At 38.7% G+C, this 72,089-nt stretch overlaps 1 protein-coding gene across 1 annotated transcript; it reads left to right on the top strand.

Annotated features, from left to right (window-relative positions):
- Positions 1 to 52,509: 52,509 nt before the first annotated feature.
- LOC127957660 (uncharacterized) lies at positions 52,510 to 59,466 on the top strand. The gene has a single exon (XM_052556282.1). It carries the CDS (start codon positions 52,510 to 52,512, stop codon positions 55,984 to 55,986), a length of 3,477 nt encoding a protein of 1,158 aa, XP_052412242.1. The 3' UTR covers positions 55,987 to 59,466.
- Positions 59,467 to 72,089: the final 12,623 nt, after the last annotated feature.

Raw genomic sequence — 72,089 nt, 5'->3', positions numbered from 1 at the left:
TGCTTATATACATATCTGGTGAGTGCTAGAGTAACATATGTTGTTATCAGTACAAGTTAAGTTCCCGTTTGAAACAGGGTTCGCTGCATTTCTTTATATCTAACGAGTATACTGTTAAAATATAACTTTCTAAGCGCATGCGCTCTCGTAGCTCAGACTGAGTGGCGCTTCATAAGCGTCCCGGCTCTAATAGAGTGTCAAGTTACAAATGTGTGCTTCTTTTTGCAAATAATGTTCATATTGATGTTTAATTATCAAGTTAAATTTACTGTGCTGTGTTATTGCCAGTTTGTTATAATTTATTTTTACTATTATCATGTATATTATGTTTATTTATGTTTATGTCTTTGGTTTATATTTTTGTAGAAAAACCACAACCACGACCAAACCATCTGTTGAGTGGTGACAATAAATGGGTTATTCCCAGAAAAGTGCATCTTCATTTCGTCTCTAATCGGACAGTCTTTGGTGGGTCAGCACCCTGATCTGGCAACTTGTGTCTTATAACACTACCAAGCAAACAAACTAATTTACATGGTCCTTCGAGCCGGAACCTGGACTTGCCAAAGAGATAGAAGATGTCACAACATGAAGAGGATGAGCCAACTGTGCGAGTCAGGAGGAAAACTGTCCTTCCCGCACGTTATGATGAGTATGATCTCACTGGATTCACCCTCCCTAAGCATGATACACAACCCACGTCACCACTCGTACATTCAAGCAGACTGGCTGAAGGCGACGAAGCAGAAGAAGGCGCAAGTGGCTTTACTCCATTGTTACCAGGTTATGAAGTAGACAGTCCGCTACAGTGGTCTGGTGACGAGTATGATTCTGCATCAGAGATCATAAGGAGAGAGAATAAGGATCTCCGCATAGCCCTGCAAATGATACAGCAGGAAAGAAACACATTCCAGAACGCAAATGACCAATACATAAAGGAGCTTTCTCAGCTCAAGCAACAGATGAAGCAGCTACAAATTCAGATGGATCAACAACGTCCAGGAAATCAGCCACCTTCACCTGTTGCCCTTCCAAGGAAGCATAGCTCCAGTCGTCCTATACCTGCACCACGTGTCCAGCCACAGGCACATTCTGTGGAAATGGGAAGCAAACCTGTACCAGCTCAACGCATTAGGCTACAAATGGAGCATTAGACTCAAAACAAGTTTCAAAGCTCAACTCCAGTATCCGCCCCCCTTACAAAACAGAGCGCCTCCTACCATTATATGCCACAAACGGGTCAGAGATCCGACGTTGCAATATTCCCATGGAGAGGACCCATCTAATTCTCCATATAGGGACTCTCAAGACACTGCCAGGCATTCACAAATACAATGCCGCTCACTTACTCCATCACCTCCACCTGAGCCAGAACTGATGTATCGAGGTCCAACTCCTACGATCCCTGACTTCATACATCCCAACCCAAGAGAGTTCTCGCGGCTGAAAATTGCTCTGGAGAATGTCCTCCCAGCTAATACAACAGAAAGATTCAAATTTCAGATACTGATGGACCATCTGAAGTTGGAGGAGGCTTTACTAATTGCTGACTCATACTGTCATTCTCAACATCCTTACACAAGAACAATGGCCGCCTTAGACCAACAGCATGGCCAGCAACATCAACTGGCTCTCCAGCGCATTGCCGAGTTAATGGATGGCCCAAGCATAGCTAGTGGAGATCAGAAGGCATTTCGTCTTTTCGCTCTTAAAGTCCGTTCACTAGTTGGCATGCTGGAGCAGTTAGGCAGGAATGGCGCTCACGAGTTACAATGTGGTTCTCATGTGTCTCAGCTGCTTGGAAAGCTTCCCCACGACCTGAGATCAGGGTTTCGGAGGTTTGCACATCCACATCGTGTACCCATCCCTACTCTTCTGGATCTTGCAGAATGGCTGGAGTTCGAAATTGAAGTTCAAGAGGACACAAGGTTCGTAAGCAATCAACGCAAAGGACCCTCAACACGAACACGAGAGACTTTCAGAGACTCTAAGCCAGCCACTAAAAGCACCACAATTTTTCTGGGTACTGAGAAGGTGAATCCTGAGTCTGCACTATCTACTCCACCATCTACCAGTTCTCTGAGGCCCTACTGCCCCTACTGTGACAACAGTAAGCACTCCCTTAACAACTGAAGCAACTTCAAACGGCTTACTAAGGAGCAAAAACAAAGCTGGGTCAAAGACAATAATAGATGCTGGCGTTGTGGCAGAACTCACAAGTCTGCAGAATGTAACCTGAAGATGCGCTGCAGACAGTGCAGCAGTCTACACCTTATGGTTCTGCATGACATCAGTGTTGGTAAGCCAGAGAATCCAAAGTTTGTTAAAGATGAAACTGCTGATACCAACAGCTGTCTATTCAATAACATGAATGAGATTCTCCTGATTCATAAACCGCCTACCAGCAGGAAGGTTCTACTTAAAATCAGCAAAGTGATTCTCAGAAATGGCAAGAAAAGGTTGAACGCATACGCAATCCAGGATGATGGATTGGAAAGAACTATCCTCCTTCACAGTGCAGCACAGCAGTTAGGCCTCAAAGGTCACCCTGAAGATCTCCCACTCAGAACAATCAGGCAGGAGCTACAAGTGCTCAGAGGAGCAGCAGTCTCATTTGTGATCTCACCAATTGCTCAGCCGACTAAAAGGTATTACATCAAAGGTGCTTTCACTGCTCAACAGTTAAGCTTAGCAGAACATCCACACCCAGTGAAGACTCTGAGGGAGAGATATCAGCACCTTAAAGGACTTCCACTGCATGACTTTGAAGCGGTCTGTCCTGTGTTGCTCATTGGTTCAGATTATCTCCATCTAATCACTCCTGTGGAACCAGTTAGGCTAGGACCACCAGGGGGACCAGCTGCCATAAAGACACGACTTGGCTGGACATTACAGGGTCCGATCCAACACTTACGGAAGGACATGACTGAACAACACTGTCTCTTTACTGCAGTCTCATTCCCGGAAGCTGATCTCTACAGGCAAGTAGAGAAATTATGGCAGATGGACTTACTACCCTGGCGTAACGAAAAGATGTGTCTCAGATCCAAACAGGACCAAGAGGCAGTGGAGCTTCTTGAAAGGAAGACAGCAAGGGTTGAAGTGGAGGGCGTCAAACGATATGCAACCCCTCTCCTGCGTGTCAAGAACATGCCTGAACGTAAAGCACCAAAAGAAGCTGTCTTGTCGCAGCTGAGGGCCACTGAAAGGAGACTAGCCAAAAATCCCCAGCAAGCAGCCGCTTATACCAAAGAGATTGCAAAACTGGTACAAGCAGGATATGTTAACAATTTACCTCAAGATGCTGTAACAGACACATTTGGCTCCTGGTACATCCCACACCACATGGTGCAGCACAATGGGAAAAACAGGATAGTTTTCAACTGCTCGTTTCAATATCATGGACAAAACCTCAATGAGCTTCTGCTCCCAGGACCAGTGTTGGGGCCATCTCTACTTGCGGTGCTACTCAGATTCAGGGAACATTCCGTGGCAGTCAGCAGTGACATCAAGGGGATGTTCCACCAAGTTAGGCTGCTCCCAGAAGACAAACCACTATTGCGCTTCCTCTGGAGAGACCTAAATGCACAAGAAATACCCAGTGTGTACGAATGGCAAGTCCTTCCTTTCGGCACCACTTGCAGCCCCTGCTGCGCCGTCTTTGCACTCCAGAAACATGCCATTGATCATAGCCAGCCAGGAGATGATGTCCGTAATTCTGTGCTGAAATCCTTTTAAGTAGATAACTGCTTACAAAGCTTCACTTCAGCAGAAGAGGCAAAATGCTTTGTTGACAGAATCAGGACCCTGCTGGCAGATGGAGGCTTTGAGTTGAGGCAGTGGTCCAGCAATGCCCCTTCAACGATAAGTCACCTGCCCCACGACACTATATCAAACAGTGCAGAACTCTGGATTTCGCAAGGCCGTACGGACATCCATGAATCAACATTGGGGCTCCTCTGGAACCATCAGTCTGATACACTCTCCTACAAATACCGTGCTAAGGACAGTTGTGAGACCACCATGCGCAACATATATAAAGTGCTGGCCAGCCAGTACGACCCGTTAGGTTACCTCATCCCGTATACCACTCGCGCCAAGATCATTGTACAACATCTGTGGGATAAAAAACGGGATTGGGATGATCCACACTTGCCTGTAGATCTGTTACAAACCTGGACTAAGTGGGAGGAGGAGCTACCAGCCCTACAAAATATTGTTCTTCCTCGGTGTTACTGTAGCCCCATCAAAGACACAGCAACGAGCCTAAGAGACATTCATGTTTTCTGTGATGCCTCCGAACGTGCATATGGCTCCGTGGCATATCTTCGAACAGAGGACCAACATGGGCAAACAGAGGTGGCTTTCCTAACAGCCAGATCCCATGTAGCACCAAAAAAACAACAGTCTGTTCCACGACTGGAATTATGCGCTGCACTGACTGGAGCTCAACTTGCCAAAGTACTCCAAACCGAGTTGAACCTACCCATACGCCAAACGATCTTGTGGACTGACTCTACCACCGTCCTCACATGGTTACAATCCGATTCATGCCGGTTCAAAGTATTTGTGGGGACTCGGGTTGCAGAGATCCAGGATCTCACAGAGAAACACAGCTGGAGATATGTACCCTCCGCAAGCAATCCAGCTGATGACATCACTCGGGGAAGGAGTCTTTGTGAGCTTGGCCCAGAAAGTCACTGGTACCAAGGACCACTCTTCCTGAAAAATCCACCTAATCTGTGGCCTGAATGCCCCACTTGAAAGGAGCTAGACAATAATGAGCTTCGTAAGGTTGGTACCTGCACTCTAGTATGTTTCACATATTCTGATTTCAGTCAGTTTAAGACTCTCGAGGAGCTAATCGAGTCCATAGCTCTTCAAGGGTCTACTGATAGTAATCCCACAGCTAGTGACTACAGAAGAGCTGAGATTAGTGTTCTGCAGCAAGCACAGCAGGAATGTTTTCCATCAGACTTAAAGCAACTGAGGACTGGTAAACCACTTGCGTGCAACAGCAGACTAAGAGCATTAGCCCCAGAACTTGATGGAGAATACCAATTAATCCGAGTCGGTGGACGTTTATGACATAGTCCCTACCTGGAGCCCAACAACATGCACCCTATTGTACTGGATCCAAGACACCCTATCACAAAACTTATCATCCAAAATTGTGATTCTAAACTTTGTCATCCAGGTCCTGAGTGGGTGTTCGCTGAACTCCGCCGTAAGTACTGGGATCTGCGTGGAAGAGAGGCCATCAAGCATTTGCAACGAGAGTGTGTGCAGTGTCAGAGATGGAGGAACAAACCAGAGGTGCCTAAAATGGCGGACCTTCCCCCAGCAAGACTGCGTCTTTTCAAGCCCGCCTTTTACTCCACTGGCGTGGACTGCTTCGGTCCTTACACTATTAGAACAGGTCGGCGCAGTGAGAAGAAATGGGGAATAATATTCAAATGCGTCACCACTAGAGCAGTCTACATCGACATCCTCCACAGTCTGGAAACTGACTCCTTCCTTATGGCTCTCAGGCGGTTCACAGCTAGACGGGGAAAACCCCATGAACTTCTGTCAGACCAAGGCACGAACTTCAGAGGAGGTGAGAGAGAGCTAAGGGAAGCCTTTACAGCTCTTGGCCCAGATCTGCAGAGACAATTGGCCAAACAGCAGATCAAATTCCAATTCAATCCACCAAATTCACCACACTTTGGAGGCTGTTGGGAGCGAGAAATTTGCTCTTTGAAAAACGCACTGATGGTTACTCTAGGAAATCAATCAGTAACCTTTGAGGTTCTTCAAACCGTGCTGGTAGAGATTGAGGGAATTTTGAATTCCAAACCACTGGGATATACATCATGTAATGCTTCAGATTCTGACCCTATTACTCCAAATTGCTTTCTAATGGGGCGGCCGGATGCATCACTCCCCCTGACAGTATACCCACAGTCGGAACTGATCAGTCGGCGTCGATGGCGCCACAGCCAAATCCTTGCGGACCAATTTTGGAGACATTATGTCAAATTCTACCTCCCTGGTCTTCAAGGTCGTCAAAAATGGCAAAGGGATACTCCAGACATCCAGGTTGGCACTGCGGTGCTGATCATTGACCCGCAGCTACCCAGAGCTCTCTGGCCCGTAGGGAAGGTGTCAGAAGTATACCCTGGAGCTGACACCAGAGTGAGGACAGCCAAAGTTCAAGTGGGAGATAGGGCTTACACTAGACCAGTCGCACGCCTTATACAATTACCTGCCATTCCTGATTAAAGTAGTTGTAAATCCAACCAATAAAATAAGCCTTTTTGTATAAGTACATATTTCCTTATGGAAATCTGGGGGCGGCTGTAAAAAAGGCTATGGGTTTCTATTTTTCTAACTGTATTTAAATCTCTCCTTCTACATGTTGAGACATGTACATACACAGACCACTTCACCTGAGCGAATTAGCGTCCAGAAACCTTGACCACATGATTCCCCCCGCCCTCACAGTGACTGAAGATCAGTGCAGGGGGATACAGGTTGAAGGCTTAAGTTTCTGCATTATCATTGTTTCTGGACTGTTTAAAGATCGCCTTTTGGACAAAGTGTTGTGTGTGAATGCAAAAGTAAGTTTGAATAGCTTATTATATAGTCGATGAGAGATTTATTCACGTCTGTATACAAGTTAATATGTCCGTGAGGTAACGATGTCTATGTGTATGCGTGCATTTATAATTCGCATGTAACATTGTAAACATTGTAACCCGTTGTTTATATGCTTATATACATATCTGGTGAGTGCTAGAGTAACATATGTTGTTATCAGTACAAGTTAAGTTCCCGTTTGAAACAGGGTTCGCTGCATTTCTTTATATCTAATGAGTATACTGTTAAAATATAACTTTCTAAGCGCATGCGCTCTCGTAGCTCAGACTGAGTGGCGCTTCATAAGCATCCCGGCTCTAATAGGGTGTCAAGTTACAAATGTGCGCTGCTTATAATATAAGAATTACAGCCTGCCTTGTATTCTACATTTCTTTTTGCAAATAATGTTCATATTGATGTTTAATTATCAAGTTTAATTTACTGTGCTGTGTTATTGCCAGTTTGTTATAATTTATTTTTACTATTATCATGTATATTATGTTTATTTATGTTTATGTCTTTGGTTTATATTTTTGTAGAAAAACCACAACCACGACCAAACCATCTGTTGAGTGGTGACAATAAATGGGTTATTCCTAGAAAAGTGCATCTTCATTTCGTCTCTAATTGGACAGTCTTTGGTGGGTCAGCACCCTGATCTGGCAACTTGTGTCTTATAACACTACCAAGCAAACAAACTAATTTACACACAGAGTTGCATACAATGCAAAAGGAGCACCCCATGGAAGTGCCAGAAATGTGATGTGGGACTATGCTTGCAGTTAGACAGGAACTGCTTCAGAGAGCACCACATTTAAATGACTGGATTGAAGGATCCAAAAACGCCTGGAGAACTGGAGTACAACAAATGGCTCCTGAGTGAAAACTATGCAATCCAGTGTCTCAAAAATACTTGTATATATGTATTATAGTTCCTTTTTCAAGATTGAGGCATTAGATTCTTTCGATCATTTTTTGTCTGTTTAAATTCTATTTACTAACTCATTACACAAAATAATGTACAATAACTGTAATTTCCTTAAAGCCTATAATTTTCTGGAAAAAAAATGACACCTTACACTTGAAGATGAGTGAAAACGGCCAATTTTAGCTTTAGGTTCTAGAGGGTTAAACAATACTGACTTAACATAGTCTAGAAATGCACGAATGGATCACCTAATGGTGTGATTTTATTCCTAAATTGGGCATCAGGACATCTGGATGGAATTACTTTGAGGAGATATTTGATGGATTCTAGGAAAATTGTGGCCTACTTGACTAGAGCTGGATGGATGAAAATTCTCCACTGCAACCTTTTAAGTAACTGTCTTTGTCTTTCCTAAAGTTAATAATGACACAACTCGGTTTTAAGAACAATTTAAACTTTAGAATAATCTTGAAAAGATAAGCATTCCCTTTGGCCCCTGAAGTTAAAACCATCTTGCAGCAAACTGAGATTCTACGACTTAGATCTCGCCCAAGGGGTAAGAATGCTGGGAAACATTACATTCACGCAATATGTACAATTGTTGGAAATCGCCCTTCTTTCTGTGGGACTACAGTGGATGTTAAGAGCAAGCTGACTGAGTTAAGTCTGTTTGCTTCTGACTGTTGTCACCATCCTAAGAACTTAATTTACATTTAGACAAACCAACATAAATCAAGACCAATCATGCCTGGTTTTCTACTTTCCAATGTGCGCTCCTTACGCTACAAGTGCAATGAGCTGTACAGTATAGCTGTGAATAATAACTCAGCAGTTGTTGCTGTATCCGAGACCTGGCTAAATGCTGATATCCCAGACTCAACTGTTACTCTGCCTGGATATACAATACATCGGCGGGATCGTGAGGGCTGTGGGGGAGGAGTCGTCGCTTTGTATGTCGCTTTGTATGTCGCTTTGTATGTCTGGTTACGTCCCAGTCGTCTTCCTTGAGAGTTAAGCTGTATTATTACTGCTGTGCTCTATTTTCCTCCGCAATCTTCAACAACAGCACAACCTGACACACTAATCACTCAGTACCTGGATCGATGCCTTAGGAATATTGAATGCAACTACCAACAGGCCGCAATTGTCATACTCGGTGATACAAATAAGTACAAGTCTGAAACAATCTGCAGCAGACATGGTCTGAAACAAATAGTGGCATGAGCAACAAGAAAGACCAGTCAATTAGACTCAATCTTCACTAACATTTCCTCCATGTTTGAGTCACCAGAGCATTTGCCTCCTGTTGGCTCCTCTGACCATGAGACTATCCTACTAACTGCTGGAAACTGGCCTATCAAGCCTGTCAAGCACATTTTTTGTAGAAAACGTACTTCTGAAACAAATAGGCAACTGGGCCTTCTCATGAATACCTCTGATTTTTCTCACATTCATGAGGCTATGGACCCTGAGGCTAAGGTTACTGCCTTCACTTCCACAATCAAGTCTATCTTAGATAAAACAATTCCATTTCAGAAAGTTTTTATTACAAATAATGATAAACCTTGGATGACCATACAAATCAAAGATCTGCTAAAAGCAAGACAGCGTGCCTTTTGTTCTGGCAATAAAACATCCTACAGTAAATGAAAAACAATTATTGCCAAAAAAATTAAGAACGCAAAGAAACAATATTATAAACATGAGGTCGAGAAACTGCAAAACACCAAGCCTAAGCAATGGTTTAAGTCTGTGAAGGCTTTAACGGGGATCATATCATATTTCATCAGAATCATAACATCATGCAATATGAGTGTGATAACTTGGCAAAGCACTTTGCTTCTGTGTGGGATTATGCAAGTCATATTTCTCCGTCTGAGGAAGAGGTTGCTTGCAAGTTATCCAGTTGTAGTATACCTCTTTTGAGTATTGGACAAGTTAAGGTCAGACTCCGCAAAGTGAAGGCAGCAAAGGCTCCTGGTCGTGACGACATTCCTCCTTGGATATTAAAGACCTTTCACGAGGAACTGGCACCGGTGCTATGTGATATTTTTAACACGTGCATGCAAAATAACATTTTCCCAAAACAATGGAAGGAGGCTGTGGTTAAGGCTGTTCCCAAAAAAACAAAGCCCAGTTTTCCAGTAGACTATCGGAAGATTTCATTACTCAGCTGTGTTGGAAAAGTGTATAAAGGAATCCTCATAGACGCAATTCTGGAGGATACAGTTGCTAAAATTCAACCATCACAACATGGCTTCATGGCGAGCAGATCAACTGACACTGCTATGATTCAAATTTTGCAATCCTGGCATGACGCACTTAACACCAATCCTAAATTTGACATCCATGCTGTTTTTGTTGATTTTACTCGAGCTTTTGACACAATTGATCATTGTCAATTGCTCTATGCTTTAGCTGACATGAATGTCAGACGACCGCTCTGGCTCAGTGTAAGGAGCTATCTGAGTAACAGAGAGCAAAAGGTGAAGTGGGGCTCCTGTGTGTCTAACTCCTATCCAATTGCAGCTGGTGTCCCTCAGTGGGGTCTTCTATCCCCTCTGCTTTTTGTCATCGCCATAAACAGCTTGGATTCCTTTCTGCCTCCCTCAGTAATTCCGGTCAAATATGCTGATGATTTAACAATTACTGTTACGATCCCTACCAGGATTAACTCAGAAGGCCTTGGACTCAGTGGCGGATTGGGGACAGGAATTTTCATTGGCAATGAACAAAGGTAAGACAGTGGACATGATCATTAGCACCAGGAAAGATGAAAACATTCCCTGCCCTCCCTCTCCCGTAATATCAGTATATGCAATTGGTAGAGTTTCCATCTTTAAACTGCTTGGAGTCCAAATTTCTTCTGACCTGTCATGGGATGCCCACGTTAAGTACATGATTTCGAAGGTGCGTCCTAGAATACACTATCTCTGTGTGGCTAAAATCGCTGGTCTCCCTAGTGATGTTTTAATGAAAGCATATCTGACATTTATACAGCCAGTCCTTGAGTACGCTAGCCCGGTATTGGGGGTGGACTACCTAAAGGTCTCTCTGATGAGCTAGAGAGGGTCCAAAAACGTTGCTGCCGGATAATGGGTGTTCCAACTTCTACTGTTCCATTACTGAGTGAGAGGCGCAACGAGGCCACTATAGGTACTTTTACAAAACTACTCAAGGACAGTTCATCACCTCTGCATTTTTTCCTGTCTGTGGCTCCACAACCTACTTACCTACTACGGCAGCATAGGGAGTTTGTTGTGCCCAGGAGTAAATCAAAAAGACATGAGCTTTCTTTTATTCCACGTGCTCTTAAACTGTTTTATAAATAATTTACAGTTTGTTTTGTTTTTTGTACGAAGCCTGTTTTGTTTAATTCAATTCAAGTTTATTTGTATAGCGCTTTTTACAAAACAAATCGTTACAAAGCAACTTTACAGAAAATTATGTTTCTACAATATTTAGTAGTAGCTAGTAGTTTGTGCACATTTGACAGGATTTTAGAAAAAATAAAAATAATAATTATAATACAAGACGTAGTCAGCTAGACGATGAACTATCGATATTATTAATTAAGTTGTTATATGATTCAGTCACACATTTAGCAATAATTGTTAGTTCTGTTTGTTGATTCAGGGTTAGCATCATCTGAGGTCCTCTGAGGGTCAGCATCATCTCTTCTCAGGTGTTCTGGATCCAGACTGGAGCTTGTGTAAATCCTAGTAACCACGGGATATGAACATAGAAACAAAATACAGACATCATTAGCATAGCTGCTGATCCAACAAAGTAAAATTAGTTTAACCCAAGCTAATGAATAAAAATGCACCTTTGATCAGATGCAACTACACTCACAATTAAAAAGATACATTATTCGAATGCTTGGCGAAAGAGATGTGTTTTTAATCTAGATTTAAACAGAGAGAGTGTGTCTGAACCCTGAACATTATCAGGAAGGCTATTCCAGAGTTTGGGAGCCAAATGTGAGAAAGTTCTACCTCCTTTAGTGGACTTTGCTATCCTAGGAACAACCAAAAGTCCAGCGTTTTGTGACCTTAGGGTGCGTGATGGGTTGTAGCCTGGTAGAAGGCTAGTTAGGTACGCAGGAGCTAAACCATTTAGGGCCTTATAGGTAAGTAATCATAATTTGTAACTGATATGGAACTTAATAGGTAGCCAGTGCAGAGACAGTAAAATTGGGGTAATATGATCATATTTACTTGACCTCGTAAGGACTCTAGCTGCTGCATTTTGGACTACCTGTAGCTTGTTTAGTGACGAAGCAGGACAACCACCTAGAAGTGCATTACAATAGTCCAGTCTAGAGGTCATGAATGCATGAACTAGCTTTTCTGCATCAGAAACAGATAACATGTTTCGTAGCTTGGCAATGTTTCTAAGATGGAAGAATGCAGTTTTTGTAACATTGGAAATATGATTTTCAAAAGACAAATTGCTGTCTAATATAACACCCAGATTTCTGACTGTAGAGGAAGTAATTGTACATCTGTCTAGTTGCAGATTGTAATCTACAAGATTCTGTGTAGTGTTTTTTGGTCCAATAATTACTATCTCTGTCTTATCCAAATTTAATTGGAGAAAATTATTTGTCATCCAATCTTTTACATTTTTAACACACTCTGTTAGCTTAGATAATTGGGAAGTTTCATCTGGTCTCGTTGAGATATATAGCTGAGTATCATCAGCATAACAGTGGAAGCTAATTCCGTATTTTCTAATAATATTACCAAGGGGCAACATGTATATTGAAAATAGAAGGGGACCTAGGAAGGATCCTTGTGGCACTCCATATTTTACTGGTGATAAATGAGATGACTCCCCATTTAAGTAAACAAAATGGTAGCGATCGGACAGGTAGGATCTAAACCATCTTAGAGCCTGCCCTTGAATACCTGTATAGTTTTTTAATCGATCTATGAGTATGTCATGATCTATGGTGTCGAACGCAGCACTAATATCAAGTAAGAATAGAAATGAGATGCAGCCTTGGTCTGATGCAAGGAACAGGTCATTTGTAATTTTAACAAGTGCAGTTTCTGTGCTATGGTGGGGCCTAAAACCTGACTGAAATTCTGCATACAGATCATTTTTATGCAGGAAGGTGCTCAATTAAGCAGACACAACTTTTTCTAAAATTTAAGACATAAATGGAAGATTTGAAATAGGTCTATAATTTGCCAGTACACTAGGATCTAGTTTTGGTTTCTTAATAAGAGGCTTGATAACCGCCAGCTTGAATGGTTTTGGGACATGACCTAAAGATAACGACGAGTTAATGATATTGAGAAGCGGTTCTTTGGCTACAGGTAACAGCTCTTTCAGTAATTTAGTGGGTACAGGATCTAATAAACATGTTGTTGGTTTAGATACAGTGATAAGTTTATTTAGCTCTTCCTGTCCTATGGTTGTAAAGCACTGCAGTTTATCTTTGGGTGCGATGGATGAAACTGAAGTGTTAGATGCTGTAGAATCTACATTCGCTATTGTATTTCTAATGTTATCTATTTTATCGGTGAAGAAATTCATAAAGTCACTACTATTTAACGTTGGTGGAATATTTGAATCAGGTGGCGTCTGGTAATTTGTTAACTTAGCCACTGTGCTAAATAAAAATTTAATTTATTTATTAATTGTATATAAGGTTGTTTTGAGTATGTGTTCTGTTTGATACATTTCAGGGTTTTGTTCTTTAATATCCTGCCTTGTCAAACTCTAAATAAAACTAACTAACAAACTAAATGACGGTAATGATCATTTGACCAATAACCTGCAGACTTTGTACGTAAATCGACCAATCGTGGTGCGTGAGAAGGTGGGATCTACAGAGAACGGTCAAAGCGATGCAAATAAGTGTACATTTTAGTGTCGGACTGGAAAGCAGCATTGAGCTGACTGATCGGTGTATGACATCAAAGTAATGTGAGAGCTATTCAAAAGCACGAGAAGCCATTGGTCTGTGCAGCGCAAACAAAGACAAAACATGGATATTTTAGGCAATATAGAAATCCTGGCCAGGACGTGTCCTGCGAAAATGGCACGAATGGCCACCATAGTCCTGGCCTGAACTCTTCTTTAGAAGAACAAAATTCATTAGGAAAACAGTGTGTCAATAATGCAAAATGAAAAGGCAGTTCATCATTAAATTCAGTGATGTCATCTCTGTTCAGTTAAATAGTGTCTGTGCATTTATTTGCAATCAGGTCAACGATATCGCTGTAGATGAAGTGACCCCAACTAAGAAAGCCAGAGGCGGCAAGGAACCGAAACTCCATCAGTGACAGAATGGAGAAAAAAACCTTGGGAGAAGCCAGGCTCAGTTGGGGGGGCAGTTCTCCTCTGACCAGACGAAACCAGTAGTTCAATTCCAGGCTGCAGCAAAGTCAGATTGTGCAGAAGAATCTTATGTTTCCTGTGGTCTTGTCCTGGTGCTCCTCTGAGACAAGGTCTTTACAGGGGATCTGTATCTGGGGCTCTAGTTGTCCTGGTCTCCGCTGTCTTTCAGGGCAGTAGAGGTCCTTTCTAGGTGCTGATCCACCATCTGGTCTGGATACGTACTGGTTCCAGGTGACTGCAGTGACCCTCTGATCTGGATACAGACTGGATCTGGTGGCTACGGTGACCTCGGAATAAGAGAGAAACAGACAAATATTAGCGTAGATGCCATTCTTCTAATGATGTAGCAAGTACATAGGGTGTTATGGGAAGTGTTCCCGGTTCCGGTTTACCTAATTAATGCAGCCTAAAAATCATTTAAAGGATTTGGATATTAAAAGCATATTAGTATGTTATGTGTAAGCCAGGTTAAAGAGATGGGTCTTTAATCTAGATTTAAACTGCAAGAGTGTGTCTGCCTCCCGAACAATTTTAGGTAGGTTATTCCAGAGTTTAGGCGTCAAATAGGAAAAGGATCTGCCGCCCGCAGTTGATTTTGATATTCTAGGTATTATCAAATTGCCTGAGTTTTGACAACGTAGCGGACATAGAGGATTATAATGTAAAAGGAGCTCATTCAAATACTGAGGTGCTAAACCATTCAGGGCTTTATAAGTAATAAGCAATATTTTAAAATCTATACAATGTTTGATAGGAAGCCAGTGCAGTGTTGACAGGACCGAGCTAATATGGTCATACTTCCTGGTTCTAGTAAGAACTCTTGCTGCTGCATTTTGGACTAGCTGTAGTTTGTTTACTAAGCGTGCAGAACAACCACCCAATAAAGCATTACAATAATCTAACCTTGAGGTCATAAATGCATGGATTAACATTTCTGCATATGACTTTGAGAGCATAGGCCGTAATTTAGATATATTTTTTAGATAGAAAAATGCAGTTTAACAAATGCTAGAAATGCTACAAATGCTAGAAACGTGGCTTTCTAAGGAAAGGTTGTGATCAAATAGCACACCTAGGTTCCTAACTGATGACAAAGAATTGACAGAGCAACCATCAAGTCTTAGACAGTGTTCTAGGTTATAACAAGTAGAGTTTTTAGGTCCTATAATTAACACCTCTGTTTTTTATGAATTTAGCAGTAAGAAATTACTCGTCATCCAGTTTTTTAGCTGAACCGCGTTGAGGTAAAGTGTGTTGTTTAAGTTGAGCTATGCTTTATGTTTAGTAATTCCATTAACTATCGTGCAAATAGCCACTTACCTAATTATAATTTCTGTTGTATAAATTTAGGTGGTAAGTTTTGTGTAAACTGGCATTATATGATATGAAAAGCATAAACTGTCCAGTTTTTAAAAATAGTTGTACCATAGCGTCGGCACTTACTTTAGCTAGCTTCTAAGTGTAGCATGTTAACCAAACCGAGCCCGTTTCTCTGACCAAACCAAATGTTCCTGTACATTTCCTGACAGAGATTTCCACTCAGCACTCACACATACAGACAAAAAGGTCCCATAGGTCAGAATGCTGTTCATAGACTTCAGCATTCAACACAATCATACCTCAACAGCTCATTTACAAACTGGTCCGGCTGGGAATCAACACTTCGCTGTGCAATTGGCTGTTAGACTTTCTAACTGGAAGAGCTAAAGTAGTATGTGTCGGCAGCAGCACATCCAGCACCATCACACTGAACACTGGGGCACCCCAAGGATGTGTGCTGAGCCCCCTCCGCTTCACTCTGCTGACCCACGACTGCACACCGTCACACAACTCCAACCTCTTTATTAAGTTTGAAGATGACACGACTGGGGTGGGTCTCAACAGTGACAACAATCTCTCACTGAACGTGGGGAAAATGAAGGAGATTGTTGTTAACTTCAGGAGAGCACACACTCAGCATGTTCCTCTGACCATCAACGGTGCGACTGTGGAGAGAGTGAGCAGCACCAAGTTCTCCTGGACTGACAACAGCACAGCACTGGCCAAGAAACCACAACAGCGTCTCTACTTCCTCTGTAAACTGAGGAGAGCCAGAGCCCCACCCACAGGTCAGGACCAGCAGACAGAAGGATAGCTTCATCATCATGCTGTCAGGAAGTTGAACTCGCTCCCGAACGTGCCCCCCTTCCCTCTTCTGCCCCAGGCACCACAGAACTATGACTCTACTTTTAGTGTTGTCTGTGCACCGAGGGTCTGAGAGTAACGCAATTTCGATTATCTGTATGTATGTACTGTTCATGTGGAAGAATTGACAATAAAGCAGACTTGACTTTACTTGACTTGACTACATGTAAGAACACAAGCTGCTGAATTCTGGTTATACTGCAGGCATTTGATTGATTTAGCAGGTAAGCCAATGAATAGTGCATTGCAGTAGTCAATCCTGGAAGTAACAAATGTATGCATAAGCCTTTCAGCAGATTTTGTAATTCTAGCTTCTAGAATTAGCTGTTAGAGTCTAGCGTCAGATTATTGTCAAAAATCACTTTAAAGTTACAAGACTGAGCAGATGGAAGTACTACATCTCAGATACTCATTCAGCTCTCAACGGAGGCGGTCGCATTTCTTTCCTCTTCTCCCTGCCTTTCCTTGCTTCACTTGTTTTTCTCTTGTCTTGTCTACTTGAGAGACTCTCTCTGCACTGCTCTCCTAAACTGGAATATGGATTTGATAAATTGGTCTCTCAATGCAATTGACACCATCTTCTCGACGAGAAGCTTGTGTTCGGGGAACCTGACTGCCCTGACGGAACGTTCGCAGCTGGCTACACGATGGACGCGTGGGAGAGGTGGCGGGTCGTGTGTCTGGCGGCTCTTTCCATGGAGGACATTGAAGACATCTACCTATTCGGAACCATGATAACAGGTCTTTTGCTGATTCGATTAGGCATTGCCCTGGGTTATCGGGAAATTAAGAAGACGGGAACAGCTGTCCAAAGCCTCACAAGGCTGCCCGTCATGATTGAAGTAGTGTGCAGAGCGGTCAGCACTGAGACTGAGACTATTAACTGCAATATGGATAACATCACGTAGAAGCTCACGGATTTGGAAAAGAAATTGGAGAATTTGGAGACCAATGGACAATGAACAATCATAGTGACCGTGAAAATAAATGCAGCTACTAGACCAAACAACTGGTATCTTATCTTCTTTTGGCTTTCTTTACCATGTGACGCTGTAAAATCTGCGGACTGAGGCATCTAGAGAGAGTCACAACTCTCCAGGCCTACAAATACACAAACTCTTACACATATACAGATATGCATTAACTCCACCCCCCCCCCCCCCCCATCCCCCGCCTTCGCCGCTTTGTTCCGCCAGTCTGGCAGGCGGGTCTGTGACCGGCGCTTTACAGCTGCTGGACCGGATGGCTGTTTGCCTGCACTGGATAACCTCAACCCCCCCAAGTTCCGTACCCAGTTGCAAAGTCATGTGTCTATGGTGTATTGATTATGTGCTTTTGTGCTGAGGTGTTTTTCCTGTTCCCATACTGTGCTCCCATAAGGAGCATAGTCTGGGTGTTGGTTTTTTTCTCCTCACTTCCCTAATGTTATGCTGTTGGTTTTTTTCTCCTCACTTCCCTAATCTTATGCTGTATTTCTTACTCAAATACCCTGTCTTCCTGTTCTGTCTACCCCCCGTCATATTGTATGTATGTATGTATGTATGGACAGGTTGATGGCTAATTTCGCTGGTACTTGTGACTAGTGACAATAAAGGGCTACTACTACTACTAATACTACTACACTGTCATTCATAATCAAATTAAGATTGCTACCCTTGTGAATAGCCGCTGATGTGCCAATGAGTAGAACCTATGTTTTAGAACACAATTCAGTTTTAAAAAGTTATGGTGCATCCATGTTTTTATTTCCAGCACACACTGAAAGAATTGTTGGTTGAGGTGAGAATAGGATCAGACTTGGAACTGATGTAAATTTGGGTGTCATCACAATAAAAGTGATACCCCAAACCATATTTCCTAATAATTTTACCATTACCATTAATAAAATACCAAGCCATCTCTCCAGCCTTTTTATCAGGATAGAATGGCACACTGTATCAAATGCAGCACAAAGATCTAACAAGACCAGGATGGTGGAGGCTCCAGAGTCAGCTGAGACAAGCAGATCATTCATAATTCGAACCAGGGCTGTCTCTGTACTGTTGTAACTGATGAGCAGTTCATTGATTCATTGGTTCTGAACTAATGAATCATGGTTCGATTAATCTAAAACAATACACCTTCCTTGGCTTAAAACCCAAAGCTTGTAGATTTTGAATTCAGACATATTAAATCAAACTCTCTCTAAATTGTTTACAACACCTTGGAGTGATAAATTCCAGTCACGTGAGCAGCCTTAAAGGAGAAACGAAACACCCGCACACATTCCACAACACACACACACAACATTTTCTTTACACTAATTATGTAAGTTATTACTAAGATGTATTTTGATAGGTTTGTGAGTTGCATAACTGGCTAACTCTGTTGATGATTTTCTGATTTATAACTTGGAAATATTTCTCCTAATTAATGTTCTCAAATAGAGTCATGATTCTGTAACCCTACCCCTGACCAGATAATAAAACTTTATGACCCTACTGGAAAACAGAACAAGAAAGCAAGCTCACTGGAGTTCTTGTAAGAAAAGATAAAAGTACCTTTGTAAAATGTATTATAAATGTATTGACTTTATTGCCTTTATGTGCATAAATGTCTTTCCATATCAAATTGGAGTATCTGGAATTTTATCGTGTGTTAATCAAACTATAAATGTGTGTAATTCTGCATGTGAATGAAACTTTATGTTTCTTCTACATTTAAATGTCAAACTTGGTATCTGTGTAATCGTCGTGTTTTGACTGAACTATTCACATAAAGGAAATTAATGCAAAAGGTATTTATTCTGGAATTACCCCTGGATGTGCAGCATTTATTCTTATTCGTTTTATCTTCATTACAAATCTTGTTTGGTTTTATTTTCACAATTATTAGGCTATTTCTGTATGTGCTTTGTGGCAAACTTAATGCATGTGCTTGAGTGCGGATTATATAAAGACTTGATTATGTAAATTTAATATAAACTTCTGATTAGTTGAATAATGGAAAATGAAAGACTAGAACTAGAAAAATCTAACATGGGGATAGACCATTTTTTAGCGTGTATAACCAATCTAAACCGGCTCAGCAAGTTTGAAACCCTCATAAGACACTGTCCATATGAAAGAGCAAGAGATTCACACCTTTATCTCGACCCCCACAAGCTATACAGAACTACTCCCCAAAAAACCCAACCCCCTCCAGCTGAACTGAATTCAGTCTGGTTTTTGGCTGTGAGGAACGGTGTGTTGTCATGTTACTGAGTTGAAACATTCCTGTACTCACAGCAGCCTTGCTATTTGTATTCATTATTTTCTTGCAGCCCATATTATTATTTTCACAAGACCATAATGATAATAACAAATTATCAATTGATAGATAATCATTATTTCAATTACATTATTTTGTGTTAACAATATAAGTAGAACTAACAATATAATTCAATATTTTTAAATGAACAATTCCTGTATGAAATGGGACAGCAAAATTTTTTAAATCGTCCACAGCTGAGCAACGCGAGAGGCGGATCTGCTCCAGAGCACACGAAGTGAATGTGCTGCACAGTCATTTTCAGATGGAATGAAAAAAAAAGTATGTAATAAGTTTATAAGTTCTGAAGTATATAATAATTATAATCACTGTTATCCCAGAGTAACAAATTTTAACGGATTAATCACCTATTTTAATTTGCTGCATGTTTTCTTAATTTATTTTTTAGTGAGAGGAAAAAATATATGAGTCGTGTATAGGTTGCATTTTAACGGATTTATCACCTATTTTAGTTTGCTCTGTTTTTTTTATATTATACAATTCATGTTGGCAAACAAAGTTAAATCTTTTTTTTTTTTTTCTTATTATTCTTATTTTTCTTACTCAAATTATTCTTGTATTTTTCTAGTGCTCAAATAAATCACTTATATGATGTCTAAGTTTCTGTCTAGTGTTTTATAATTGAAAAAATCTATGCAGTGGTATGTTTACTGACTAAATAGTTTGTAGAAGCCTTCAATACTATTGGGAAATATATTTTCTCATATTTGGGGGGTGGGGGGTCTAGACATAGTCTCATAAAAATATTTGCAGGAGTCTCATTTTTCATGATATCCTATTCAGATTTGAAATAGAAACTCATGAGACATTTGGCTTTCAACCCATTACTTTTCTAGATTGCTCCAGGACTCATTTCATGTATTTTTATATCAAATAAAAAAAAAAATATTTAAATGTGGTAAAAAAAAAATTCAAGCCACTTCAGTGTCTATAACTTTTCATATTTTTGAGCATTATCAAATCTGTTTGATACAAAGTAAAGCCCAAAGGGTCTTCTTTCCAAAGACACCAAAATTATGTTTGTAACACACTAAAGTAGGAAACTGTTACAATTATAAGTTAGGTAGAGCACTTTCAGCTGTGAGTCCCATAATGGTTGGTGCTGGCTAACAGGTTAAAGAATAGCAACAAAGGTGGGATCAAGAACAAAAAGGAAGACATTTATACTCAATTAAGAAAAGAGTTGGTACTGTGGAGAATAAGGCAGGAAACAGAAGAGAAGAGACTATTGTAACCAGGAGCATTCAGGAGCATTTTCCCAATGCAACCGGTGCTATTGACTGCACTCATGTTGCAATAAAGGCACCATCTGAGAATGAATTTGCTTTTGTTAACCGAAAACATTTTCATTCTTTGAACGTGCAGATCACATGTGATGCGCATATGTCTCTGACAAATGTAGTTGCAAGATGGCCTGGGTCAACTCATGATTCCTACATTTTGTCCAACAGTAGTGTAGGGAACAGACTGCAACCAGGAGCTGTGCGTGATGGATGGCTTCTTGGTAAGTCGACAGGAATGCGCATGTAATTGTAATTGAGTAATGATGCAAATGTGTTTAAAGCATACCTTTTAAAATGTTTTTTCTTTTAGGTATAATTATAATCTCCAATTAAAGCTGCAAGCAGCGATGAACGGGCCCTCGCACCCGGGCTCACCGCCATCGTGTTGCTTTAGTAAAAAGGTGAACGTTGAGAAATATGCATTTAATGTCCTAAATATAAGTGGAATATATCAAAGTATATCCCATATATGTGCCAATCTTACCGTTGCCAGCAGGTGGCGCTATCATTATAATGGAATATTGGCCTTCAGATGTGTTCAGGCCAGGACTCTTATCAAACATGTGAAGTTTGGGGAAGATTGAACATTTTATGCTTGAGTTACAACAACTTCTCTTGCTGTGGCAAGACATCAAATTTTGTCATGGCGCCATGGAAACGCCCTTTAACAAAAACTCAAGATCTCCAAAAGTTAACATTGCACAGGCCTTTAGATTAGACTGACCACAAAATATATGTTAATCTCAAAAAAAATTATAGGAGTAGTTTTTCGCAGCGTAAAACATGTCACTTCCTGTTGCCAATAGGTGGCGCTATGACTATAACTGAATGTGGGCATGTAGATCTGTTAAGGGCAGAAGTTTTATCTAACATGTAAAGTTTGGGGCAGATTGGACTTTGTATGTCTGATTTACAGCAACTTCCTTTTTCATGGCGAAACATCAAAATTTGTCAGGCCACCATGGTTTGGTGTTGATCTGAATAAATCTCTAGGAGGAGTTTGTTAAAGTACAACCCCTGAAAATGGCAAAAACAACGTCAATTTTGCAGAGAAAATTCTAAATAACCGACTTCCTGTTGGGATTCGGATTTCGTACCAAGAGACTTTTTTGTAGGTATTGGTGTGTTACATGTGTATACCGATTTTTGTACATGTACGTGAAACATAGCTCGAGGCGCACTCTGTTGAAAGTGTATAGGTGGCGCTATCGAGCCATTTTGCCACACCTGATGGAATTTTGGCCTTCAGATGTGTTCAGGCCAGGACTCTTATCACACATGTGAAGTTTGGGGAAGATGAGACATTTTATGCCTGAGTTATAACATCTTTTATTCCCATGGCGAGACATCGAACTTCGTGACGGCGCCATGGACACGCCTTTTAACGAAAACTCAAGATATTCACAATTTAACATCGCACAGGCCTTTAGATTAGACTGACCACAAAAAAAAATCATCGAAATTCGCCAGGCTGCCACGGACACGCCCATTAACGAAAACTCAAAAGCTTCGCAATTTCACAATCGCAAAGGCCTTCAGATTAGGCATACCAAATTTGGTGTTGATCTGAATTAATCTCTAGGAGGAGTTCGTTAAAATACAACGCAGCTCGAGGCGCACACCGTTGAACGTGTATAGGTGGCGCTGTTGAGCCATTTTGCCACACCCACTTCTGAAACCCATATCAGACGTAAATTTTCGCCAGTTCTGAGATGTGTGCAAAGTTTCATGACTTTTCGAGCATGTTTACGCCCTCAAAAATGCGATTCATTTTGGAGAAGAAGAATAATAATAATAAATATAGCTGCAAGCAGCGATGTCGGGCTCAAGCCATCAGTGCAACGCCACCCCGGTGGCATCAGGATAACTGTGCCCAGCGGGCATAAGCATTTACAGTAACCCTCTGACAATCAGTTTTAAGGGATGCGGCAGTTAAAGGGTTAATCCGACCAATCTAGACTTTGAAATCACATACACAGAACAATATATATAACTTTAGTAACACTTTATATTTATAAAAAATGTATAAGGTGTGCATTGTAGCTGACACCTATATGAACACATTACAATTGCTTTGTGACTGCAAGTCTTTCTTCTCAAATGCTATTGAGCTTCAAATTTGCATTTGAGCCCATGTGAAAAAGTTGCATAATTTACATATGACTTACAGTTTGTTGTAATAAATATCAAACATTCAATTTAATTGTGCATTATAGCTGTCACCTAGATGAACAATTACAGTTGTTTTTATGACTGTAAGTCATTCTCTTCAAATGCTACTGACGTTAGAAAAGTGTATAACAATATCACATGTAACTTTAGAGACCGGCCCTAAATTTGAGACTCTAGAAAGTCCAATGTCAAGACAACTTTATGCCTGTTTTATTTTCTTTAGTTTTCTTTTCTCTGTGCCGGATTGCTGATGTCCTATACCCAGGCATAGATGTCCATCCATCAATTACGAACATTCAGCCGCAAACATGAGGTGTGAGCGGTCGTGAGCGCGAATGGGAGAATGGCGCATGTTTTTTTTTTTTGTTTTTTTTTTGAGCAACTGGGATGGTGCCCCCTCTGGGAGTTGGTGCCCTACGAAGACTGCATACTATGTTATACTGCATAATGTTAACAAATTAGACATTATTTTACAGTGTTACCAAATCCTTAAATAATTTATTAGTGTTTTGTAATGATTTTAATGACCTATAAGCATTTGTGAAATAGTTTTGCTTGCATTGCAGCTTTATCTGTCAGTTGAAGAGTTTTACTGTTACATCCATGAGATTAATAAATGTCATGTCACGTCACAGGTTGTCATAGGTCAGTATCAAATGAGTTTGAAATTATTATTTGCAGCACAAATTAGGGTTCTTAGGATGTTTTTAAATCCCTAAAACTGTCAGAAAAGGATAAGGCCTAAGAGATTTCTTAACCTGTAATGAAAGGAAAAAACACCACCATTAGCAACAACAAAAACAATAACAATAATAAAAATACAATTTTTTTTTTCCTGATTATTAAAGGGATGATTAGGTCTCTCTCTCTCTCTCTCTCTCTGCCAGACAGCCCCTCCCTACAGTCCACACACACTGTCACAGTCACCAACCCCCTCACACTCCCCCTCCCTCTCCCCCTCCCTTCCCTCACACAGACAGGGTGGCCAGAGTGAGATCATGTCAGTTGAGAAGTCTGACAGTTTTTTAATTTTCTTTTATCCATACAGTGTTGTAAAGTCGTGAAACTATGCATATTTCCTCAGAATGATTTGATCTTTGTATAAAAAAATGCTTTGAAGTGTTTGGAAGCTGCAATTTAAACATACAAGACAATTAATGTTTCCCTTTTTACTGTCATTTCAAAAATTCACCACGACAAAACCGTTCAAGCTAACCAAAATCCGTTCGCAATTTAAGTTCCTCAATGGTTTTCCTTCATGTAGACAAAGTTTGGTGTGTATAGTGTACTTCCCCTGTGAGGAGTATGCATTAATTCACAACTGTAAAATCTCAAAAATACACATTCAAATCAAAATAGCCGACTTCCTGTTGATCGTAGCTTATGACTGTGAATTAGAAAGTTGTCCGTCTTGATTAGAACAATTTATGTACCAAGTTTTGTGTCTGTAGCTAAAACTAACCCCCCCACTTTTGACAAAAGGTGGCGCTATAGCGTGCCTCCTTCACGCCCTTTTAAAAGCTTTTGCCATTGTCTAGCTATCAATAATACCGATATGTATTTTGAGTTTCATGTAAGTCTGAGCTTGTTGTCTGCCTCAAACTCACCATAACAGAACATTCAAGTTTGACACGTTGCCATGGCAACGCCATATTAGATATCAATATCCCCACAACAGATTTATATCGGCCGTGTTTTGTCATTATTCTGATGAAGTTTTAAGGAAATCGAGTAAAAATAAGATGCTAAATTCAAAACATTTTGAAAATGACTCACTTCCTGCTGCCAGTTGGTGGCGCTATAATGTTGACTCTTAATAGTCACATATATACGATCTGTATCATACAACGAACAAACCAATGAAGTTTGATCAAATTCAGGAAATGTATGTGGACGTTATTAGACATTTCCTGTTTCTCATTTCTCGCCATAATTTCGACGCCTCACCACGGGCAAACCGTTCGAGATATCAAAAATCCCCTCGCAATTTTTCATCCCCAATGTCTTGAGATCATGTTCACCGAGTTTCGTGACGAACGGGTTGAAAACCTCAGAGGAGTATTTCAAATTCCAGAGCATGCTTTTTTTAAACAGCCCTGAATAGTTGACTTCCTGTTGGGCGGAGCCTAAGACATAAAGTGTGAAAGTTGTTCGGCTTGATGAGATCTGTAAGTGTACCGAGTTTCATATAAATACATGCAAGTGTGTGTGAGCTATGGTTCAAGATTTCTGAAGGTGTTCCAGGGGGCGCTGTAGAGTCCCTGTGCCACGCCCGGGTCCCAGCCTCTGCAGCGTCCTGATGGCCGCAGATTCCAATGTGTGTGCCAATTTTCAAGAGTTTTTGAGCATGTTAAGGACGCTAAAAACCCCCGGAAGGTTTAATAAAAAATAAAAAAAATAATAAGAAGAAGAATAATCCTTAGAAGAACAATAGGGCTCTTCACCCCTTCGGGCTTGAGCCCTAATTAAAGCTGCAAGCAGCGATGAACGGGCCCTCGCACCCGGGCTCACCGCCATCGTGTGGCTTTAGTAAAAAGGTGAACGTTGAGAAATATGCATTTAATGTCCTAAATATTAGTGGAATATATCAAAGTATATCCCATATATGTGCCAATCTTACCGTTGCCAGCAGGTGGCGCTATCATTATAATGGAATATTGGCCTTCAGATATGTTCAGGCCAGGACTCTTATCAAACATGTGAAGTTTGGGGAAGATTGAACATTTTATGCTTGAGTTACAACAACTTCTCTTGCTGTGGCAAGACATCAAATTTTGTCATGGCGCCATGGAAACGCCCTTTAACAAAAACTCAAGATCTCCAAAAGTTAACATTGCACAGGCCTTTAGATTAGACTGACCACAAAATATATGTTAATCTCAAAAAAATTATAGGAGTAGTTTGTCGCAGCGTAAAACATGTCACTTCCTGTTGCCAATAGGTGGCGCTATGACTATAACTGAATGTGGGCATGTAGATCTGTTAAGGGCAGAAGTTTTATCTAACATGTGAAGTTTGGGGCAGATTGGACATTGTATGTCTGAGTTACAGCAACTTCCTTTTTCATGGCGAAACATCGAAATTTGTCAGGCAGCCATGGACACGCCCTTTAACGAAATCTAAAGATCTTCGCAATTTAACATCGCAAAGGGCTTAAGATTACACTGACCAGGTTTGGTGTTGATCTGAATAAATCTCTAGGAGGAGTTTGTTAAAGTACAACCCCTGAAAATGGCAAAAACAACGCCAATTTTGCAGAGAAAATTCTAAATATCCGACTTCCTGTTGCGATTCGGATTTCGTACCAACAGACTTTTTTGTAGGTATTGGTGTGTTACATGTGTATACCGATTTTTGTACATGTACGTGAAACACAGCTCGAGGCACACTCTGTTGAAAGTGTATAGGTGGCGCTATCGAGCCATTTTGCCACACCTGATGGAATTTTGGCCTTCACATGTGTTCAGGCCAGGACTCTTATCACACATGTGCAGTTTGGGGAAGATCGGACATTTTATGCCTGAGTTATAATATCTTTTATTCCCATGGCGAGACATCGAACTTCGTGACGGCGCAATGGACACACTTTTTAACGAAAACTCAAGATCTTCACAACTGAACATCGCACAGGCCTTTAGATTAGACTGACCACAAAAAATACATTGATGTCATAAAATTTCTAGGAGTAGTTCATCGCAGTGTAAAATATGTCACTTCCTGTTGCCTATAGGTGGCGCTATGGTTATAACTGAATATGGGCATGTAAATATGTTCAGGCCAGGAGTCTTATTAAACATGTGAAGTATTGGGCACATTGGACATTGCATGTCGGAGTTATAGCAATTTCATTTTTCATGGCGAATCAGCTAAATTCGCCAGGCCGCCACGGACACGCCCATTAACGAAAACTCAAAATCTTCGCAATTTAACATCGCAAAGGCCTTTAGATTAGGCATACCAAATTTGGTGTTGATCTGAATAAATCTCTAGGAGGAGTTTGTTAAAATACAACGCATGGAAATGACAAAAATGACAGAAAATTTGCTCATAAAATTAAAAATAACCAACTTCCTGTTGGGTTTAGAATTTTGGTCCAAGAGTCTTTTTTGTAGGTATTGGTGTGTTACATATGTGTGCCAATTTTCATGCATGTACGTGAAACATAGCTCGAGGCGCACACCGTTGAATGTCTATAGGTGGCGCTGTCGAGCCATTTTGCCACACCCACTTCTGAAACCCATATCAGACGTAAATTTTCGCCAGTTCTGAGGTGTGTGCAAAGTTTGGTGACTTTTTGAGCATGTTTAGGTCCTCAAAAATGCGATTCATTTTGGAGAAGCGGAATAATAATAATAAATATAGCTGCAAGCAGCGATGGCGGGCTCAAGCCACCAGTGCCATCGCCACACCGGTGGCATCAGGTAAACTGTGCCCAGCGGGCACATGCATTCACAATATCCCTCTGGCAGTGAGGTTTTAAAGGATATGGCAGTTAAAGGGTTAATCCGAATCATCTAGACTTTAAAATCACATTCACAGAACAATATATATATAACTTTAGTAACACTTTACAATAAGATTCCATTCATAAACATTATGTTAACATGAACAATATTTATATAGCATTCATTCATGTCAGTTAATATTCCAAACTTAAAAATGAAAACATTGTTTTATTGTGATTTTTTTCCAAGCACATTTTACCAATTCCAAACCATATCAATCTTAATAACTACCATTATTTTTTATTTAATCATTTATGAGTGCTATACAATAGTCCAGGAAAGCTGGAAGAGAAAAACAGGTCAAGAAGAACTGACAAAAAGAATTGCAAAATAATTAGGAAATAATGTGAAGATTAATTTTTAGTCAATTCTGCAAGACAGACTTTCAGGAAAGGAGGTGGAATAAAAATGAGCTCCTAAATCTTAATCCCGGATTCTGGAAGATATATTCCTCAAACCATCGAACAAGAGGAGGTGGTGCTGGTCCTTCACGAGTCACTCTAATCAGTTCATAAAGCCTATATATAAAGCCTTAATATATAGTATTTCACAATACTTCATGGTATTCTAATTAAATCATTTTTTGGAATCTTAAGTCTCTCAGAGCCTGACACCGAGTAATTCTGGAGACTCCAGGAAAGTGGCAGTTCTGTAAAATGTTGGCGCTGGAGACTAAATGCTCCCTGATAGTTTCACACCTAATTCACTTAACACACACACACACACACACACACACACACACACACTACCCACAGTGACAGTAGGACTGAGTGACATCAGATGTATGATAGTTTTTTAATTTTCTATCATCCATATAGTGTTGTATAGTCATGAAACTATGCATATTTCCTCAGAATGACTTGTCTTTTATGTGTAAATTTTTTTTTGAAGTGTTTAGAAGCTGCACTTTAAAAAAAATAAAAAGACATTTACTGGTTCCTTTTTTACTATTATTTCAAAAAATCACCACGACAAAACCATTCAAGCTATCCAAAATTCATTCACACCTGTTCTGTAAGATTAATTCTTTAAACAGTGGTAAAAGAGGATGTGGTGCTGATCCTTCAAGAGTCACTCAAAACGTATCTGTCCATAAAGCCTATAAAGAATTATTCTTAATATACAGTTCACAATACTTCAGCTTGTTATTCTAATTAAGTGAGGGTCATTTTATCAGTAAAATTCCTAAAATACATATTATTTTATTTGAAAGATTTCTATAAATGATTTAAATCATACTCGTTTCTACAATAATTATTTAAAAGTAATCCTATAGCTCCCTCTGGTGGCCATTATAGGTACTAAGAATTGCAAGCTTGATTTATAAGTTATGATAGTTTAAATTTTATGCTGGCTCTTGAAAATGATAAAGCTATGAAACTTACTGTGCTTCCTTCAAATGAGGACTTCTACTTATATAAAAAAATATGATGAGTTAGAATGAAAAATTGTAAAGATATAGTAAAATAACTATTGTATTTTTTTATGTTACTTTAATAAATCTCTATGGCAACACCATTTAAGCTATCCTAAACCCATTCACAATTTAACATCTCAGTATATTGGCATAATGTTGAAAAAGGAGTATGGAGTAGTATGAGGAGGAGTATGAATTCATTTACAGGCTGATTTTATCATAAATCCACAATAAAATTTCTGAGTTCTGTATCAATCTGTGTTGTTGTTTGTTTATTTTTATCTTTTATTTTTCATAGGAAGATAACTTACTCTCCTTTTTAATAAATGTGCTTATAAACCAAGGACAAGCTATTTATAGCTGTATTTATAAACTGCTTACTACTGACTATTAATATTGGGACAAGGCTTTATAAAGCATGAACTGACTATTTAATAATGAGTGCAGTTATTATAAAGTGTTATCAATGCATTTGCTAATGTTAACAAATTAGACATTATTTTACAGTGTTATCAAATCCTTAAAAAACTCATAAGCATTTGTGAAAGTTCTGCTTGCATTACAGCTTAGTATTGATCTGTGAGCTGAACAGATTTACTGTTACATCCATGAGATTATGTAAGTTAAAATAAATATAATGTCACAGGATGTCATAGGTCAGTATCAAATGAGTTTGAAATTATTATTTGCAGCACAAATAAGTTTTTTTTAGGATTTTTAAAAATCCCTAAAACTGTCAGAAAAAGGTTAAGGCCTAAGCTATTTCTATGTGAGTGGCTAAATTTATTTTTGTTTTTATAATTGTAATACACATACTATGAAATTATACAAAATGTATAAAAAGGTAAATAAATAAGTACGCACACATTAAAAAAGCAGCCAAGTCGAATGAGTTTCCTTTTTTATATAGATTAAAATTGAAGACAGAAGCAAGTGGTAAATGTGGTCACTTTAATTTTCAAATCCAGTAGATCCAGTTTATGTTCACGTGGCTGTTTTCGTTTATATTCGCCAAGCTATTATGTGTTTTGAAATAATCTTGTCCGTGATGTGTTCGTTCGTACGACGAAAGCCAGAATCCTGCAGCTCGAGAGATATATGTTATTCTGCCAGTCGCGCTTTCAAATAGTCTTGCACTCTTAAACTGGTCACAAACACCTGCATTTACCTCTTGTTGTGTTACAGTGGGTTTATTGTGTGCATTTGTGGTAATATTTTATTTTAAAAAGCTCTTAAACCAGAATAAATGCGTTTGTTTTGAGCTCGACACTGTACGCGCTGATCGGAGCGGTGATTTCAGATAGGCAGCCACAAATATTTCATTTTCACACAAACAGTTCAAAAACATCTTAATTTAGCTCTTGGTGTGTTCTAATTGGTTGATTGTGTGATATCGCTTTAATAATTTATTTTTAAAAGCTTTAAAACAGGAATAAATTCGTTTTCTCTGAGCTCTTTACTCCAGACGCTCGTGATCACAACGGTGATTCATCTCTCCTATTTCTCACGTATCTCTGGCCAGAAATAATTTATCCATGAGCCCTGAACCGGTAATAATCAGATATGTTGGTTTAGCTTGTCAGTGTGAATTAAATCTAAGTATTTATTTGTATTTTTAACCGATTTAAAAGTGAAAGTAAAAGTTCGGGAATTGAACCTGTAGGGGCGCTATTTCTCTCAGACAATGGAAGTCTGAAGCACATATACTCAAACAGATGGACAGAGTGAGATGTCTGACAGTTTTTTTAATTTTCTGTTATCCATACAGTGTTGTAAAGTCGTGAAACTATGCATATTTCCTCAGAATGACTTTTTCATCTGTATGAAAAAATTCTTTGACGTGTTTGGAAGCTGCAATTTAAAAATACAATAATGATTCCCTTTGTAAGGTCATTTAAAAAAATCACCACGGCAAAACCATTCAAGCTATACAAAATCCATTCACAATTTAAGTTCCTATCAGAAATACTGATGTGTGTTCAGAGTTTTGTGAAATTCTAAGTATGTTATTTGCCTCAAAATCACCTGAGAAGTATTCCAGTTTGACATGTTGCCACGCCAACAATTTTTTAGATATCAATATCCCCCTTGCAGATTTATATCGGCTGTGTTTTAACATTATTCTGATGAAGTTTGAAGCAAATCGAGTAATAATAAGATGCTGAATTCAAATCATTTTGAAAATGACACACTTCCTTCTGCCAGTTGGTGGCGCTATAACTTTGACTCCTAATAGTCACATATATGCGATCGACATCATACAACGAATAATCTGATGAAGTTTGATTAAAATCAGGAAATGTATGTGGACGGTATTAGACACTTCCTGTTTCTCATTTCTCGCCATAATTTCAACGCCTCGCCACGAGCAAACCTTTCGAGATATCAAAAATCCCCTGGCAATTTTTCATCCCCAGTGTCTTGAGATCATGTTGACCGAGTTTGGCGGCAATCGAGAAAAAATCCTATGACAAGTATTTCAAATTCCAGAGCATGCGCTTTTTACATAACTCTAAATAGCTGACTTCCTGTTGGGTGGAGCCTATGACATGCAATACGAAAGTTGTTCGGCACGATGAGATCTATATGTGTACTGAGTTTCATATGAATATGTGCAAGTATGTGTGAGCTATACATCAAAATTTTTGACTGTGTTCCAGGGGGCGCCGTAGAGCCCCTGTGCCACGCCCGGGTCCCAGCCTCTGCAGGCTCCTAAAGGCCACAGATTCCAAAGTGTGCGCAAATTTTCAAGAGTTTTTGAGTATGTTAAGGACCCCAAAAGCCCCCACAACTTTGACAAAAAATTTGAATACTAAACCCTAAATAGCCAACTTCCTGTTGGGCGGAGCCTATGACATGCAGTACGAAAGTTGTTTGGTTTGATGAGATCTACATGTGTACCGAGTTTCGTGTGTCTACGTGCAAGTATGTATGATATATGGCCCTCAGTATTCCAGGGGGCGCTGTAGAGCCCCTGTGCCACGCCCGTGTATCAGTCTCTGCCCGGCCCTAATGGCCGCAGGTTCCAATGTGTGTGCCAATTTTCAAGACTTTTTAAGCATGTTAAGGACCCCAAAAGCCCCCGAAACCTTGGAAAAAAATTAGAAGAATAAATAATAAATATAGCTGCAAGCAGCGATGGCGGGCTCAAGCCATCAGTGCAACACCACCCCTGTGGCATCAGGTAAACTGTGCCAAGCGGGCACATGCATTCACAATAGCACTCTGGCAGTCAGGTTTTAAGGGATACGGCAGTTAAAGGGTTAATCCGAATCATCTAGACTTTGAAATCACATTCACAGAACAATATATATAACTTTAGAAACACATTTTTCAATCTGAGTTAAACCTTTTTTTGGGCTTATTTTATCAGTAAAGGAAAAAATGCCTAATAATTCTTCACACCTGAATATAAGGAGTTTTGTTTTTCTCTTCCAGGCTTCATGGTCAACTACATATGTATCACACTCGTTGCTTTCTATAGTGCAGCTCAACCAATTCTCATCCCATTCGTCCATATTTGTGAAATCACAAATCCCGGACAATATTTGTTGTAGTCCAAACAATTTGTTCATTATAGTTTTTAAAAAGTGTTTTTTGTTAAATAAAATATCTCCTTTTGAATTGGACTTTCAGCTTAGTAACTTTGCAGAACTTTTTTTATGCTGAAACAACAACATTACAGTATAACTAAATTTGAAAAATAATAATAGCACTCCTTTAATAGGCATTATTAAACAGTTCATAAATACAGCTATAAATGTTTTGTTCTTAAGCTATAAAGTTCAATCATTGTATTTTCATACTTTAAGTATTATAACATTATTCTAGTTGTCAGCAGGGGCGCTGCACAAGATCCCGGGCCCTATGCATAGGGAGTCCTAATGGTGACAGTCCTTTGTGAGCTCATCTAAAGCAAAGACTATTTATACATTTAAATCATTCACAAATGAGATTTAAAGGAACATTCATCTACCAAACTAAAAAGTCAAACACAACACAGAGGGATACAGAACACAGAAATATTTTTTCAAGATGGATAAAAAGAAACTGTACAGCTGTACACTTGATAAAAAAAAAAAATATATATATAATATATATATATATATATATATATATATTTTTTTTTTTATCAAGTATATATATATATATATACATGTGTCTGTGTGTGTGTATTGGCTTTCCAATGCCGTTGATAATAGGGGTTAGCAAGTTTAAAACACGTACAGAGTCCATGCAGACGGATGTAGATGCATAACAAATGTCTTTCTTTATTACTTGAACTCCATTAAAAATGATCTCAAACGTCTTGTGTCCTCTCCTTGTTCACATGTACACACAAAGCCATACCTTATGGACTGCATACAACCAGAATCCACCTGGAGAGCAAGTCTACAGTGCACTCAAAAACTGTGCTTCCCACATACCAACACACTAGGGATGTCAACTATTAATCGATGATCGATTAATTGTCGATAAGAGATGCAATCGATTAAGGCTATCGATGGTCGGTTAACCGATTCAATGTTGGGCTGCGTGCGGCTCATGCGCACTCAACACGTGCGAGCGGCTGTGAGTGACGGTGACGATATATAAAAGCATCATCATTCATTCACAATGTACAAATTAAGCTTTTAATGTGATTTAAACTTTAAAGTACATTAAAATAGAAACAACATAAAAGTTCTTCAACATTAAATGCAATTGAAATGTAGTTACTAATCATTTCATCAGATAACTGTTTCATATCGTGCGCTTTGCAGGGCTGCGGGACACAGTGACAGGACAGGTAGTCTATTCATTCCTACAACTTGTTAATTCATTCCTACGAATTATTAATGTGGCAAGTGTCCATGTTTCATTAATTTTTGTTCCCTAAATAACCCATGATTTAAGTGAAATAAGGGAACAAATTAATAAATCGAACGAATTCTTAATTCATGAAATCTTTAATTTCCCTTCCCATGTTTACCACAGTAAGAGATGCGAAAACAGTTATTAAAAGCGAAAGATAATAAAATAAACCTGGGAAATTAGAGGGTTAGACTATGAAGATTTAGGAAAAGAAACAATGCCTAAATATAGCCTACTGAATTTGTGGAAATTCGTGACCAACCGGCAAACCAGAACAAAGCCGCGTAAATGAAGACTATGGGGTCCAAAAGCATGGTCGCGAGCTAACATTTTCCAGTTAACCTATTATTCCTCTAATAAACAAAGCTTTTATACCACACTTGTCATAATCAGATCTTATCATTTCTAAATAAATAATTGCTGGATTCAAAACAGCGATTAATAGGCGCTGTGACCGACACATACCTGGAGCATTCACTGCTGTCACTAAACGGTGACGCCGAGCATCGTTCACAAGTTTCTGCATGGACCTGACTAGGGCACAGGTTCTAAGCCCTGGGACAAAATGGGATGCTTTAAGGAAAATGTATAGCCTACTAAGTAATAGGGCCAAAATAAAAATAACAATTTGTTTTCATGTTTTTTTTTTTTTTTTTTTTTTTTACATCGGCTATGCGAAATATATCCGACTTAAATAGGCTAATTAAGATTAACGGATTTAAAACAGAAGTGTGGGCGCGTTTTTGCTCATATGAAGAGGATCATCTTTTCCGTCTATATGCGAATGCGTGTTAAGTACAAGCCTAGTTTACATTATAAATAATAGTTTAACATTCAAATACATTGCGAATATGGAAACATTTCGATTTGTGCCGAATGAGACATGAGCAATAACCTCCAAATAAATCTAGCCAAAGCCGCGCTCGCTCATCCTCGTGCACACATGCACTGTCACGATCTAATGCGCTGTATGCCGGATTTTTAAAAATCTGTCATTTTCTAGGACAGAATCCAGCAGGATCAAATTAATGTGAGCAACTGTGTTTTGGTGCAGCAGCGCCGATGTAGTTCACTTAATGTGCAGCGCAGTCACACGCGCTCCACATTTCGGATAATTTTATACAATAATGTCAGTTGAAAACATTGCAATTGTGCTTTAAAATACAACAACGAGCACCACAAAACCATTTAAAGATGCGCGTTCAGCGTTCTCCGTGTGGGATTGGAAACTGTCAACAAACTAAAATGACCTCAAAAGTATGGCGCAATCTCTTCATTTTATCAAATGATCATAATCGCATCTATTCATTTTATAATCCTGCTACTAGCATTTTATTCAGACTAAAACCTCTTTAATTCAAGTGAGAAAGCGTTTTGTGTGTGTGTGTGGCTTTTGCACATCCTGTCATACCGCTGACTGCGTGCCTGCAATAGACGCATTTTGCAGTATTATGGTTAACGATTAATCGATTAATTGATCGTTAATTTAAACGACGATCGATCATGGAAATAATCGAAATTTGACATCCCTACAACACACACACATATACATATATATATATATATATATATATATATATATATATATATATATATATATATATATATATATATATATATATATATATATATATATATATAATTCAAGTGTACAGTTTCCTTTTATTGCATATTGAAATAAATATTTCTGTATCAATCTGTGTTGTGTTTGTTTATTTTTATTTTTCTTAGGAAGATAACTGACCCTTTACTCTCCTTTTTAAAATATGTCCTTATAAACCAAGAAAAAGTTATTTATAGCTGTATTTATAAGCTGCTTACTAATGACTATTAATGTTGGGACAAGACTTTATAAAGCACGAACTGACTATTTACTAATGAGTGCAGTTATTATAAAGTGTTACCAATGCATTTACTAATGTTAGCAAATAAGACATTATTTTACAGTGTTATCAAATCCTTAAATGGTTTATAAGTGTTCTGCTTGCATTACAGCTTAGTCTTCATCTGTGAGCTGAACAGATTTACTGTTACATCCATGACATTATGTAAATTCAAATAAATAGCATGTCAGAGGATGTCATAGGTCAGTATCAAATGAGTTTGAAATTATTATTTGCAGCACAAATAAGGTTTTTAAGGATTTTTTAAAATCCCTAAAACTGTCAGAAAAGGATAAGGCCTAAGATATTTCTATGTGAGTGGCTAAATTTATTTTTGTTTTTATAATCGTAATACATAAACTATGAAATTATACAAAATGTATAAAAAAGTAAATAAATAAATACGCTACATTAAAAAAGCAGCCAAGACAAATGAGTCTCCTTTTTTATATATATATAGATTAAAATTGAAGACAGAAGCAGCTGGTATATGCGGTCACTTAATATTCAAATCCAGTAGATCCACTTCAGATTTATTTCTCAACAGTTTATGTTCACGTGGCTGTTTTCGTTTATATTCGCCAAGCTATTATGTATTTTGAAATAATCTTGTCCGTGATGTGTTCGTTCGTACGACGAAAGGCAGAATCCTGCAGCTCGAGAGATATATGTTATTGTGCCAGTCGCGCTTTCAAATAGTCTTGCACACTTAAACGGGTCACAAACACCTGTATTTAGCTCTTGTTGTGTTATAATGTGTGTATTGTGTGCATTTATGGCAATATTTTATTTTAAAAAGCTCTTAAACAAGAATAAATTTGTTAGTTTTGAACTTGTGGCACTGTGCGCGCTGATCGGAGTGGTGATTTCAGATAGGCAGCCACAAATATTTAATTTTCACACAAACAGTTCAAAAACATCTTAATTTAGCTCTTGGTGTGTTCTAATTTGTGAATTGTGTGATATCGCTGCAATACTTTATTCTTAATAGCTATGAAACAAGAATAAACTCGTTTTTTCTGAGCTCGTCATTCCACACGCTCCTGCTCAGAGCGGTGATTCATCTCTCCTGTTTCTCACGTATCACTGACCACACATCAATTATTAATGAGCCCTGACCCGGTAATAATCATATATGTTGGTGTAGCTTGTCAGTGTGAATTAAATCTAAGTATTTATTTGTATTTTAACCGATTTAAAAGAGAAACTAAAACTCCGGTAATTGCACCTGTAGGGGCGCTATTTCTCTCAGACAATGGAAGTCTAAGCACATACACTCAAACAGAGGGACAGAAGTGAGATGAGATGTCTGACAGTTTTTTAATTTTCTGTTACCCATACAGTGTTGTAAAGTCGTGAAACTATCCATATTTACTCAGAATGACTTTTTGTCTGTATGAAAAAAGGTTTTGAAGTGTTTGGAATTAAAAAATGCAGGAAAATTAATAATTCCATTTTTAATGTCATTTAAAAAAAATCACAGAGACAAAACCGTTCAAGCTATCCAAAATCTATTGGCAATTTAAGTTGTTTAAAATGTTTTGGCATCATGTAGACAAAATTTGGTGTGTATAGTGTTACTCTCCTCTGAGCAGTATGCATTAATTCACAGCTAAATGTAAAAAAAAAATCCACATTCAAATCAAAATAGCTGACTTCCTGTTGATCGTAGCTGATGACTGTGAATTAGAAAGTTGTCCGTCTTGATGAGAACAATTTTTGTACCGAGTTTGGTGTCTGTAGCTAAAACTAACCCCCCCACTTTTGACAAAAGGTGGCGCTATAGAGTGCCTCTTCCACGCCCTCTTATGAACTTTTGCCAGTGTCTAGTTATCATAAATACTAATATGTGTTCTGAGTTTGATGAAATTCTAAGCATGTTATATGCCTCAAAATCACCTGAGAAGTATTCCAGTTTAACATGTTGCCACGGCAACAATATTTTTAGATATCAATATCCCCCCAGCAGATTTATATAGGCTGTGTTTTAACATTATTCTGATGAAGTTTGAAGCAAATTGAGTAATAATAAGATGCTGAATTCAAAGCATTTTGAAAATGACACACTTCCTGCTGCCAGTTGGTGGCGCTATAACTTTGACTCCTAATAGTCACATATATGCGATCGACATCATACAAAGAATAATCTGATGAAGTTTGATTAAAATCAGGAAATGTATGTGGATGGTATTAGACACTTCCTGTTTCTCATTTCTCGCCATAATTTCAACACCTCGCCACGAGCAAACCGTTAGAGATATCAAAAATCCCCTTGCAATTTTTCATCCCCAATGTCTTGAGATCATGTTGACCGAATTTGGTGGCAATCTGCAAAAAAACCTATGACAAGTATTTCAAATTCCAGAGCATGCGCTTTTTACATAACTCTAAATAGCTGACTTCCTGTTGGGCGGAGCCTATGACATGCAATACGAAAGTTGTTCGGCACGATGAGATCTATATGTGTACTGAGTTTCATATGCATATGTGTGAGTATGTGTGAGCTATACATCAACATTTCTGACTGTGATCCAGGGGGCGCCGTAGAGCCCTTGTGCCACGCCCGGGTCCCAGCCTTTGCAGGCTCCTAAAGGCCACAGATTCCAAAGTGTGCGCAAATTTTCAAGAGTTTTTGAGTATGTTAAGGACCCCAAAAGCCCCCACAACTTTGACGAAAAATATGAATACTAAACCCTAAATAACCAACTTCCTGTTGGGCGGAGCCTATGACATGCAGTACGAAAGTTGTTTGGTTTGATGAGATCTACATGTGTACCGAGTTTCGTGTGTCTACGTGCAAGTATGTATGATATATGGCCCTCAGTATTCCAGGGGGCGCTGTAGAGCCCCTGTGCCACGCCCGTATATCTGTCTCTGCCCAGCCCTAATGGCCGCAGGTTCCAAGGTGTGTGCCAATTTTCAAGAGTTTTCGAGCATGTTAAGGACCCCAAAAGCCCCCGTAACGTTGGAAAAAAATAATAATAATAATAAAAAATAATCCTAAGGAAAACAATAGGGCTCTCGCCCTCCAGGCTTGAGCCCTAAATATAGCTGCAAGCAGCGATGTCGGGCTCAAGCCATCAGTGCAACGCCACCCCGGTGGCATCGGGAAAACTGTGCCCAGCGGGCATAAGCATTTACAGTAACCCTCTGACAATCAAGTTTTAAGGAATGCGGCAGATAAAGGGTTAATCCGAACAATCTAGACTTTGAAATCACATACACAGAACAATATGTATAACTTTAGTAACACATTATTTTTATATTTATAAAAAATGTATAAGGTGTGCATTATAGCTGACACCTATATGAACACATTACAATTGTTTTGTGACTGCAAGTCTTTCTTCTCAAATGCTATTGAGCTTCAAATTTGCATTTGAGCCCATGGTGAAAAAGTAGGGAGAATGGCGCATGTTTTTTTTTTTTTTTTTTTTTTTTTGAGCAACTGGGATGGTGCCCCCTCTGGGAGTTGGTGCCCTACGAAGACTGCATACTCTGCATATAGGGAGTGGTGGTACTATCTGGAAGATATATTCCTCAAACCATCGTACAAGAGGAGGTGATGCTAATCCTTCAAGAATCGCTCAAAAGCTATTTAAATGTACAGTTTCCTTTTATTGCATCTTGAAATAAATATTTCTGAATTCTGAATCAAACTGGGTTGGGTTTATTTATCTATTTTATGAGACAACTGAGACTTTAATCTCCTTTGTAATATATGTGCTTTTAATTAAACCAAGAACAATTTATTTATAGATGTATTACTGCTTAATAATGACTATTATTAAGGGAAAAGGATTTATAATCATGAACTATTTACTAATGCTTAGCTAATGAGTGCAGTTATTATAAAGTGTTACCAATGCATTTACTAATGTTAACAAATTAGACATTATTTTACAGTGTTACCAAATCCTTAAATAATTTATTAGTGTTTTGTAATGATTTTAATTACCTATAAGCATTTGTGAAATAGTTTTGTTTGCATTGCAGCTTTATCTGTCAGTTGAAGAGTTTTACTGTTACATCCATGAGATTAATAAATGTCATGTCACAGAATGTCATAGGTCAGTATCAAATGAGTTTGAAATTATTATTTGCAGCACAAATAAGGATTATTAGGATGTTTTTAAATCCCTAAAACTGTCAGAAAAGGATAAGGCCTAAGAGATTTCTTAACCTGTAATGAAAGGAAAAAAACGCCACCATTAGCAACAACAAAAACAATAACAATTTAAAATACGGATTTTTTTTCCTGATTATTAAAGGGATGATTAGGTCTCTCTCTCACTCTCTCTCTCTCTCTCTCTGCCAGACAGCCCCTCCCTACAATCCACACACACTGTCAATCACCAAAAATTCACAGTCACCAACCCCCTCACACTCCCCCTCCCTCTCCCCCTCCCTCTCCCCCTCCCTTTCCTCACACAGACAGAGTGGCCAGAGTGAGATCATGTCAGTTGAGAAGTCTGATAGTTTTCACATTTTCTTTTATCAATACAGTGTTGTAAAGTCGTGAAACTATGCATATTTCCTCAGAATGATTTGATCTCTGTATGAACAAATGCTTTGAAGTGTTTGGAAGCTGCAATTTAAACATACAAGACAATTAATGTTTCCCTTTTTACTGTCATTTCAAAAAATCACCACGACAAAACAGTTCAAGCTAACCAAAATCTGTTCGCAATTTAAGTTCCTCAATGTTTTTTCTTCATGTAGACAAAGTTTGGTGTGTATAGTGTACTTCCCCTGTGAGGAGTATTCATTAATTCACAAAATAATCTTCCCAAAAATCCATATTCAAATCAAAATAGCGGACTTCCTGTTGGTTGTAGCTTATGACTGTGAATTAGAAAGTTGTCCGTCTTGATAAGAACAATTTATGTACCAAGTTTGGTGTCTGTAGCTAAAACTAAATAAAATGCATTATTATTATTACTATTATTAGCTGTACACTTGATAAAAAATGTTCAATATAAACTTATGCAATTGTGTGTGTGTGTATATATATATATATATATATATATATATATATATATATATAAATTCAAGTGTACAGTTTTCTTTTATTGCATCTTGAAATAAATATTTATGAGTTCTGTGTTTGTTTATTTTATTTATTTTATTTTTTATTTTACATTTTTTTAGGAAGATTACAGCCTTTAATCTCCTCAAAATAAATGTGCATATAAACCATGAAGAATTTAATTATAGCTGTATTTATAAAATGCTTACTAAAATATTAATTTTGGGAGAAGGCTATATAAAGCATGAACTGACTATTTACTAATGCTTAGCTAAGAATTGCAGCTATTATGAAGTGTTACCAATGCATTTACTAATGTTAACAATTGAGACATTATTTTAAAGTGTTACCAAATCCTTAAATAATTTAAAAGTGTTTTGTTATGATTTCATTAACCTATAAGCATTTGTGAAATAGTTCTGCTTGCATTACAGCTTAGTCTTCATCTGTGAGCTGAACAGTTTTACTGTTACATCCTTGAGATTATGTAAATTCAAATAAATGTCATGTCACAGGGTGTCAGAGGTCAGTATCAAATGAGTTTGAAATTATTATTTGCAGCACAAATAAGGTTTTTTAGGATTTTTTTTTAATCCCTGAAACTGTCAGAAAAGGATAAGGCCTAAGATATTTCTTAAGCTGTAATGAAAACAGCACAATTAGCAACAACAACAAAAAAATAACAATTTAAAAAACAGTTTTTTTTTTTCTGGTGATTAAAGAGATGTTTAAGTCTCTCTCTCTCTCTCTCTCTCTGTCTGTCTGCCACTCAGCTCACACCCCTCCCCCACTCACACTCACACACACACACAGTCAGCACTCATACATTCCTCAAACAGAGTGACAGAGTGAGATCAGATGTCTGACAGTTTTTTAATTTTCTTTTAATCATACAGTGCTGTAAAGTCATGAAACTATGCATATTTCCTCAGAATCACTGGTTTTCTAAATGAAAAATGTTTTTTAAAGGTTTGGAAGCTGCAATTTAAAAATAGAAGACGATTAATGTTTCACTTTTTACTGTCATTTCAAAAAATCACCACGACAAAACCGTTCAAGCTAACCAAAATCTGTTCGCAATTTAAGTTCCTCGATGTTTTTTCTTCATGTAGACAAAGTTTTGTGTGTATAGTGTACTTCCCCTGTGAGGAGTATTCATTAATTTTACAACTGTAAAATCTCAAAAATACACATTCAAATCAAAATAGCCGACTTCCTGTTGATCGTAGCTTATAACTATGAATTAGAAAGTTGTCCGTCTTGATAAGAACAATTTATGTACCAAGTTTGGTGTCTGTAGCTAAAACTAACCCCCCCACTTTTGACAAAAGGTGGCGCTATAGAGTGCCTCTTCCACGCCCTTTTCAAAGCTTTTGCCATGGTTTAGCTATCTTTAATACTGATATCTGTTTCGAGTTTCATGTAAATCTGAGCTTGTTGTCTGCCTAAAAATCACCAGAACAGAACATTCAAGTTTGACACGTTGCCATGGCAACACTATATTAGATATCAATATCCCCACAACAGATTTTCTTCGGCCGTGTTTTGTCATTATTCTGATGAAGTTTGAAGCAAATCAAGTAAAAATAAGATGCTGAATTCAAAGCGTTTTGAAAATGATTCACTTCCTGCTGCCAGTTGGTGGCGCTATAACTTTGACTCCTAATAGTCACATATATACGATCGGTATCATACAACGAACAAACAAATTAAGTTTGATCAAATTCAGGAAATGTATGTGGATGTTATTAGACATTTCCTGTTTCTCATTTCTCGCCATAATTTCAACGCCTCGCCACGGGCAAACCGTTCGAGATATCAAAAATCTCTTCGCAATTTAGCATCCCCAATGTCTTGAGATCGTGTTCACCGAGTTTTGTGGTGAACGGGTGGAGTTCCTCAGAGGAGTATATCAAATTCCAGAGCATGTGTTTTTCATAAAACCCTAAATAGCCAACTTCCTGTTGGGCGGAGCTTATGACATGCAGTGTGAAAGTTGTTTGGTTTGATGAGTTATATATATGTACCAAGTTTCATATGTATACGTGCAAGTATGCATGATATATGGCCCTCAGTACTACAGGGGGCGCTGTAGAGCCCCTGTGCCACGCCCGTGTATCAGACTCTGCCCGGCCCTAATGGCCGCAGGTTCCAAGGTGTGTGCCAATTTTCAAGAGTTTTTGAGTATGTTAAGGACCCCAAAAGCCCCCGAAACCTTGGAAAAAAATTAGAAGAATAAAGAAAAAAAAAAAAATAAAAAATAATCCTAAGGAAAACAATAGGGCTCTCGCCCTCCAGGCTTGAGCCCTAAATATAGCTGCAAGCAGCGATGGCGGGCTCAAGCCACCAATGCCATCGCCACCCCGGTGGCATCAGGTAAACTGTGCCCAGCGGGCACATGCATTCACAATATCCCTCTGGCAGTGAGGTTTTAAAGGATACGGCAGTTAAAGGGTTAATCCGAATCATCTAGACTTTAAAATCACATTCACAGAACAATATATATATTAGTAACACTGTACAATAAGATTTCATTTATAAACATTATGTTAACATGAACAATATTTATATAGCATTCATTCATGTCAGTTAATATTCCAAACTTAAACATGAAAACATTGTTTTATTGTGATTTTTTCCAAGTACATTTTACCAATTCCAAACCATATAAATCTTAATAACTACCATTATTTTTTATTTAATCATTTATGAGTGCTATACAATAGTCCAGGAAAGCTGGAAGAGAAAAACTCCTTATATTCATGTGTGCAGAATTATTAGGCATGTTTTCTTTTACAGATGAAATGCGCTAAAATAGACTTTTAACTCAAACTGTAAGGTCGAAAATTATGAAATACCCATGAGAAATATCAAACACAAATGCAATACAGAAATGGATAAGTTAAGACTTGACCATTGTACAAAAAATACTGACTGGGTCATGAGGTCAGAAAAGAAGAAGAAAAAAGCAGGTCAAGAAGAACTGACAAAAATAATTGCAAAATAATTAGTAATTAATGTGAAGATTAATTTTTAGTCAATTCTGCAAGACAGACTTTTCAGGAAAGGAGGTGGAATAAAAATGAGCTCCTAAATCTTAATCCCAGATTCTGGAAGATATATTCCTCAAACCATCGAACAAGAGGAGGTGGTGCTGGTCCTTCACGAGTCAGTCTAATCTGTGCATAAAGCCTATATATAAAGACTTAATATATAGTATTTCACAATACTTCATGGTATTCTAATTAAATCATTTTTTGGAATCTTAAGTCTCTCAGAGCCTGACACCGAGTAATTCTGGAGACTCCAGGAAAGTGGCAGTTCTGTAAAATGTTGGCGCTGGAGACTAAATGCACCCTGATAGTTTCACACCTAATTCACTTAACACACACACACACACACACACACATTACCCACAGTGACAGTGGGACTGAGTGACATCAGATGTATGATAGTTTTTTTTAATTTTCTATCATCCATATAGTGTTGTATAGTCATGAAACTATGGTCATGAGACCAGTCATTCTCAGGAAATATGCCTCAGAATGACTGGTCTTCTATGTGTACATTTTTTTTTTTTAAAAAGTGTTTAGAAGCTGCACTTTAAAAAAATAAAAAGACATTTACTGGTTCCTTTTTTACTATTATTTCAAAAAACATCACGGCAAAACCATTCAAGCTATCCAAAATTCATTCACACCTATTCTGTAAGATTAATTATTTAAACAGTGGTAAAAGAGGATGTGGTGCTGAACCTTCAAGAGTCACTCAAAACGTTATCTGTCCATAAAGCCTATAAAGAATTATTCTTAATATACAGTTCAAAATACTTCAGCTTGTTATTCTAATTAAGTGAGGGTCATTTTATCAGTAAAATATATACAATTCATTTTTTTTTGAAAGATTTCTATAAATGATTTAAATCATACTCGTTTCTACAATAATTATTTAAAAGTAATCCTATAGCTCCCTCTGGTGGCCATTATAGGTACTAAGAATTGCAAGCTTGATTTATAAGTTATGATAGTTTAAATTTTATGCTGGCTCTTGAAAGTGATAAAGCTATGAAACTTACTGTGCTTCCTTCAAATGAGGACTTCTACTTATATAAAAAATTATGAAGATTTAGAATGAAAAATTGTAAAGATATAGTAAAATAACTATTGTATTTTTTTATGTTACTTTAATAAATCTCTATGGCAACACCATTTAAGCTATCCTAAACCCATTCACAATTTAACATCTCAGTATATTGGCATCATGTTGAAAAAGGAGTATGGAGTAGTATGAGTAGGAGTATGAATTCATTTGCAGGCTTTATCATAAATCCACAATAAAATTTCTGAGTTCTGTATCAATCTGTGTTGTTGTTTGTTTATTTTTATCTTTTATTTTTCATAGGAAGATAACTTACTCTCATTTTTAATAAATGTGCTTATAAACCAAGGACAAGCTATTTATAGCTGTATTTATAAACTGCTTACTACTGACTATTAATATTGGGACAAGGCTTTATAAAGCATGAACTGACTATTTAATAATGAGTGCAGTTATTATAAAGTGTTATCAATGAATTTGCTAATGTTAACAAATTAGACATTATTTTACAGTGTTATCAAATCCTTAAATGACTCATAAGCATTTGTGAAAGTTCTGCTTGCATTACAGCTTAGTATTGATCTGTGAGCTGAACAGATTTACTGTTACATCCATGAGATTATGTAAATTAAAATAAATATAATGTCACAGGATGTCATAGGTCAGTATCAAATGAGTTTGAAATGATTATTTGCAGCACAAATAAGGTTTTTTTTAGGATTTTTAAAAATCCCTAAAACTGTCAGAAAACGGTTAAGGCCTAAGCTATTTCTATGTGAGTGGCTAATTTTATTTTTGTTTTTATAATTGTAATACACAAACTATGAAATTATACAAAATGTATAAAAAGATAAATAAATAAATACGCACACATTAAAAAAGCAGCCAAGTCGAATGAGTTTCCTTTTTTATATAGATTAAAATTGAAGACAGAAGCAAGTGGTAAATGTGGTCACTTTAATATTCAAATCCAGTAGATCCAGTTTATGTTCACGTGGCTGTTTTCGTTTATAGTCGCCAAGCTATTATGTGTTTTGAAATAATCTTGTCCGTTATGTGTTCGTTCGTACGACGAAAGCCAGAATCCTGCAGCTCGAGAGATATGTTATTCTGCCAGTCGCGCTTTCAAATAGTCTTGCACACTTAAACAGGTCACAAACACCTGCATTTAGCTCTTGTTGTGTTACAATGGGTTTATTGTGTGCATTTGTGGTAATATTTTATTTAAAAAAGCTCTTAAACAAGAATAAATTCGTTTGTTTTGAGCTCGACACTGTACGCGCTGATCGGAGGCGGTGATTTCAGATAGGCAGCCACAAATATTTCATTTTCACACAAACAGTTCAAAAACATCTTAATTTAGCTCTTGGTGTGTTCTAATTGGTTGATTGTGTGATATCGCTGTAATAATTTATTTTTAAAAGCTTTAAAACAGGAATAAATTCGTTTTCTCTGAGCTCTTTACTCCAGACGCTCGTGATCACAGCGGTGATTCATCTCTCCTATTTCTCACCTATCTCTGGCCAGAAATAATTTATCCATGAGCCCTGAACCGGTAATAATCAGATATGTTGGTTTAGCTTGTCAGTGTGAATTAAATCTAAGTATTTGTTTGTATTTTTAACCGATTTAAAAGTGAAAGTAAAAGTCCGGGAATTGAACCTGTAGGGGCGCTATTTCTCTCAGACAATGGAAGTCTGAAGCACATACACTCAAACAGGGGGACAGAGTGAGATGAGATGTCTGACAGTTTTTTAATTTTCTGTTATCCATACAGTGTTGTAAAGTCGTGAAACTATGCATATTTCCTCAGAATGACTTTTTCATCTGTATGAAAAAATTCTTTGACGTGTTTGGAAGCTGCAATTTAAAAATACAATAATGATTCCCTTTGTAAGGTCATTTAAAAAAAATCACCACGGCAAAACCATTCAAGCTATCCAAAATCCATTCACAATTTAAGTTCCTATCAGAAATACTGATGTGTGTTCAGAGTTTTGTGAAATTCTAAGTATGTTATTTGCCTCAAAATCACCTGAGAAGTATTCCAGTTTGACATGTTGCCACGGCAACAATTTTTTAGATATCAATATCCCCCTTGCAGATTTATATCAGCTGTGTTTTAACATTATTCTGATGAAGTTTGAAGCAAATCGAGTAATAATAAGATGCTGAATTAAAATCATTTTGAAAATGACACACTTCCTTCTGCCAGTTGGTGGCGCTATAACTTTGACTCCTAATAGTCACATATATGCGATCGACATTATACAACGAATAATCTGATGAAGTTTGATTAAAATCAGGAAATGTATGTGGATGGTATTAGACACTTCCTGTTTCTAATTTCTCACCATAATTTCAACGCCTCGCCACGAGCAAACCGTTCGAGATATCAAAAATCCCCTGGCAATTTTTCATCCCCAGTGTCTTGAGATCATGTTGACCGAGTTTGGCGGCAATCGAGTAAAAAACCTATGACAAGTATTTCAAATTCCAGAGCATGCGCTTTTTACATAACTCTAAATAGCTGACTTCCTGTTGGGTGGAGCCTATGACATGCAATACGAAAGTTGTTCGGCACGATGAGATCTATATGTGTACTGAGTTTCATATGAATATGTGCAAGTATGTGTGAGCTATACATCAACATTTCTGACTGTGTTCCAGGGGGCGCCGTAGAGCCCCTGTGCCACGCCCGGGTCCCAGCCTCTGCAGGCTCCTAAAGGCCACAGATTCCAAAGTGTGCGCAAATTTTCAAGAGTTTTTGAGTATGTTAAGGACCCCAAAAGCCCCCACAACTTTGACGAAAAATTTGAATACTAAACCCTAAATAGCCAACTTCCTGTTGGGCGGAGCCCATGATATGCAATACAAAAGTTGTTTGGATTGATGAGATTTATATGTGTACCGAGTTTCATACGTCTACGAGCAAGAATGTATGATATATGGCCCTCCATATTCCAGGGGGCGCTGTAGAGCCCCTGTGCCACGCCCGTGTATCAGTCTCTGCCCGGCCCTAATGGCCGCAGGTTCCAATCTGTGTGCCAATTTTCAAGACTTTTTAAGCACGTTAAGGGCCCCAAAAGCCCCCGAGACGTTGGAAAAAAATAATAATAATAATAATAATAAAAAATAATCCTAAGGAAAACAATAGGCCTCTCGCCCTTTGGGCTTGAGCCCTAAATATAGCTGCAAGCAGCGATGGCGGGCTCAAGCCACCAATGCCATCGCCACCCCGGTGGCATCAGGTAAACTGTGCCCAGCGGGCACATGCATTCACAATATCCCTCTGGCAGTGAGGTTTTAAAGGATACGCCAGATAAAGGGTTAATCCGAATCATCTAGACTTTAAAATCACATTCACAGAACAATGTATATTTAACTTTAGTAACACTTTACAATAAGATTTCATTTATAAACATTATGTTAATATGAACAATATTTATATAACATTCATTCATGTCAGTTCATATTCCAAAATTAAACATTAAAACATTGTTTTATTGTGATTTTTTTTCCAAGCACATTTGACCAATTCCAAACCATATCAATCTTAATAACTACCATTATTTTTCATTTAATCATTTATGAGTGCTATACAATAGTCCAGGAAAGCTGGAAGAGAAAAACTCCTTATATTCATGTGTGCAGAATTATTAGGCATGTTTTCTTTTACAGATGAAATGCGCTAAAAAAAGAGTTTTAACTCAAACTGTAGAGTCGAAAATTATGAAATACCCATGATAAATATCAAACACACATGCAATACAGAAATGGATAAGTTAAGACTTGACCATTGTACAAAAAATGCTGACTGGGTCATGAGGTCAGAAAAGAAGAAGAAAAAAACAGGTCAAGAAGAACTGACAAAAAGAATTGCAAAATAATTAGGAATTAATGTGAAGATTAATTTTTTGTCAATTCTGCAAGACAGACTTTCAGGAAAGGAGGTGGAATAAAAATGAGCTCCTAAATCTTAATCCCGGATTCTGGAAGATATATTCCTCAAACCATCGGACAAGAGGAGGTGCTGCTGGTCCTTCACGAGTCACTCTAATCTGTTCATAAAGCCTATATATAAAGTCTTAATATATAGTATTTCACAATACTTCATGGTATTCTAATTCAATCATTTTTTGGAATCTTATATCTCTCAGAACCTGACACATTGTAATTCTGAGACTCCAGGAAAGTGTCAGTTCTGTAAAATGTTGGCGCTGGAGACTAAATGCTCCCTGATAGTTTCACACCTAATTCATTTAACACACACACACACACACACATTACCCACAGTGACAGAGGGACAGAGTGACATCAGATGTATGATAGTTTTTTAATTTTCTATCATCCATATAGTGTTGTATAGTCATGAAACTATGCATATTTCCTCAGAATGACTTGTCTTCTATGTGTACATTTTTTTGAAGCATTTATAAGCTGCACTTTAAAAAAATAAAATACATTTACTGGTTACTTTTTTACTGTTATTTAAAAAAAAAAATCACCACGACAAACCATTCAAGCTATCCAAAATTCATTCGCACCTCCTCTGTAAGATAAATTCTTTAAACAGTGGTAAAAGAGGATGTGGTGCTGATCCTTCAAGAGTCTCTGAAAACGTATCTGTCCATAAAGCCTATAAAGAATTATTCTTAATATACGGTTCACAATACTTCAGCTTGTTTTTCTAATTAAGTGAGGGTCATTTTATCAGTAAAATACATAAAATACATATTATTTTTCTTTGAAAGATTTCTATAAATGATTTAAATCATACTTGTTTCTACAATAATTATTTAAAAGTAATCCTATAGCTCCATCTGGTGGCCATTATTGGTATTAAGAATTGCCAGCTTGATTTATAAGTTATGATAGTTTTAATTTTATGCTGGCTCTTGAAAATGATGAAGCTATGAAACTTACTGTGCTTCCTTCAAATGATGACTTCTACGTATATAAAAAATTATGAATAGTTGGAATTAAACATTTTAAAGATATAGTAAAATAACTATTGTATTTTTTTATGTTACTTTAATAAATCGCTATGGCCACACCATTTAAGGTATCCTAAACCCATTTGAAATTTAACATCTTCAGTATATGGCTTCATGTTAAAACAGTTTGGTGTGAACTACTTGTGTCTTCTTGGAGGAGAATTAATTCATTTACAGGCTGAGTTTATCATAAATCCACAATAACATTTCTGAGTTCTGTATCAATCTGTGTTGTTGTTTGTTTATTTTTATTTTATTTATTTTTCATAGGAAGATAACTGACCCTTTACTCTCCTTTTTAATAAATGTGCTTATAAACCAAGAACAAGCTATTTATAGCTGTATTTATAAACTGCTTACTACTGACTATTAATATTGGGACAAGGCTTTATGAAGCATGAACTGACTATTTACTAATGAGTGCAGTTATTATAAAGTGTTATCAATGCATTTGCTAATGTTAACAAATTAGACATTATTTTACAGTGTTATCAAATCCCTTAAATGATTTGTAAATGTTTTGTAATGATTTTATTGACCTACAAGCATTTGTGAAAGTTCTGCTTGCATTACAGCTTAGTCTTGATCTGTGAGCTGAACAGATTTACTGTTACATCCATGAAATTATGTAAATTCAAATAAATATCATGTCACAGGATGTCAGAGGTCAGTATCAAATTAATTTGAAATTATTATTTGCAGCACAAATAAGGTTTTTTAGGATTTTTAAAAATCCCTAAAACTGTCAAAAAAGGATAAGGCCTAAGATTTCTATGTGAGTGGCTAAATTTATTTGTTTTTATAACTATAATGCATAAACTATAAAATTATACAAAATGTATAAAAAAGTACAACAGTTATTCTTTTCCAATGTTTTTTATTTATTTAAACTTTTTTTTTTTTTTTTTTTTTGGATTTACATTTAAAAAAATTAGCCTACTGCATTCATTCTAAACAGCTTGAATAAAACCTGTTAATATTTATTATAGACCACTGTAACTGTGTATAATCTAACAAACAAGTTTATTATGAAAATAAAAGTGTACACCAGATAAATTGGACGATAAAGAAATTGCTAACAATAGTATAATAGAGCATGTTTTAGGTTTTTAGGCGTTTAGATGCAGAAATGGACAAATCAAATGTAAAATAAAATGTAATTGATTTAATTAAATATAGATTAAGTCTTGTTAGAGCAAAATAATAAATAAATACGTACACATATTAAAAAAGCAGCCAAGATGAATGAGTTTAATTTTTTATATAGATTAAAATTGAAGACAGAAGCAGCTGGTATATGCGGTCACTTAATATTCAAATCCAGTAGATCCACTTCAGATTTATTTCTTAACAGTTTATGTCCACGTGGCTGTTTTCGTTTATATTCGCCAAGCTATTATGTATTTTGAAATAATCTTGTCCTTGATGTGTTCGTTCGTACGACGAAAGGCAGAATCCTGCAGCTCGAGAGATATTCTGCCAGTCGCGTTTTCAAGTAGTCTTGCACACTTAAACGGGTCACAAACACCTGCATTTAGCTCTTGTGTTATAATGGGTGTATTGTGTGCATTTATGGCTTTATTTTATTTGAAAAAGCTCTTAAACAAGAATAAATTCGTTTGTTTTGAACTTGTGACACTGTACGCGCTGATCGGAGGCGGTGATTTCAGATAGGCAGCCGCGAATATTTCATTTTCACACAAACAGTTCAAAAACATCTGAATTTAGCTCTTGGTGTGTTCTAATTGGTGAATTGTGTGATATCGCTTTAATATTTTATTTGTTAAAGCTATAAAACAAAAATAAACTCGTTTTTCTGAGCTCGTCATTCCACACGCTCATGCTCAGAGCGGTGATTAATCTCTCGTGTTTCTCACGTATCACTGACCACACATCAATTATTAATGAGCCCTGACCCGGTAATAATCATATATGTTGGTTTAGCTTGTCAGTGTGAATTAAATCCAAGTATTATTTTGTATTTTAACCGATTTAAAAATGAAACTAAAAGAGAGTCTCCTCCCTTTCAGTCGAATTTCCCTTTAAGGAATTGAACCTGTAGGGGCGCATTTTCTCTCAGACAATGTAAGTCTCAGCACATAATACTCAAACAGATGGACAGAGTGAGATGAGATGTCTGACAGTTTTTTAATTTTCTGTTATCCATACAGTGTTGTAAAGTCGTGAAACTATCCATATTTACTCAGAATGACTTTTTTTTTGTATGAAAAAAGGTTTTGAAGTGTTTGGAATTTAAAAATGCAGGACAATTAATAATTCCATTTTTACTGTCATTTAAAAAAATCACCACGACAAAACCGTTCAAGCTATCCAAAATCCTTTGGCAATTTAAGATGTTTAAAATGTTTTGGCATCATGTAGACAAAGTTTGTTGTGTATAGTGTTACTCTCCTCTGAGCAGTATGCATTAATTCACAGCTAAATGTAAAAAAAAATCCACATTCAAATCAAAATAGCTGACTTCCTGTTGATCGTAGCTGATGACTGTGAATTAGAAAGTTGTCCGTCTTGATAAGAACAATTTTTGTACCGAGTTTGGTGTCTGTAGCTAAAACTAACCCCCCCACTTTTGACAAAAGGTGGCGCTATAGAGTGCCTCTTCCACGCCCTCTTATGAACTTTTGCCAGTGTCTAGTTATCATAAATACTGATATGTGTTCTGAATTTCATGAAATTCTAAGCATGTTATATGCCTTAAAATGTAATTATCTATGAAGATTCGGGAGGAGCGCGTCAGATACTTAGCCTAATCATCACAGGTGGACCACAATCAAGTAATCAATCCCACAGTATAAATATCGCTGACTTACCTCTATCCATTGACGGTTTATCAGCATTTTGGTCCGCATGCACCATGTCCCAAAACCGAGATTCCTCGTCAGAAGACTCATCCAGCTCTTCCCCAGCCCCATCACTGCAGCCAGCCGGCTCCAAAGCCACCCCTTCCCGGCGTGGCAACCAAATCGAGCCCCAGGCTCCAACCCGCGGGCGCGGTACGGCGCGAGCAGCTACTCGCCTCCCAAGACGCCTAGGCCTACCTTCGCCGCCTCCGGCGAGAACCGCGGCCGACTCCCCTGCGTCCTCCTACCGCTCGGCCAGGCATACGATTCCGCCAATCGACAAATGGACGGTGTCGAGTCTGAGGCAGGCCCTGTCCAAAAACGACATCACACCATCAAGCAAGTTAAACAAATCCGAACTGTATGACTTGTATACAAAAAATCTAAATAATAACATTTCTCCCCAGTCTACCCCCGTACCAAAGAAACGGCAAAAGAAAGGAGTACCTCAGAATTCGCCTCAAAGCACTCCACCATCCTCCGCCGCTAGGCCTAGCTCGCAGCGGCTATCAAGCCGTAGCAAGAGGCCTTCAGCAAGCCTAGGCCGCGCCCCGGTTCCAACCGCAAGGGCGCTCGCTACGTCGCCCGGAGCTCAGCCTCCTTCCGCGGCTCCAATTCCAACAGCTCAGGGCGCCGAAGCCCAAGGAGGCTCCTGGCCGCCTCCTCCACCCATCGCAGCCCCTCCATACGGAACTTTCTATACCAACACCGCAGCCCAGGCAAGCGCTTGGCCGAACAGTTCGCCACATACAGCGCCGCCTCCCGCTTCCTCCAGCTTCGCGCCCGCGGTCCAAGCTAGCGCCTGGTCGAACTGGATGTCACACAATGCCCCGCCTCCCGCTCTGCCGAGCTCCGAGCCCGCCGCTCATGCTAACGCTTGGCCGAACTGGCCGCCTTACACAGCCTCGACTTTAGCCCATCCCAGCTTCGGGCCCGCGGCCCAAGCAACTGCCTGGCCATACTGGCCGCCCAACCCAGCCCCGCAACCCGCGGCCTCAAACTCCGGGCCCGCGGCTCAAGCAAGCGCTTGGCCGCAATCGCTGCCAAACACAGCTCCGCCCCCAGTTGTCGCCACCACCCTCCTCCAAGCGAAATCCCCCCATTCACTCTTCACTGCTACACCAATGCCCATCCCATCAAACGCTGTCGCCCTCGAACCTCCCCAAGTGACCCACAGCATTCGGGCACAGATATTAGTAGGTGCGGATGTAGATCTCTCGTCTCTCCTTTCTCTCCTGCCCACATCCGATTCAAACCGCCAAATAGACTGCGGGGACTTCTCAGTCACGCTAAAAAATCCAAATCCCCTTTCATCTCGACTTCTCTCCTTCTCCGAATTCACCATCGCATTCAACCGCTACACCGAGATTATCTGCTCAGCCTTCCCCCACAGGCGACGCGAACTAAACGATTATTTGTCTATAATAGCCGAACTCGCGCTGTCCTACGGAGGGGGGCACTTCTACACCTACCACAAGCTTTTTTCCGCTAAATGCGCCATCCGAATAGCTCAGTGGAACCAGTGCCCTTACTGGGGAGCGATCGACTCCGACTTGCACAGTCGCGTATTCCTAGGCTGTAGGAGCATTTTGTGCGCAATCTGCAGGTCCGTGGCTCACTCCACCACAACCTGCCCACAAATAAACCCGGACGCAACCCAACACTCTCTTACTCCCCCGGCAAAATCCACCAGCTATGTCCCAAAATCAGTTACCGCAGCAAACTCACGCCTAGCCCAACTAGGAGAAGAAAGCACCCAGCAATGTATCGCCTTCAACAACGGGAAATGCATCAGACAGCATTGCCGCTATCTACACTCCTGCAAGTTCTGTGGCGGTGCTCATGCACGCATAGTTTGCCCCGTGCATAAAGCCGTAAATAAAAAATCTAAAAATTACCTATCGACTCCTGTGAATATTTTTCGCATGACCATTGAACTAGCACACCATCCCGACAAAGAATTTACTAATTATCTCCTGTCTGGTCTCAAACACGGTTTTAACCCGGGCGTCGTTTGCGAGCTTACCCAAAACACCGTCTGCCGTAATCTCCAATCCGCCCTCGCAGAGCCCGATATAGTAGCTAACCTCATCAAAAAAGAAGTCGAGTCAGGCTTCATGATCGGGCCCTTCAATACCCCCCCCTTCAAAACGTTCAGAGTCAGCCCAATCGGAGTGGCTACGAGAAAATTTTCTGGTAAGAAACGCCTAATAGTAGACCTGTCATCTCCGCATAATTCTACAGTCCCGAGCATCAATAGCTTGATACCCCTCGACGAATTTTCACTCAAATACCAAGACATAGATCAGGCAGTCGAACTGATTAAAATCGCGGGCCGAGGAGCCTGGTTAGCAAAAATAGACATCACTTCTGCTTTCAAAGTGATGCCCATCCATCCGGATTTTTGGCACCTGTTCGGGATACGATGGCTCGAGAAATACTATTTCGCCGTCCGGTTAACCTTCGGATGCAAAAGCAGCCCCAAAATTTTTGATATGCTATCAGAAGCCGTTTGCTGGATCCTTTCCAACAATTACGCAATCCCACATATTATCCATCTCTTAGATGACTTCCTGGTCATTTCATCGCCCAAGGCTATCCCAGCCGCCCATATCCTCACCGTCCAAAAAGTCTTTTCCGAGCTCGGGATTCCCATCGCTCAGGAAAAAACCATGGGTCCTGCCACAACCATAGAGTTCCTCGGCATCTACCTCGACTCAGCTAAATTTCAGCTCTCCCTGCCAAAGGAAAAGATTGATAGAATAATTCTCGTCTCATCCACCCTCCTCGACAGCCCTTGTTGTTCTAAACGCGAACTTCTTTCCCTGCTCGGGCATTTAAATTTCGCCATGCGCATAATTCCACAAGGACGCCCATTCATCGCGCACCTTCTAACACTCGCATCATCAGTTCACGCGCTCGAGGACCTCATCCCCCTAACCCATGCATGCCGCGACGAACTTAAATTATGGATCCTGTTCCTTAGACAATGGAACGGGCTTTCTTTTTTTTACAACAATTTAATCTCGTCTCCCATCGACTTGCAGCTGTTTACAGACGCGGCTCCCTCAATTGGTTTCGGAGGTTTCTACCAAGGCCGTTGGTTCGCGTCCACATGGCCCCCCCAGATGCAGGACTCGACCCAGTCCTCAGCTCTTTTCGAGCTCTATCCCCTCGTAGTAGCAGCCTTCCTGTGGGGCAATGAATGGACAACTAAAAGCATTTTAGTGCACTGCGACAACGAAGCCGTAGTTCAGTGCATAAACAAAGGCCGTTCTCACTCCCCCGCCCTCATGCCTCTCCTTAGACGCCTTATATGGATCGCAGCATGCGACCAATTCATAATTAGCGCAAAGCACGTCCCAGGTACAGAAAACCAAATCGCTGACTCCCTGTCTTGTTTTCTGTTTCAGAAATTCAGGACGCTGGCTCCAGAGGCGGACCAATTCCCCACTCCGGTTCCTCACTATTCAGAATTAATATTTCCGTAACTCACCCTCTAAAACCACTCCTCGAAGCATCACTGGACTATATTCTCCAAGCAGTCTCTCCCAGAACCCTCCAGTCATACGTGACTGCATGGAGGTGCTTTAAGTCATTTCACCTCACCTATAACATCCCTTTCCCAGATTTTTCTCTACTCTCCATCACCTCTTTCATTTCGTTCCTCAACGGCACCAAGGGTCTCCAAGTCGGATCTATTAAAAGCTACCTGAGCGGAGTCCAGTTTTTTCACAAACTAATGACCGGCGCTCCTTCACCCGAAATAAATAATTCACAAACCTCCCTCCTAATCAAAGGGATCCAGCGATCCCAGCCCACCCATCCAGACACCAGAAAACCCATAACGCTAGATATCCTCACAAAATGTATCCACACCCTCCGCACAAATTACCAACCCCTCAGCATTGCCCGCACGCTCGACGCCATGTTCATCCTTGCCTTTTTCGGTTTTCTCAGGTGCTCGGAGCTTACGATCTCTTCTAAATTTAATCCTAAAATCAACCCCACCGTGTCAGACCTAACCATACTAGATGACGAAACAATCGCTTATTTAATCAAACAAAGCAAAACAGACCAAACCAACAAAGGCCATTTCATATACATCTTCAATCTCCCCTCCCCAATCCAGCCTTACCAATCTGTCCTCGCTTTTTTACACCTTAGAAATTCCCAGGCAAAATCCCCACACGAACCCCTATTCACCGACGAGTCCAAAAAACCAGTCACTCGTTTCTGGTTCCAAAAACACCTCAAATGCGTCCTGCAATTATCAGGCATCCCAGCGAACAATTTCTCCACCCATTCATTCCGCATCGGGGCAGCAACTTCAGCTGCACAAAAAGGCCTCTCCAACCAACAAATCCAAACTCTAGGAAGATGGTCCTCAGAAGCATACCAAAGCTACATCAGAATAAATCAGTTTCACATTAAGAAAGCCCACCAAACCCTCATCGGCCATAAATAAAAAAAAAAAAAAAAAAAAAAAAAAAAAAAAAAAAAAAAATCCTATTATACCGCCGACTCCAGCCGCACACTCCCGGCCAAATAACCTAAACCTTTTCTATCCTATGACCAGCGAGGCTTCTCTCTTCGATGACAGGAGCACAAGCTCCCTTCGGATGCCGACGAGAGCCTCCCGGCCAGACAACCTCACCTTTTCCATTCTGCGGCCAACAAGGCTTACCCGTTCGTTGCCAGGAGCTCACACTCCCTTCGGACGTAGGTGAAAGCCCCCGGCTACCTGCTTTTCCATTTCTGTCTTTCGTACGGAGAAGTTTACCCGCCCAAAGTCAAGGCTCCCATTGAACGTAGGCGAGAGCTTCCCGGCTAGACAACCTTACCTTTTCCGTCCTTTGGCCAGCGAGGCTTAACCGTTCTATCCGGGAGCTAAGCTCCTGTCGGACGAAGGTAAGAGCCTCCCGGCCGGACAACCTTTTCCGTCCTTCAGCCAGAGAGGTTTACCCGTTCGATTCCTGGAGCTAAGCTCCTATCGGACGTCGGTCCGAGCCTCCTGGCTAGACAACCTGACCTTTTCCACCCTTGGCCAGCGAGGCTTACCCGTCCGATGTGAGTGCTCCCATCGGACGCCGGCGACAGCCTCCTGGCCAGCCAACCACGACCCTACTGTGTGTTTCAGGTTACTAACCTACAAGCAAGCTGCTTAAATGCTGCAAGTACCTAACACACAATAACTCTCTTTCCTCCCTACGGTCACCAAGGCTAAACCGTCTCTTGCCAGGAGTAGCAAACTCCCTTAAACGCCGACGACAGCCTAACGACCACGCAAACTTACCTTTTCTAAACCTACGGCCTGCGAGGCTCACCCAGTTTGTCCCCGCCGGACGCTGGCAAGAGCCTCCTGGCCACCTATCGTTACCTTTTCTGTCCGCCATCCGGAGAGGCTTACCCGTTCGATGCGCGTGCTCCCTTCGGACGCCGGCGAGAGCCTCCCGGTTAGACAACCTTACCTTTTCCTTTTCTATGGTCAGCGAGGCTTACCCGTTCGATGTGTGTGCTCCCTTCGGACGCTGGCGAGAGCCTCCTGGTCAGACTTGCTTTACGTTTCCACCCTACGGTCGGCGAGGCTTACCCGTTCGATGTGTGTGCTCCCTTCGAACGTCGGCAACAGTCTCTCGGCCACACAACTTACCTTTCCATTTGACGGTAGGCGAGGCTTAACCGTCCGACGCCACGAGTCTCGTCCTCTCGCCAAATCCTGCAAAAAAAAAAAAAAAAAAAAAAAAAAAAAAAAAAAAAAGCTACCCTCAGCTACTCTCACATCTTTTAACCCCGTCTGGCGAGGCTTACCCGTTCGATGTTCTGAGTTTGAGGCCCCATCGGATGCTGCGAGAGTCCTCCCAGTCGGGTTTTCCTTTCCAACCCTCCCCGTCCGCCGAGGCTTACCCGTCTGTCGCGTGCGCTCCCTTCAGACGTCTGGCGAGAGTCTCCCGGACGGGCCTATGCTTGCCAGCCGCAAGTGAATCTCATCCAGCCGATGCCGTGAGTCGGGATCTCCCTTCGGATGTTGCCAGAGTCCTCCTTGTCGGCTGGCCCAAAAGCTTTTTATCTGCCTAACCGAGAGGACCCAGACGTCCGTCATCCTGAGTCTCAATCTCCTGTCGGAGGCTTCATGGGCCCTCTTTGTCAGCGTTAGGCCCTTCACCCACTGAATAGCAGGGGCTATCAGCCAGTAGGGCCCGTACGCCGACACCGTGACCTATTCCGGTCGAGGCAACTCGGGTCCTCCCGGTCGGGCACCACAACCACGCCGCTCCTCCTCATCGGCCGGCAGGGCTCACCGATCCAACGCCAAAAAACTCCAGTTGAGCATCGGCCCGAGCCCTACCGACCGGGCGCCAACAACCACGTAGTTCACTAGCTGCAGCTGGTAGGGCCTACTCTCTCAACGCCCAAGTCGCTCCCTCCGGAGTACGTAGGCCCTTCCAGCCTGCCAACGAGATAACTTCTCAAAAACCAAATCAGCCCCCGCCAGTACTCTGCTTTTTGGGGGGCATTCTTTAAACTGGCGGCTGTCCTCCTGTACATTTGCCTTTTTGGGGGGTACTCTAGCTTCGGGCAATTCCCGAGCTCGGAGCCCTTCCCCGGACAGCACGCCAAATACGCATACCATACCTCAGCTAATTATATGTAAGCGTGAACTAGTGAAATGTAATTATCTATGAAGATTCGGGAGGAGCGCGTCAGATACTTAGCCTAATCATCACAGGTGGACCACAATCAAGTAATCAATCCCACAGTATAAATATCGCTGACTTACCTCTATCCATTGACGGTTTATCAGCATCCCTCCTCCACCCCATCTCCTCACTCCAAGTTCACTTTACAATATACGGGGAAGGGGGGGTACTCTAGCTTCGGGCAATTCCCGAGCTCGGAGCCCTTCCCCGGACAGCACGCCAAATACGCATACCATACCTCAGCTAATTATATGTAAGCGTGAACTAGTGAAATCACCTGAGAAGTATTCAAGTTTGACATGTTGCCACGGCAACAATATTTTTAGATATCAATATCCCCCTAGCAGATTAATATAGGCTGTGTTTTAACATTATTCTGATGAAGTTTGAAGCAAATCGAGTAAAAATAAGATGCTGAATACAAAGCATTTTGAAAATGACACACTTCCTGCTGCCAGTTGGTGGCGCTATAACTTTGACTCCTAATAGTCACATATATGCGATCGACATCATACAATGAATAATCTGATGAAGTTTGATTAAAATCAGGAAATGTATGTGGATGGTATTAGACACTTCCTGTTTCTCATTTCTCGCCATAATTTCAACGCCTCGCCACGAGCAAACCGTTTGAGATATCAAAAATCCCCTGGCAATTTTTCATCCCCATTGTCTTGAGATCATGTTGACCGAGTTTGGCGGCAATCGAGTAAAAAACCTATGACAAGTATTTCAAATTCCAGAGCATATGCTTTTTACATAACTCTAAATAGCTGACTTCCTGTTGGGCAGAGCCTATAACATGCAATACGCAAGTTGTTCGGCACGATGAGATCTAAATGTGTACTGAGTTTCATATTAATACGTGCAAGTATGTGTGAGCTATACATCAACATTTATGACTGTGTTCCAGGGGGCGCTGTAGAGCCCCTGTGCCACGCCCAGGTCCCAGCCTCTGCAGGCTCCTTAAGGCCACAGATTCCAAAGTGTGCGCAAACTTTCAAGAGTTTTTGAGTATGTTAAGGACCCCAAAAGCCCCCACAACTTTGACGACAAATATGAATAATAAACCCCAAATAGCCAACTTCCTGTTGGGCGGAGCCTATGATATGCAATTCGAAAGTTGTTTGTATTGATGAGTTCTATATGTGTACCGAGTTTTGTGCGTCTACGTGCAAGTATGTATGATATATGGCCCTCAGCATTCCAGGGGGCGCTGTAGAGCCCCTGTGCCACGCCCGTGTATCAGTCTCTGCCCGGCCCTAATGGCCGCAGGTTCCAATGTGTGTGCCAATTTTCAAGACTTTTTAAGCATGTTAAGGGCCCCAAAAGCCCCCGAAACCTTGAAGAAAAATAATAATAATAAATAATAATAATAATAATAATAACAAATAATCCTAAGGAAAACAATAGGGCTCTCGCCCTCCAGGCTTGAGCCCTAAATATAGCTGCAAGCAGCGATGGCGGGCTCAAGCCACCAATGCCATCGCCACCCCGGTGGCATCAGGTAAACTGTGCCCAGCGGGCACATGCATTCACAATATCCCTCTGGCAGTGAGGTTTTACAGGATACGGCAGTTAAAGGGTTAATCCGAATCATCTAGACTTTAGAATCACATTCACAGAACAATATATATAACTTTAGTAACACTTTACAATAAGATTTCATTTATAAACATTATGTTAACATGAACAATATTTATATAGCATTCATTCATGTCAGTTAATATTCCAAACTTAAACATTAAAACATTGTTTTATTGTGATTTTTTTCCAAGCACATTTTACCAATTCCAAACCATATCAATCTTAATAACTACCATTATTTTTTATTTAATCATTTATGAGTGCTATACAATAGTCCAGGACAGCTAGAAGAGAAAAGCTCCTTATATTCATGTGTGTAGAATTGTTAGGCATGTTTTCTTTTACAGATGAAATGCGCTAAAATAGAGTTTTAACTCAATCTGTAAAGTCGAAAATTATGAAATACCCATGATAAATATCAAACACAAATGCAATACAGAAATGGATAAGTTAAGACTTGACCATTGTACAAAAAATGCTGACTGGGTCATGAGGTCAGAAAAGAAGAAGAAAAAAACAGGACAAGAAGAACTGACAAAAAGAATTGCAAAGATAATTAGGAATTAATGTGAAGATTAATTTTTTGTCAATTCTGCAAGGCAGACTTTCAGGAAAGGAGGTGGAATAAAAATGAGCTCCTAAATCTCAATCCCGGATTCTGGAAGATATATTCCTCAAACCATCGGACAAGAGGAGGAGGTGCTGGTCCTTCACGAGTCACTCTAATCTGTTCATAAAGCCTATATATAAAGTCTTAATATATAGTATGTCACAATACTTCATGGTATTCTAATTAAATAATTTTTTGGAATCTTAGATCTCTCAGAACCTGGCACATTGTAATTCTGAGACTCCAGAAAAGTGGCAGTTCTGTAAAATGTTGGCGCTGGAGACTAAATGCTCCCTGATAGTTTCACACCTAATTCACTTAACACACACACACACATTACCCACAGTGACAGAGGGACAGAGTGACATCAGATGTATGATAGTTTTTTAATTTTCTATCATCCATATAGCGTTGTATAGTCATGAAACTATGCATATTTCCTCAGAATGACTTGTCTTCTATGTGTACATTTTTTTGAAGTGTTTAGAAGCTGCACTTTAAAAAAATAAAAGACATTAACTGGTTACTTTTTCACTGCTATTTCAAAAAATCACCACGACAAAACCATTCAAGCTATCCAAAATTCATTCGCATCTGTTCTGTAAGATTAATTCTTTAAACAGTGGTAAAAGAGGATGTGATGCTGAACCTTCAAGAGTCACTCAAAACGTATCTGTCCATAAAGCCTATAAAGAATAATTCTTAATATACAGTTCACAATACTTCAGCTTGTTATTCTAATTAAGTGAGGGTAATTTTATCAGTAAAATACATAAAATTCATATTATTTTTCTTTGAAAGATTTCTATAAATGATTTAAATCATACTTGTTTCTACAATAATTATTTAAAAGTAATCCTATAGCTCCATCTGGTGGCCATTATTGGTACTAAGAATTGCAAGCTTGATTTATAAATTATGATAGTTTAAATTTTATGCTGGCTCTTGAAAATAATAAAGCTATGAAACTTACTGTGCTTCCTTCAAATGATGACTTCTACGTATATAAAAAATTATGAAGAGTTGGAATGAAAAATTTTAAAGATATAGTAAAATAACTGTTGTATTTTTTTTTTTTTTTGTTACTTTAATAATTCGCTATGGCCACACCATTTAAGGTATCCTAAACCCATTCGCAATTTAACATCTTCAGTATATTGGCTTCATGTTAAAAAAGTTTGGTGTGAACTTCTTGTGTCTTCTTGGAGGAGTATGAATTAATTTACAGGCTGATTTTATCATATATCCACAATAAAATTTCTGAGTTCTGTATCAATCTGTGTTGTTGTTTGTTTATTTTTATTTTTTTATTTTTCATAGGAAGATAACTGACCCTTTACTCTCCTTTTTAATAAATGTGCTTATAAACCAAGAACAAGCTTTTTATAGCTGTATTTATAAACTGCTTACTACTGACTATTAATATTGGGACAAGACTTTAAAGCATGAACTGACTATTTACTTTTTGAGTTTTAAATTATTATTTGCAGCACAAATAAGGTTTTTTAGGATTTTTAAAAATCCCTAAAACTGTCAGAAAAGGATAAGGCCTAAAATTACTATGTATTTGGCAAAATGTATTTGTTTTTATAACTATAATGCATAAACTATGAAATTATACAAAATGTATAAAAAAGTACAACATTTATTGTTTTCCAATGTTTTTTATTTATTATATTTTTGGGGGGGATTTACATTTAAAAAAATTAGCTTACTGCAATCATTCTAAACAGCTTGAATAAAACCTGTTAATATTTAATAATAGATGAATGAGTTTCCTTTTTTATATAGATTAAAATTGAAGACAGAAGCAGCTGGTATATGCGGTCACTTAATATTAAAATCCAGTAGATCCACTTCAGATTTATTTCTCAACAGTTTATGTTCATGTTGCTGTTTTCGTTAATATTAGCCAAGCTATTATGTATTTTGAAATAATCTTGTCCATGATGTGTTCGTTCTTACGACGAAAGGCAGAATCCTGCAGCTCAAGAGATATATGTTATTCTGCCAGTCGCGCTTTCAGTCTTGCACACTTAAACGGGTCACAAACACCTGCATTTAGTTCTTGTATTGTTATAATGGGTGTATTGGGTTCATTTATGGCAATATTTTATTTTAAAAAGCTCTTAAACAAGAATAAATTCGTTAGTTTTGAACTTGTGACACTGTACGCGCTGATCGGAGGCAGTGATTTCAGATAGGCAGCCGCAAATATTTCATTTTAAAACAAACAGTTCAAAAACATCTTAATTTAGCTCTTGGTGTGTTCTAATTGCTGAATTGTGTGATATCGCTGCAATGCTTTATTTTTAATAGCTATAAAACAAGAATAAACTTGTTTTTTTCTGAGCTCGTCATTCCACACGCTCCTGCTCAGGGCGGTGATTCATCTCTCGTGTTTCTCACGTATCACTGACCACACATCAATTATTAATGAGCCCTGACCTGATAATAATCATATATGTTGGTTTAGCTTGTCATTGTGAATTAAATCCAAGTATTTATTTGTATTTTAACCGATTTAAAAGAGAAACTAAAACTCCGGTAATTGCACCTGTAGGGGCGCAATTTCTCTCAGACAATGGAAGTCTAAGCACACACACTCAAACAGAGGGACAGAGTGAGATGAGATGTCTGACAGTTTTTTAATTTTCTGTTATCCATACAGTGTTGTAAAGTCGTGAAACTATCCATATTTACTCAGAATGACTTTTTTTCTGTAAGAAAAAAGGTTTTGAAGTGTTTGGAATTTAAAAATGCAGGAAAATTAATAATTCCATTTTTACTGTCATTTAAAAAAATCACCACTACAAAACCGTTCAAGCTATCCAAAATCCATTGGCAATTTAAGTTGTTTAAAATGTTTTGGCATCATGTAGACAAAGTTTGGTGTGTATAGTGTTACTCTCCTCTGAGCAGTATGCATTAATTCACAGTTAAATGTAAAAAAAAATCCACATTCAAATCAAAATAGCTGACTTCCTGTTGATCGTAGCTAATGACTGTGAATTAGAAAGTTGTCCGTCTTGATGAGAACAATTTTTGTACCGAGTTTGGTGTCTGTAGCTAAAACTAACCCCCCCACTTTTGACAAAAGGTGGCGCTATAGAGTGCCTCTTCCACGCCCTCTTATGAACTTTTGCCAGTGTCTAGTTATCATAAATACTGATATGTGTTCTGAATTTGATGAAATTCTAAGCATGTTATAAGCCTCAAAATCACCTGAGAAGTATTGCAGTTTGACATGTTGCCACGGCAACAATATTTTTAGATATCAATATCCCCCCAGCAGATTTATATCAGCTGTGTTTTAACATTATTCTGATGAAGTTTGAAGCAAATCGAGTAAAAATAAGATGCTGAATTCAAAGCATTTTGAAAATGACACACTTCCTGCTGCCAGTTGGTGGCGCTATAACTTTGACTCCTAATAGTCACATATATGCGATCGACATCATACAACGAATAATCTGATGAAGTTTGATTAAAATCAGGAAATGTATGTGGATGGTATTAGACACTTCCTGTTTCTCATTTCTCGCCATAATTTCAACACCTCACCACGAGCAAACCGTTCGAGATATCAAAAATCTCCTGGCAATTTTTCATCCCCAATGTCTTGAGATCATGTTGACCGAATTTGGTGGCAATCGGCAAAAAAACCTATGACAAGTATTTCAAATTCCAGAGCATGCGCTTTTTACATAACTCTAAATAGCTGACTTCCTGATGGGCGGAGCCTATGACATGCAATATGAAAGTTGTTCGGCACGATGAGATCTATATGTGTACTGAGTTTCATATGAATATGTGCAAGTATGTATGAGCTATACATCAACATTTCTGACTGTGATCCAGGGGGCGCTGTAGAGCCCCTGTGCCACGCCCGGGTCCCAGCCTCTGCAGGCTCCTAAAGGCCACAGATTCCAAAGTGGGCGCAAATTTTCAAGAGTTTTTGAGTATGTTAAGGACCCCAAAAGCCCCCACAACTTTGACGAAAAATATGAATACTAAACCCTAAATATCCAACTTCCTGTTGGGCGGAGCCTATGACATGCAGTACAAAAGTTGTTTGGTTTGATGAGATCTACATGTGTACCGAGTTTCTTGTGTCTACGTGCAAGTATGTATGATATATGGCCCTCAGTATTCCAGGGGGCGCTGTAGAGCCCCTGTGCCACGCCCGTGTATCAGTCTCTGCCCAGCCCTAATGGCCGCAGGTTCCAATGTGTGTGCCAATTTTCAAGACTTTTTAAGCATGTTAAGGGCCCCAAAAGCCCCCGAAACCTTGAAGAAAAATAATAATAATAATAACAAAATATAGCTGCAAGCAGCGATGGCGGGCTCAAGCCACCAATGCCATCGCCACCCCGGTGGCATCAGGTAAACTGTGCCCAGCGGGCACATGCATTCACAATATCCCTCTGGCAGTGAGGTTTTAAAGGATAGAGGGGAGCGTAGAGGGGAGCGTGCATTTGCAGTGGCTGGGCCACGACTCTGGAATACCCTGCCTTTAGAGATCAGACTGGCCCCTTCCTTGTCTATTTTTAAATCTTTGCTAAAAACTTTTTTATTTTCCTTAGTGTACTGACTACTGTGTTATGCTACATTTTGAAATGGGTGGTTTTAAATTTTTTGTCTGGTCTATTTTTATGTATGTGTAATATTCTTGCTCTTATGTTAAAGCACTTTGGTCAGCCAGGAGGCTGTTGTAAATGCGCTATACAAATAAATTGAACTTGAACTAGAACTTGAACTTGATATGGCAGTTAAAGGGTTAATCCGAATCATCTAGACTTTAAAATCACATTCACAGAACAATATATATATATATATATATATATATATATATATATATATATATATATATAACTTTAGTAACACTTTACAATAAGATTTCATTTATAAACATTATGTTAACATGAACAATATTTATATAGCATTCATTCATGTCAGTTAATATTCCAAACTTAAACATTAAAACATTGTTTTATTGTGATTTTTTTCCAAGCACATTTTACCAATTCCAAACCATATCAATCTTAATAACTACCATTATTTTTTATTTAATCATTTATGAGTGCTATACAATAGTCCAGGAAAGCTGGAAGAGAAAAACAGGTCAAGAAGAACTGACAAAAGAATTGCAAAATAATTAGGAATTAATGTGAAGATTAATTTTTAGTCAATTCTGCAAGACAGACTTTCAGGAAAGGAGGTGGAATAAAAATGAGCTCCTAAATCTTAATCCCAGATTCTGGAAGATATATTCCTCAAACCATCGGACAAGAGAAGGTGGTGCTGGTCCTTCACGAGTCACTCTAATCTGTTCATTAAGCCTATATATAAAGTCTTAATATATAGTATTTCACAATACTTCATGGTATTCTAATTAAATAATTTTTTGGAATCTTAGATCTCTCAGAACCTGACACATTGTAATTCTGAGACTCCAGGAAAGTGGCAGTTCTGTAAAATGTTGGCGCTGGAGACTAAATGCTCACTGATAGTTTCACACCTAATTCACTTAAAACACACACAAACACACACACACAGTGACAGAGGGACAGAGTGACATCAGATGTATGTTTTTTAATTTTCTGTCATCCATATAATGTTGTATAGTCATGAAACTATGCATATTTCCTCAGAATGACTTGTCTTCTATGTGTACATTTTTTTGAAGTGTTTAGAAGCTGCACTTTTTTTTACTGGTTCCTTTTTTACTATTATTTCAAAAAATCACCACGACAAAACCATTCAAGCTATCCAAAATTCATTCACACCTGTTCTGTAAGATTAATTCTTTAAACAGTGGTAAAAGAGGATGTGGTGCTGAACCTTCAAGAGTCACTTAAAACGTATCTGTCCATAAAGCCTATTAAGAATTATTCTTAATATACAGTTCACAATACTTCAGCTTGTTATTCTAATTAAGTGAGGGTCATTTTATCAGTAAAATTCCTAAAATACATATTATTTTATTTGAAAGATTTCTATAAATTATTTAAATCATACTCGTTTCTCCAATAATTATTTAAAAGTAATCCTATAGCTCCCTCTGGTGGCCATTATAGGTACTAAGAATTGCAAGCTCGATTTATAAGTTATGATAGTTTTAATTTTATGCTGGCTCTTGAAAATGATAAAGCTATGAAACTTACTGTGCTTCCTTCAAATGAGGACTTCTACTTATATAAAAAATTATGAAGAGTTAGAATGAAAAATTTTAAAGATATAGTAAAATAACTATTGTATTTTTAATGTTACTTTAATAAATCTCTATGGCAACACCATTTAAGCTATCCTAAACCCATTCACAATTTAACATCTCAGTATATTGGCATCATGTTGAAAAAGGAGTATGTAGTAGTATGAGGAGGAGTATGAATTCATTTACAGGCTGATTTTATCATAAATCCACAATAAAATTTCTGAGTTCTGTATCAATCTGTGTTGTTGTTTGTTCATTTTTATCTTTTATTTTTCATAGGAAGATAACTTACTCTCATTTTTAATAAATGTGCTTATAAACCAAGGACAAGCTATTTATAGCTGTATTTATAAACTGCTTACTACTGACTATTAATATTGGGACAAGGCTTTATAAAGCATGAACTGACTATTTACTAATGAGTGCAGTTATTATAAAGTGTTATCAATGAATTTGCTAATGTTAACAAATTAGACATTATTTTACAGTGTTATCAAATCCTTAAATGACTCATAAGCATTTGTGAAAGTTCTGCTTGCATTACAGCTTAGTATTGATCTGTGAGCTGAACAGATTTACTGTTACATCTATGAGATTATGTAAATTCAAATAAATATAATGTCACAGGATGTCATAGGTCAGTATCAAATGAGTTTGAAATTATTATTTGCAGCACAAATAAGTTTTTTTTAGGATTTTTAAAAATCCCTAAAACTGACAGAAAAAGGTTAAGGCCTAAGCTATTTCTATGTGAGTGGCTAAATTTATTTTTGTTTTCATAATTGTAATACACAAACTATGAAATTATACAAAATGTATAAAAAGGTAAATAAATAAATACGCACACATTAAAAAAGCATAATCTTGTCCGTTATGTGTTCGTTCGTACGACGAAAGACAGAAACCTGCAGCTCGAGAGATATGTTATTCTGCCAGTCGCGCTTTCAAATAGTCTTGCACACTTAAACAGGTCACAAACACCTGCATTTACCTCTTGTTGTGTTACAATGGGTTTATTGTGTGCATTTGTGGTAATATTTTATTTAAAAAAGCTCTTAAACAAGAATAAATTCGTTTGTTTTGAGCTGGACACTGTACGCGCTGATCGGAGGCGGTGATTTCAGATAGGCAGCTGCAAATATTTCATTTTCACACAAACAGTTCAAAAACATCTTAATTTAGCTCTTGGTGTGTTCTAATTGGTTGATTGTGTGATATCGCTGTAATAATTTATTTTTAAAAGCTTTAAAACAGGAATAAATTCGTTTTCTCTGAGCTCTTTACTCCAGACGCTCGTGATCACAGCGGTGATTCATCTCTCCTATTTCTCACGTATCTCTGGCCAGAAATAATTTATCCATGAGCCCTGAACCGGTAATAATCAGATATGTTGGTTTAGCTTGTCAGTGTGAATTAAATCTAAGTATTTGTTTGTATTTTTAACCGATTTAAAAGTGAAAGTAAAAGTCCGGGAATTGAACCTGTAGGGGCGCTATTTCTCTCAGACAATGGAAGTCTGAAGCACATATACTCAAACAGAGGGACAGAGTGAGATGAGATGAGATGTCTGACAGTTTTTTTAATTTTCTGTTATCCATACAGTGTTGTAAAGTCGTGAAACTATGCATATTTCCTCAGAATGACTTTTTCATCTGTATGAAAAAATTCTTTGACGTGTTTGGAAGCTGCAATTTAAAAATACAATAATGATTCCCTTTGTAAGGTCATTTAAAAAAATCACCACGGCAAAACCATTCAAGCTATCCAAAATCCATTCACAATTTAAGTTCCTATCAGAAATACTGATGTGTGTTCAGAGTTTTGTGAAATTCTAAGTATGTTATTTGCCTCAAAATCACCTGAGAAGTATTCCAGTTTGACATGTTGCCACGCCAACAATTTTTTAGATATCAATATCCCCCTTGCAGATTTATATCAGCTGTGTTTTAACATTATTCTGATGAAGTTTGAAGCAAATCGAGTAATAATAAGATGCTGAATTCAAATCATTTTGAAAATGACACACTTCCTTCTGCCAGTTGGTGGCGCTATAACTTTGACTCCTAATAGTCACATATATGCGATCGACATCATACAACGAATAATCTGATGAAGTTTGATTAAAATCAGGAAATGTATGTGGATGGTATTAGACACTTCCTGTTTCTAATTTCTCGCCATAATTTCAACGCCTCGCCACGAGCAAACCGTTCGAGATATCAAAAATCCCCTGGCAATTTTTCATCCCCAGTGTCTTGAGATCATGTTGACCGAGTTTGGCGGCAATCGAGAAAAAAACCTATGACAAGTATTTCAAATTCCAGAGCATGCGCTTTTTACATAACTCTAAATAGCTGACTTCCTGTTGGGTGGAGCCTATGACATGCAATACGAAAGTTGTTCGGCACGATGAGATCTATATGTGTACTGAGTTTCATATGAATATGTGCAAGTATGTGTGAGCTATACATCAAAATTTTTGACTGTGTTCCAGGGGGCGCCGTAGAGCCCCTGTGCCACGCCCGGGTCCCAGCCTCTGCAGGCTCCTAAAGTCCACAGATTCCAAAGTGTGCGCAAATTTTCAAGAGTTTTTGAGTATGTTAAGGACCCCAAAAGCCCCCACAACTTTGACGAAAAATTTGAATACTAAACCCTAAATAGCCAACTTCCTGTTGGGCGGAGCCTATGATATGCAATACAAAAGTTGTTTGGATTGATGAGATTTATATGTGTACCGAGTTTCATACGTCTACGAGCAAGAATGTATGATATATGGCCCTCCATATTCCAGGGGGCGCTGTAGAGCCCCTGTGCCACGCCCGTGTATCAGTCTCTGCCCGGCCCTAATGGCCGCAGGTTCCAATCTGTGTGCCAATTTTCAAGACTTTTTAAGCACGTTAAGGGCCCCAAAAGCCCCCGAGACGTTGGAAAAAAAAAAAAAAAATAATAATAATAATAATAATAATAATAATAATAATAAAAAATAATCCTAAGGAAAACAATAGGCCTCTCGCCCTTTGGGCTTGAGCCCTAAATATAGCTGCAAGCAGCGATGGCGGGCTCAAGCCACCAATGCCATCGCCACCCCGGTGGCATCAGGTAAACTGTGCCCAGCGGGCACATGCATTCACAATATCCCTCTGGCAGTGAGGTTTTAAATGATATGGCAGTTAAAGGGTTAATCCGAATCATCTAGACTTTAAAATCACATTCACAGAACAATATATATATATATATATATATATATATATATAACTTTAGTAACACTTTACAATAAGATTTCATTTATAAACATTATGTTAACATGAACAATATTTATATAGCATTCATTCATGTCAGTTAATATTGCAAATTAAACATTAAAACATTGTTTTATTGTGATTTTTTTCCAAGCACATTTTACCAATTCCAAACCATATCAATCTTAATAACTACCATTATTTTTTATTTAATCATTTATGAGTGCTATACAATAGTCCAGGAAAGCTGGAAGAGAAAAACAGGTCAAGAAGAACTGACAAAAAGAATTGCAAAATAATTAGGAATTAATGTGAAGATTAATTTTTAGTCAATTCTGCAAGACAGACTTTCAGGAAAGGAGGTGGAATAAAAATGAGCTCCTAAATCTTAATCCCGGATTCTGGAAGATATATTCCTCAAACCATCGGACAAGAGGAGGTGGTGCTGGTCCTTCACGAGTCACTCTAATCTGTTAATTAAGCCTATATATAAAGTCTTAATATATAGTATTTCACAATACTTCATGGTATTCTAATTAAATAATTTTTTGGAATCTTAGATCTCTCAGAACCTGGCACATTGTAATTCTGAGACTCGAGGAAAGTGGCAGTTCTGTAAAATGTTGGCGCTGGAGACTAAATGCTCCCTGATAGTTTCACACCTAATTCACTTAACACACACACAAACACACACACACACACACACACACACACACACATTAACCACAGTGACAGAGGGACAGAGTGACATCAGATGTATGATAGTTTTTTAATTTTCTATCATCCATATAATGTTGTATAGTCATGGAACTATGCATATTTCCTCAGAATGACTTGTCTGCTATGTGTACATTTTTTTGAAGTGTTTAGAAGCTGCACTTTAAAAAAATAAAAGACATTTACTGGTTACTTTTTTACTGTTATTTCAAAAAATCACCACGCAAAATCATTCAAGCTATCCAAAATTCATTCACACCTGTTCTGTAAGATAAATTCTTTAAACAGTGGTAAAAGAGGATGTGGTGCTGAACCTTCAAGAGTCACTCAAAACGTATCTGTCCATAAAGCTTATAAAGAATTATTCTTAATATACAGTTCACAATACTTCAGCTTGTTATTCTAATTAAGTGAGGGTCATTTTATCAGTAAAATACATAAAATACATATTATTTTTCTTTGAAAGATTTCTATAAATGATTTAAATCATACTTGTTTTACAATAATTATTTAAAAGTAATCC

The sequence above is a fragment of the Carassius gibelio genome, chromosome B5 (genome assembly GCF_023724105.1).
Source record: "Carassius gibelio isolate Cgi1373 ecotype wild population from Czech Republic chromosome B5, carGib1.2-hapl.c, whole genome shotgun sequence".
Lineage (NCBI taxonomy): Eukaryota > Metazoa > Chordata > Actinopteri > Cypriniformes > Cyprinidae > Carassius > Carassius gibelio.
Note: the sequence above shows the minus strand (reverse complement) of the source record. Positions and strands in the feature narration are given on the sequence as shown.

Coding starts and splice junctions, on each gene's coding strand:
- LOC127957660 (XM_052556282.1), top strand. CDS start 52,510: ATGTCCCAAAACCGAGATTCCTCGTCAGAAGACTCATCCAGCTCTTCC.